This window comes from Atractosteus spatula, chromosome 10 (genome assembly GCF_055471065.1).
Source record: "Atractosteus spatula isolate fAtrSpa1 chromosome 10, fAtrSpa1.hap1, whole genome shotgun sequence".
NCBI classification, from domain to species: Eukaryota; Metazoa; Chordata; class Actinopteri; order Semionotiformes; family Lepisosteidae; genus Atractosteus; species Atractosteus spatula.
The window spans coordinates 9,659,862-9,715,388 of NC_142715.1; the positions used below are offsets into that span (position 1 = coordinate 9,659,862).

At 42.3% G+C, this 55,527-nt stretch overlaps 2 non-coding genes and 1 pseudogene across 2 annotated transcripts; 1 reads left to right on the top strand and 2 right to left on the bottom strand.

Annotated features, from left to right (window-relative positions):
* Positions 1-23,087: 23,087 nt before the first annotated feature.
* Positions 23,088-23,206, top strand: LOC148824870 (5S ribosomal RNA; annotated as a pseudogene).
* A 20,629-nt stretch (positions 23,207-43,835) lies between these two features.
* Positions 43,836-43,917, bottom strand: trnas-gcu (transfer RNA serine (anticodon GCU)). Its single transcript has one exon. It is a non-coding gene; the product is annotated as a tRNA-Ser (tRNA).
* A 10,079-nt stretch (positions 43,918-53,996) lies between these two features.
* Positions 53,997-54,079, bottom strand: trnal-uaa (transfer RNA leucine (anticodon UAA)). The gene has a single exon. It is a non-coding gene; the product is annotated as a tRNA-Leu (tRNA).
* Between the last annotated feature and the right edge of the window lie 1,448 nt (positions 54,080-55,527).

The following is a 55,527-nucleotide window of genomic DNA, read 5'->3' on the forward strand; positions in this document are numbered from 1 at the left end:
TTAGTGTTGGCTTTAACTACCAAAGTTTGTGCACAGGAGAAAAGATGACTGTGGGTCCCAGCAAGTCAGGAAGAGGACCAGTTCGTTCCTGATGAAGCGCTAGTTCTGAATAGTGATTCAGCTGTCCACAGTTCCGACCTGTTCACGAGGCTTACTGCTGATGCTAACCTCGGGTGGATCCTCTGGTTACTTTCTGGCAACCTCCGCTCTAGACTCTTAGAACAAAGGAAAGTTCTGGCACTCGAACCCACTGGCCGTTCCGTGGTTGTCCGGGCTGAGTCTCAGGATGGTCAGGAGGCGCGCTGCGAGAATGTCCTTCCCTTGGGAGCCTTCTGCTCCTGGGCCGTCCTGCCCTGGAATTCTCCTTTGAATTGTCCGAAAAAGTTCACAGAATTCTCTCAGGCCCTCTGTGTTGCCTGTTGTTACCTGGAGGAACTTCAGCTCGTTCATTGGCTGAAAGTTCCATGGGCATCAGAGTCCCACGTGGGTTACTCGGCCCTACCAGACCCTGATTGGTTGATCAAGGTGAGATATGAGTCACTTACTCCTGACACTTAGGAATGCAGTCCAGATGTCCATCTAGCACTCCCTAGACAGATAGGCGCCAATGGTTGACCATTGTTAATGATAGCCAGGCTTAGCTAAGTGCATCCCCCTTTGGGAGCTGTCCCTTATCAAAAGAAAATATCTTTAAATCAGCCTGCATGAATAGTTTCTCTGTGGCTGCACCACAGAGATGAACAGAGAGATGAGGCCTCATTTGGGAAAGCACCGCAACACTTAATTCTGTCTTATTAACAAGCATTGCCACTACACGGGTTTGCTTAAACCTTTGATAAAAAAAGTGATCTGATCTGAAACTACCCAGCTTACAATCTCTGAGGTAGTTGTCACTAAACTCGGACGTGATGTGGCACACATGTGCCGTGTGCCTTTACTTTTGTAAAAAACTGGTATCGGGAAAAGTTTCTTAATATTTCTTTTGATTAGCATGCAAGAAAATGTGATCATTACCTATGGAATTTCCCGCCAGCGTGGAGCTTGAATTCACAACCTTGAGATTCAGTGTTCAAGAGTCACAGAAGAGGTCGGCCTGGTCTTCAGTTTGCCAACGAAAAGCTCCGGCAGTGCTCCTCTGTAAAGCAGATTGTTCGGATCGGTTATGTGGGACGGCACTTCGATACTAAGATCGTTTGCAGCACACGCATGGTTTCCCCCCTTCACGCAAAAAACATAGACGAAGGAAGCTCTCTTGTCTTGGGCTGCTGACTCCCGGATTTAAAGTGCTCTGGGTGCCAGCTAAGTCTCTAACAAGCACACTATAAAGACAGGAATTACACTTTGCTCACGTCACGCATGGAATGGCGAGGCTACTTGTTCCAATATTATCTAGTCTCACCTCATATGGTGCCGATTCCTGGTTTTCATTTAAGAAAGAGCACTGCAAACACCGTAAACAGTGCAAGACGTGTGATGAAAGAAGTCTTTTCCCCACTTTGTCTAAAGCAGAACACAGCGGAGTCGTGCCGAGGGTTGCGAGATCAAGATTTCAGTGGAGCACTGTCGTCTACGTCTTTAGCTACATGAGTTGGACATCCTCTTGTACACGGAAAGCAGATTGAGATCCTCTGACATGAAAAGTGCCAGATAAAAGCCATTTCTCATCCTTTCTCTTAGTGGTGGAGCTATCGCATGTAAATGAGGCTACTTGCAAGGCAAGCAGGCTCGGTGCACACCGAACGCAGATGTCTCAGAGCAGTTGAGACGTGTCCAAGTGGCTGTCAAAGGACAGCACTTTGCCGGTGCCGTGGCTTAGTTGGCTAAAGCGCCTGTCTAGTAAACAGGAGATCCTGGGTCCGATTCCCAGCGGTGCCTTTCTTCCTGTCTTACTGTACAGAATTTATCCTTACGGGTAAATCCCATGCCTTTTAATTCAGGTGAATGCAAGTGTTCGTTTCCTTTCTGGAACAACTTGTTTTGAAAGAAATCTATACAGCTTGCGAAAGATGAAACACAAATCTTGCTTATCAGTGAAGAAGCGGTACTCCCAGCAGGCCAGCTAATACCAGCAGTGTTTTTTTTTCACCCTAACCCAGAGAATGGAGAAAAGCTAGGCGCCTGTGGCTCTGCAGTGTAATCAGTTCGCGAGTTCGGCGGTTAGCTGAAAGAGTGGTAAATGCAGCTCGCCCCAGCCCGTCCTTATTCTTTTAAAGAGGATAAAAAATTAACTTCGCCGCCATTACTACCAGCTTTAAAAGACTGCCAAGGGCACGGAAAAAACACACTACAGATGACTTTTCTGGAACTGAAGCAGAGATTCCTTTACGAACCAACTGATAAAGCTCAGCCAGTGAATACTGTTAACAGAATGTGAAAGCACGATCAACTTTGTAACTGCAACCACGGGAAAAACATCAAGAAGCAGGCTCCATTCCCCATTTAAATCTGTCGTGCGAGGCATGCTTCTTGAACGCAGGAAGTAAATCCCACGATCGCTTTTGAACTTGGACAAAGTACTTCCAAAGGAGCGCTATGCGCAAAAATTTAACAAGCTCAACCCCCGCCAACGATTCGGTGTGAAGAAGCAGAACATTCAAGTTTCACAGACAGAAGCGGCACGCCAGCACAGCCAACATTAAAACGGAGGGCACACTACGATTTGCATTGACACAAAAGTGATCTGGGCAGACGTCGTTTCCTGCATAACGCAAAAAGTGGCAAAGCGCTTTTGGGTTGAGAGGACGCAAGAAGGTTTTTGTTTTGTGCCTTGATGTCAAGCTGAGAAAGTATCTTTAAACACTTTGCTTAGTTTCTCGAGAGACTGCCAAAAAGCAGCTCCCTCCCTTTCGCCTGAAGTCAGCTGAAATGGGGTCTCGACAGAAGCACCTGGCAGTGGTGGGATTTGAACCCACACCCCCGAAGAGACTGGAGCCTTAATCCAGCGCCTTAGACCGCTCGGCCACGCTACCCGCTGTGCGCTGTCTCTTTGTCTCATTACTTGCTCGGAGGAGGTCGGGTGGGTTTTGCTCTTGTCGCCCGACTTAGTGGCGTTATGACCGTGGAACCGACTGCACCTGCTTTTTCTGAGATGCTTCCCCTCTCATGGCGAGATCTCGACTTCTTTAACACCTCTGGATAAAGATCTTCTGTGGAGCAGGTTTCAGACCTCTGCGTACAGCACCCTTGATGTCATTTTATTTTTACAGCAGCCGCATCCGGAAAGTTGTGTCTTTTACGTTTTATTTGAACAACAAAACTACATACAATACAAACAAGAGCACATATAACGTATCAAGAAATTATCAGGGGCACATGCTATAATACAATTACACTTTATGAAAAACGATTACACAAGGTAAATAAAGATAAGGTCCGCACAGCTTGTTCTTACATTTCGAAAGAGTCCGTAAATACCCCTTTATGTCTATTTTGAACTGTTCAAACGTAGGACTCTTCCCAGACCATTTCACTTTATACCACATTCCTAAACGAGGATGCATCTCCTGTTTTAGAACTATTTTGGCTGTGTGGCTTATACAACACACCCACAGTATTCTAATGGTGGACTGCAGATCTGTTCTATAGTTCAGTCGAATTCGAAGTATCCAGCAATCGTACTGGATTTGACTGGGATTCTGAAATGTCTCTTGCAAAAGTATTCGGGTTTGCTTGAACCTTTGATAAAAAAAGTGATCTGATCTGAAACTACCCAGCTTACAATCTCTGAGGTAGTTGTCACTAAACTCGGACGTAATGTGGCACACATGTGCCGTGTGCCTTTACTTTTGTAAAAAACTGGTATTGGGAAAATTAAAGTCGAAACCCAAAACAGTTACATACTTAAGAGTAAATGCCTCCTAATAGCTAGTAAGCGCTCCTAGTTAGTAAAGTTTTTTGTGTCCCTGCCTGTCACGCGGGAAACTGGGGTTTGATTACCGACGGGGAGACAGCTATTTTTTTTATGATCAGATTCCAATCTTTAATGCTGTGTGTGAGAGTTTACATAACTTTCCTTTTCTCACATTTTCTGACGACTATTCCGAAGGAGCGCCCTGTCAACTCCTAATACTTTTAAAAAAATCTGCCTGCATGTTTGATTATTTTTGTTTTATTTAGAAAAAGTTCAATATTGATCATAACTGAAGAAAATAATGATCAGAAACAAAAACAAAATGTTGAAGATGCAACTCGATCTTGAATCAGAGCTGGGTGACATGGGCTTTTGTTCTGATATGGTTGTACGAGAAACAGGAGGAATCTCTTCTCTCCTATGGAGCATGAGCTGAATCAGGAATGAGACATGTCATATATCAACGCATGACCTACATCGTAAAACTAAAACTAAATTAAAAACTAACATTAAGTTATCAGAGACATTCATTTATATACAAACAAGAGACAGACAAAGCAATAATTCTACATTAACTTGTCCTGCACTGATCAGACTAATTGAAATGGTCTGATTCAGAGCCTGTGCAGCTTGTGCTAATACAACAACGCCAGTATTGAACCCTCAGCACCATACTGACTACTGAGCACAAGTTCAGCTGCTCTCCAGCTTTGTTACGCACGTTTTTTTATTGCAAATGGAGCTGATCTCCAGACAGTACAGTGTTAATTAGTCAGCAGCCTCTACTAGTAATACATCGCCCCTGTCCAAAATCTCTAGGTAAAAAAAACACATTTTATACATTTGTCTGCTTAAAGATATAATCTCTTTAAAAAAGACAAAGGGTTTGTGTGTCAATTGTTTCGATTCATTTCGAACGCAAAGAAAAGTAGTTTTATTCCAAGAAATCACACATTTGTCGCATCCTCCATACTATACTTCTCTCTTGTAGTAGTAAAGCATTTTGATTTAAACTGAACAATATATTAAATGTTTCTTCTATACACTTACGATTAACATAGGCAGCCTTGAACGGATTGCGGAAATCAAATATACATCTGGATTCAGAGTGTGCTTTCCAACTTTTGTGTAACATTTTCCTTTGATAGGGCGGAGTTGTTTTTAAAATCTGGATTAAATAAAAAGGAGTGACGTCAGTGTAAAACAGCTTTCCTTCATGGGGAACAACAGTTGTGTTCCATATTTCTAATTATTTTGGTTTCAAGATAGCAATTTAGTATGAAACATAAAAGCCAGCTGGATAAATCTGTTACACGTCATTTACAATGGTCTTTCAACTAATAGCCCACGCAGGGATCAAACCCCAACTGTTGGTACGAGTTGCGTAAGGCTCTGCAACATGCAGATGAGAAACTAACCTCCGCTTCTTCATTATATACACAGTGAGCTATATATGCGGGTTTACTGCCCCCTACGGGCTCTGTATTTGATTGCGGTACAAGACCGGCCATGGAGAAATGAAGTGAAGAGGGTGTGTTCATTAAAAGGCTCATTGCGTCCCTGGGAGGTCTCAAACCACCACCCTTTTGGTTAACAACCGAGCCATAAAGACTCATGTACAGCTTAACACTTCTCGGTCTCAGTGAAAGTGATACACTCGGTAAAATTTCTGGAGAATCATTTGTCAATTTCCCTACGGGATTAATAAAGTATTATCTATCTATCTTAAAGGAAAATCGCCAACAGTGGCCGACATCTATTGGAGTTATTTTCATTCTATACTGCAATTTCTGAAGGGTACCCTGTGAAAATACGAATTTTGACGTGAAGGGATGGACATATAAGGTCAGCAGGCTTGGGGAATTGGACCTTATGGTGAAGGCTGCGGGCTCAGCATCAGCAGAACCTGATCAGTATCGGTTGACTCCGATATACTTTGACAACTTAACTTCTGGATTTAGAGACATTTATCTTAGTGTCGGTATACTAAGATGTTTTGGTAACGAGGAAGGAGGGACAAAGCAAATTGGCAGAATGTGTGCTATTTTGTTGACTACAAGTCCTCACATGCCAGAGGGTCAATATTAAAAAAAAACGTAACAGTATAATCTCTTGTACTTCACAATTTTACAGTGTCTGTTACATTGTGTCTCACACCTCAGTGTCAGAATTGTGAGACGAGTTTGTAATCAGGAGGGAGGGCCATAGCAATTCAGCAGAAATTGCATTCACCTTTTCCCAATGCATTCTCACATTCCATTTTCTCACATGCCATGCTCAGAGGGTCATATTTTTAAAATGGTATCATTAAATGTCCTGAAGTTCAGGATTTTGACAGTCTGTTATATTGTGTCTCACACCTTGATGTCAGAAATATGAGACGATTTTAAAATCAGGAGGGAGGGCCCTAGCAATATAGCAAACATTGCATTTACCATTTGACAATGTATTCTCTCATGCCATGTTCAGAGGGTCGTATTTAAAAAACGGTACAGTACAATGTTCTGAAGTTCAGGATTTTGATAGTCTTTTCCATTGTGTCTCTCACATCTGTGTCAGAATTTTTAGACATTTTTATAACCAGGAGGTAGGTTCGATCACCCTCTGCTCATCCTCAGTTAACCATATAGTCTCATATGCCATGTTCTAAATGTCCCATTTAAAACTGCTATATTAAAATTTCTTGTAAAATGCAAGAGTTTGAGACTTTTTATGATCAGAAGGCAAGGTCGTGGAAAATATGCAGAAAGTGCCAGTGAATTTACGTTTTGCCTTTGTCTTATTTACTCGTGGTATAACATGCCAGTTTGTTTTATTGTGAGTTGTGTTTCTGAAATGTGCTTCATACAAAAATGCAATTTGGACAGTCTCTACTTACATATTCCCCTTTACTGAGGAAATGTACAGTAATACATCCGGATAAGTATTTTTAAAAATGACTATTTAAATGACTCATTTAAAAATGAGCCATCTACAGGCGAAAGACGACATAACATCACAGCAGCAGCATTTAAGATGGAACGAAAAACGCAAAGCAGCAGCTGGCGAATAAGAAGCCAACTTCAGCCTCGTTAATGCAATAGCATTAGGTGAGGTGGAAAAATATTTCTTGCTCTGAATCTTAACATTTTTATAGGAGGTGTTCTAGGACTTCTTGCCTCAGAAAAAAAAACTGCCAGTACATCACTTATTTCTACTCCATCAATAGCAGCAGTGTTATCAGTACTGAGCCCTAAATGTAGGTCCTATCATCATATAAAAAGTCGAAAGTATCGACTGCATTCAACTGATAAAATGTATCTTCTATGAGAGTTATATCTTTATCCAAAATACATCGGAAACAAATTTGCACGTTTTTTGGGGGGGATCCTGAAGACTGAGACTCAAAACTTTTTTTTTCCTTCTTTCCAGGAGGAAGAATTATTCAGATACAAACATTGTCCCAAAATCAATGTACTCTCCATTGATATTCAAATCCTCAAATTCTTCATCTGAACGTCGATATTGAAATATGATATCGTACAAATTGTGGTTTTCTTTTTAAAGCAAATTTTATGCTTTAAATTAAATAAATTTTATTGATTATGAATGTGCCGGAAATTTTTCAGTACTTTAGAGGGTTCTGCCATTTTAGATGTTATGCTGTTCCTGTCTGATTTATCAAATGTGTCATTTAAATCTCCAGTCATTTCTATATCAGTCTGAACGCCTTGCAGTAAAGATTGCAATTCATCCAAAAATGCCAAGTTTCCCACTGGTGATACATACAAGGAAATGAATGTATATTTTCCCCCCAAATCAACAAATTTAAAATCAAATACCTCCCTCATCTGCAGGTGGAGAGAATAATGTCAGAATAAATACAGGTTTAAAAGTCAGGAGCATTGATAGTCCTATTTTAAAATGACACTAAAATGCTCACAATATATTAAAAAGCTCTGTTAAATGCAAAAATAATAAAAAAAAATATTAAAACAAGGTAAAAAGAAATAATACACAGTTATAAAGCTCAGGAATTATCAATGTGAAGTTACAATGGGTTGATTGTGTTTCATGTGATTTAAAAAATAAAATGTTTGCAAAAAATCCACTTACAATATGCTAAAAATGGCAAGAATACTTAACCTTTTACTACCAGTGACATATTTAGCCAATGTCCGCCTGGAATTTCCTCCCCCTTAAACATTTGTTATATCTCTGCAGCAGAACATAGCAGGAGCCTGGTTCAGGTCTTAAATTGAAGCTAACCCCCTTGGCTTTGAGTGTGAATAGTCAAATTTCTTATATTTCTTAATGTGTCCACTCAGCAGACAAACATATGAAAAAAAAACAAAAAAAACAGCTGGCGAACATTTTTTTTTTGGTCTTCAGAGGTCAGATTTTTCAACTATATGCATGTCAAGGGCCTGGGAATGATTTGAAAACCTTGTTCTAGGTGGCTACTAGCTTGGATAAAAAATTGGGACAAATTGATCAATTAGAAAAAATTCTACATCATGTTTTGTGAAGACTGGACCTGGAATGAAATTTCACGCCTATAATAAAAAATCATAAAATATAGAAAATAATAAGAATAAAAACCATTGCAATTGCTATAAAAACCTTAAGACACTGCTAGAGAGCCTTTATCTGCTGTTATGCAATGAAAAAAAACCTCAGAGTTGCCTTCTGGTGTGAAAAAAAGGAGCACTGATAAGAAACTGATAAAAAAACTGATTGATTATCCCTTCTGAGTCAATGATTGACAGCTAAAAATGCAGCCTGAAGCTTCTAGAGGAAGTCTCACCCCCTAAGGGCTCTGAATGGCTGAAAATACAAAGAATGACAGCGGTTTTTACCAATCAAATCGCCTTATTTCTGGCGCTCGTTCTTCAAACATTTACTAAGTAATCAGTAACGTTTACTAGTCTCTAGCTCTTGAGATAAACTAGTCTGGGTTATTTTGGATATATATCATGCTCCAGAATAAGGTAAAAACATGGGATATATATATATATATTTGCTGGTTTTTGCTTTTGCGGTTTTGTTGGTAAAAATGTATGATATTGACATGCTGTGCTTGCCGGGTTGCCGTGTGTTTTTATTGGGATTCTGCTAGTTCATTAATTTATTGGTTTATTGCATAATAGTGTCATGTCTGTGGAAACAAACTTTATGGTTTTGTTGTGGTGATATTTGAGAATACGTGCATGTGAGAAAATTTGTGGAGCGGTTTCAAACAAACGTTGTTTATCTCGCGTTTATCTTAAAAATAAAAAGTGTCATCTGGGGAGACAGGAGTGGTCCTCGGTGACCGCGATCCGGGCTAAGTTAACAGGTGTGTAATTTAAAAAAAAATAAAACAAGTTAAAAATAAATACTAAATGGGTTTAACATTCAGGAATGTAATTGGTCAGATGCTTACGATAAGTGATGCTGGTGTTTCGTGTGATTTAGCGAATTCAAAAAAATATTAATTTTAAAAACGGCAAGAGCTCGTATGGAAAAAAAAAAGTTCGTAAGTATCTTTGTTACAACAGCCGCGCCAGAACTATTCAGATACTGTACATCAGAAAAGTACCTGAACTTGACTGGTTTATATTCAGTTATGTGCATTGGGAACGAAAGGGAGACTTAGATGGATTTTATTAGGGTTTTAGGAATCAGAAAATTTATTTTTACACGTTTATGCCTACGAGCAGAAATAACTTCCTGCTTTCAGCGCTTTTTTTGTTTCTGCTTGTAACCTCGAACAGAGAAACCCAGTACTGAATCACAGAAACACCCCGGAGTTTCTGTGTTTCTGGGATTTAAGAGGGATGTGTGCAGCGGTGTTACTAGTCTGGAAGGAGGAGACGCGCATTCCGCACGGGGAGCGTAGAGCAATGAGCCGCACCTGCTGCGCGCTGAGTCCTGTCCTATATAACCGCTGAGCACGGACACACAGTCTCCAGCCAGTGTTGGAGATTTATGATTTCAATGTTTTTTTTTCCTTTTGAGCAGAAGATGGATTTCTTCCTCTAGTTAAAGTTATTGGAGTTGTGGTTACTGTGCTAGACCGTCGGGAATAGCGCTTTTATTTATTTTTTATCAAGCAGTCTGCTGTATACTGTACGTGAAATAAAGATAAGAGTGCTTTCTTGATACTTCACAAGAGTATACATAATTCACGAGCTGTATTAAAAAAAATGAACTGGAAGAAAAGCAATAGGGCTGGAGTTTATAGACTGTGATGCAAATACGAGAGTAGGAGAGGAGGGGACTAGTTCAGGAGCAAAACCGGCCCTCTCCTGCCCATTCTCCCACCAGGGTCTGTTGTAACCCAGTGTGAAATTCAGCTCCTTGCAGTTCAGCTTTTGATCACTCAGCTGCTTTGCCCTGGGAATATGGGGCAAATAAAGGAGATAGCAACCAGACTAGAGGGAGAGTTTTTATTCCCAAGGGATGACTTGTTTTACAACAGCAGACAACTTAAAGAAACAAAAACCTCTGTTCTGCTGCTCCAGGTTGGTTCCACTGGGAACAAGTGTGGCCAGGAGCTCATGAACAGTAATTAGGGGTTGTTTCCACAAGGGGGGCTGGAGTAAGTTAGATGTCAAGGGCAATAAAACTCATTAGACCTAATTGACCAGTTAAAGTGAGTTGTTCTGCTTTCTGCACAGAAACCAGTGCTCTCTTCTCAATGTGTGGGTGAGTCTCTCAGTGATATAACAGCTAGGCAGGACTGCCACTGTGGTCTATTTCATCACCTGTGACCCCATCTTCCAAAGACAATAGTCCAATCTAGCATAGAGTGTCCCGGACTGCTCCGTCAGTGACAGTGAGAGGTTTATCTTGTCTCTTGTTCCGCCAGAATGTAACAAATAGTGACCCCTTAATGGAGGAAACTTTAGCTTTTGTAGGTAATTATACCACTTGACAATGTTACAGGTGTTGGGGGGGGGGGGAACCCCTAGTGATCCCACAGTCTCACATAGACAATGGCCAGTCTACACAAACCTCCAGTCAACACAGCCCTGACCCCTGTTATGTCACCCAGGTCTACACTGTGAGACAATGATTATTTAGGAAAATTGTAAGGAATGCATTCCAAAGCAGTCAATGGAAGTATGGAATTAAAATAGTCAAGTCTTGATAAATAGAGTATATTATCTATTTATTATACCTTTACATTGTGACAAAAACAAATTTCAAGTCCATTATGAGCACACACAGCATATTAAAGATGGGTCTCTGCACTGTAAAGGAATCTCAGTTCACTTATAAAAACTTTAGCTAATAAACCTGAAATGTCATTTCTTTTACTGCTTGTTCTTTAAGGTACTAACTCATTGACATTATGTAGATTAAAATAAGACTATTCACAAAGAAAAAGCATTTATCACAAATGTATCATGCCAAATAAACTCTAGTAATCAAGAGCAATTAAGAAAAGGAAACAAAACCATCTTTTGAGGATGCCAGATAGAAATGTAAACACACACTCACACGTGGGGCCAATCTTACCAGAAATCAATTAACCCACCAATGATCTTGGACTGATGTCTGAAAACCAGAGCAAACAGTACAATATTAAGGTACTAAAGCTATTAGTAGAACAGATCTAGCTTCTCAACATAATACTTATGTCTGAACTTCATTGAATAGTGACACTTCAATCTTTCATATTCAATATTTTTCACAAAATCAACAGCTGAGAACAGACCGCCATATACCTTTATCCAGTGGTTTTCAGAGCAGAGACATCCGTGTGGGCAAGAGTTCTTTCCCTGAGGTCCACTGCACGTCAGCTAGCCACGTTCTGGCTGGGTCGTGTGTACTCCTGGGAACGTCGCCTGTAATGAATATTGGGGACTTTGTACAAATTAATAACGTGAGCATATTAATATGATTTGTGTTGAAGCCAAACATAGACAATCACTGTTAAAACTTGAATTCAACCTCCAGTGTCTGCTTTTGAAATGCTGATCATCACCCGTCTTCTGGCTTCTAGATGCACGTGTTAATGGATATTTCTTGTCTTCTTTTTTTTCCCCCCATATGCTCTTCTCTGTATCATTAAGTACTTCTGGGTTATTTCATGTACCTCGTGGCATCTTGGCTGGTGGTGAATGGCAGGCAGCTGCTCTAAAAATAACATGCCTATTAATATGATGTTGAAGACAAAACCAAAACAATACAACTTTGTTTTGCACTTTAAAATTTATCACAAGCTTGTCATATTTACAGTCATCGACTGATTTAGGCTGCTGTTCCTGTGAAAAATGTCCTTTGTTTAAGAAAGATTCAATTTAAAATCTTTAGGTTTTAAATATAAACCACTGGCAATATGGTAATCACTTTTACAACTTTTAAGAAGTTGCAAGATCCATATCCCTTCCTTATGAACTTGAACTTGAACTTTATTGCCATATGTAACCGGTACTGGTACAATGGAATTCTTACTTACAGAAAGTCTCTCGATTGTAAAACAAGTGTAAAAAACAAGACAAAGTGCAAACAGTGCATCAAGACAATGTACAAACAAACAATAGACAATGTGCAAGTAAACATGTAGACAGTTTGAATGTAAACAATACAGACGTGTAAACAATGACTGGAGATGTGCAATAGATAAGAAATCATAAAGAGGTAGATGGTGATGGTGTAGGTGAGGTCCGAGGGGGATGGCTAAATGTGTTCGCCAGTCTCACTGCTTGTGGATAGAAGCTATTGAAGAATCTAGTGGTAAGTGTCCGTATGCTCTTATATCTCTTGCCTGAGGGCAGTGGGGTGAAGAGCTCATGCCCGGGGTGGTGACTGTCCTCTGTGATGGCCAGAATTCTACCACGGCAGCGGTCCTCATAGAGCTGTTTAATCTCGGTGAGACCGCAGCCGATGATCTTCTGGGCCATATTGACCATTCTCTGCAGTGCCTTTCTTTCTCGCGAAGAGGTGTTGCCATACCACACGGTGATCCCGTTGGTGAGGACGCTCTCGATGGTGCAGTGGTAGAAGTTCACCAACACATGTATTGGCATCCCCCATCGCTTGAGGCACCTCAAGAAATAAAGGCGCTGCTGAGCCTTCTTCATGATAGAGTCAGTGTTCACAGTCCAGGTTAGATCTTTCGAGATGTGAATTCCTAAAAACCTAAAGCTGGTGACTGTTTCCACTTCCATTCCATCAATACTGAGTGGGCTGTGAGTGTATGGCCTGTGTCTCCGAAAGTCCACTATTAGCTCTTTCGTTTTCTTTATGTTCAAGTCCAGGTTATTGCTATGACACCACCTAAGCAGCTGTACAACTTCATCCATGTAATTGGACTCGTCATCATCACTGATCAGTCTTATTATAGTGGTGTCATCGGCAAACTTAATGATGCGGTTGTTGCTGTGTCTTGCTGTGCAGTCGTGAGTAAATAGGGAGTACAACCTTGGACTCAGACAGCAGCCTTGTGGGGTTCCAGTGCTCAGGGTGAGTGGTGTTGATGTTTTATTGCCTATCCGCACCACCTGTGGTCTCTCGATAAGAAAGTCCAGCAGCCAGTTGCAGACAGAGTTGCACAGACCTAATCCCCTGAGCTTTGTCACCAGTTGACTGGGTATGATGGAATTGAATGCTGAACTGTAGTCCACAAACAGCATTCTCACATACGAGTTCTTAGTGTCCAGGTGTTCCAAGGCTGTATGCAGAGCCAGGGAGACAGCATCATCCACTGATCTGTTGTTCTGGTAGGCGAACTGCAAGGGGTCCAGGGACTCTGTGATGGAGGAGTTGATGTGTGACAACACCAGCTTCTCCAGGCATTTCATCACCACAGATGTTAATGCTACTGGGCGGTAATCATTCAGGCATGTCACTTTTGCCTTTTTGGGGGTTGGAACAATAGTGGTTTTTTTGAAGCAGATGGGGACCATGGACTGTGACAGGGAGGAGTTAAAGATGTCCGTAAGCACTGTGGTCAGCTGGGCTGCACATGTCCTTAGGACTCGAGGTGGTATCCCATCAGGCCCTGCAGCCTTACGGATTTTCACCCTGCTCAGAGTCTTCTGCACGTCCTGCTCTGAGAGTTTCAGAACAAACTCGCCCTGCACACTTGGGGTCTTCTCAGAATTGCCCGTGTTCAGAGCATCAAAGCGGGCATAGAAATGGTTCAGCTCGTCAGGCAGGGATGCTTGTTCGTGTCAATCTCCTGGCTGCAGCCCTTGTAGCCTGAGATTGACTGTAATCCCTGCCACAGCCTCCGGGTGTCAGCGCACTGCGTTTCAAGCCGCACTCTGTAGCTCCGTTTGGCGCGTTTTATGGCTTCCTCTAATGCATACCGTGATTTCTTGTACAGCTCTTTGTCCCCCGATTTGAACGCGATGGATCTATCTTTTATTTTATTGCGAATGTCGTTGTTGAACCACGGTTTCTGATTGGGAAATGACCTAATTTTCATTTCTGGTACACAAATGTCGGTGCAGTATTTAATATAGCTGGTGACCGCGTCCGTATACTCATTTAAATCTGTGTCGGGAGCTCTGAATGCGTCCCAGTCTGTACTATCAAAGCAGTCTATTAACTTGCTTTCCTCCTCCTCAGACCAACAACGCACTGACCTGTTCGCAATGGGGGAGGTCTTCAGCTTCTGTTTGTACTCAGGAAGCAACAGGAGAGCGATGTGGTCCGACTTACCGAAACTCGGTTTGGGAAGCGCTTTGTATGCTCCTTTTATTGTTGTGTAGCAGTGATCCAAAATATTGTCTCCTCTTGTCGGTACTGTGACATGCTGAATGTATTTTTGCAGTACTTTCCTCAGAGTGCAGTGGTTGAAGTCGCCAACTACAATTGAGACGGCTTCTGGGTGGGAGTTTTCATGCTTGTTGATAATGTCGTGGAGTTCGCTATGTGCTGCTTCCACGCAGGCTTGAGGTTGAATGTAAACGGTTGTGATGATAGTGGCGGAAAACTCCCTCGGCAAATAAAAGGGTCGACATTTTATGGTCAGGTGTTCTAGATTCGGCGAGCAGGATTTAGAGATTACCTTCACGTCGGTGCACCACTTGGTGTTGACCAGGAAGCAGACGCCTCCTCCTTTGTGTTTGCCGGTTGCTTGGTGGTTTCTGTCCATGCGGTAAATGGTGAACCCCTTTGGCTGGATGGCGGTGTCCGGGACGCATGCATTCAGCCAGGTTTCAGTGAAGGCATAAACACAGCAGTCCCTCAGGTCCCTTTCCGCATTGATCCGACAATGTAGCTCATCTATCTTATTGTCCAGTGACTGAACATTAGCTAACAAAATAGACGGCAGCGGTGGTCTGTGCGGACGCCTTCGTGGTCGCGCTAGTACGCCGCCTCGTCTCCCCCGGCGTCTGCCCACCTGTTGTTGTTGTTTGCCGCATCTTTGTCCGATCCAGCAGGTGGGGTCCGGTACGTGAAAAAAGTTGTTTGATGACATTAAGGAGTCTGTCCTCAGGTTTGAAAGCGTTTGTCTATCATAAGTAATGACAGACATTGAGCGTCCAACACAAAACAAGAGTATTAACGTATAAATAAACATTAAAACAGACACACAACGAGAGAGCTTTCTGTAAACCGTCGCCATCTTTCCATCTTTTCTTATATCCTTGCTGATGAGAATGAGAAATGCTATTTTCAAGACATTAACACGAATATAATTTTTACATTAATTCCAAGGTACAAGAAAATGAATATCTTCAAAATATGCACTTTGATATACTTACTTAGTTTATTTTTTGGAAATGGTCAGTGAACCAACCACTCCAGAGCTTGTCCTTCACCTTGAAATTATTTCCTGGAAATGCTGTAATCACAGAGGAGCTCTTCTCCCCTCAAAAATGTCCCTTTTTGCCACAGACAGAATTATGACAGACTGTTCGTTGATTATAAATGACTTTCTTACAGCCCTTACATTGTCTTTTCTCTTTGATGGATTTATCCATCTTCCGATTTGCCTCCTTATCCGGGAGGCAGGCTCAGTGTTTTTCACGAGCATCAATGCACACTTTTTGTGCAGGTTCATCTGAAAAGAAAAGACATCTCATGTCTCTCTCTGTCATCTGTGAGCTTCAGCAGTTGTCTTTGTGATGACCTTGCCATTGTAATCACACACCACCTCTCCCTTCTGGAAACACCTGGAAGTCACAAACTTCTTCCCCTTCACAGCGTAGTGTGCTCTCACGAGGCACCAGTTCTGTAGGTTTTGGGCATTTACGGGGACAATTATTAATTGTAGCCATAAATTACAAAGTTGATTCTTTTGATGGCTTTAGAATCCAACCATGCGATATAACTCAAACAACGCACACACACAGGTACTAATACACGAGGATACATTTATTAATACATAGAATATGCATGTAAACCTAACAGATCTTATCGAGAGGGTTATCAGAATACAAAAGGTATATATTCAGTCAGTTACGAAGAGTTACATATATCAAGAGGACATACGTTCAGTATATCATTCATTTAGACCGTTTTGTAAATGAACTTGGTTACAACTTCTACATTAGATACTCAAAACAAGTACATAACTCTTAGGAATTAAATTGATATCAACTGGTTGGGATAACAATTGAATTCTCGAGCAGTAATGCATTGAAGTTGAATACTCATCCAATCTCTGGGGATTCAGATCTCCTGCGGGCTCTCTGGCTCCGTGCCAGGCTGTGCTGTGCGGCTTGCGACGATGCACTGCTGATGCTCACTGACCGGCTAGTTAGTGTTGGCTTTAACTAGCAGAGTTTGTGCAGAGGAGAAAAGATGAATGTGGGTCCCAGCAAGTCATGAAGCGCTAGTTCTGAATAGTGATTCAGCTGTCCACAGTTCCGACCTGTTCACGAGGCTTGCTGCTGATGCTAACCTCGGGTGGATCCTTTGGTTACTCTCTGTCAACCTCCGCTCTCAACTCTTAGAACAAAGGAAAGTTCTGGCACTTGGACACACTGGCCGTTCCGTGGTTGTCCAGGCTCAGGATGGTCAGGAGGCGCGCTGCGAGAATGTCCTGCCCTTGGGAGCCTTCTGCTCCTGGGCCGTCCTGCCCTGGAATTCTCCTTTAGAATTCTCCTTAGAAAAGTCTTTAGAATAGTCTTGGAGCTCTGTGTTGCCTGTTTTTACCTGGAGGAACTTCAGCTTATTCATTGGCTGAAAGTTCCATGGGCATCAGAAACCCACGTGGGTTACTCGGCCCTACCAGTCCCTGATTGGTTGATCAAGGTGAGATATGAGTCACTTACTCCTGACACTTAGGAATGTAGTCCAGATGTCCATCTGGCACTCCCTAGACAGATAGGCGCCAATGGATGACCATTGATCATGATAGCCAGGCTTAGCTAAGTGCATCCCCCTTTGGGAGCTGTCCCTTATCAAAAGAAAACATCTTTAAATCAGCCTGCATGAATAGCTTCTCTGTGGCTGCACCACAGATTTGAAGAGAGAGATGGGGCCTCATTTGGGAAAGCACAGCAACACTTAATTCTGTCTTATTAATAAGCATTGCCGCTACATATCCCCCCTTTTTGAAGGTCACGAGGTCCTGAGGCGTTGTTGCCTTCAAAACAAAACAGAGTTAAGTGATGTCCCTTGTCATTAGAATATTAACCTTAAATGTCCACATTACTCCTCGAGAATTCATACCGGAACCAGCATTGGGAACAAACAGGATGAATAAAATCTGGAGTATGTATAAACACGGTAGGAGACATCATCTCAGTCTAGGCATTACACATCAGGAAGTTCACTGTCAATATCTGATACCTCTGTAGGCAGATATTTGGGAAGAAGTAACTTCCTTTCTTTTGACATGCTACCTTTGACTCATTCATACTACCCGGAGTACATCTTGATGTAAGAGTACAGCATTCAGAGTACACTGTCAGTCATGACCCAGCTACCCGGCAGTAGTGTTACAATAACAACAGTTCCTGTTCCCAGCCCCCCTGATAAACCACGACACCTGTGTTGGGCACCTGCCAGGGTGGGTTGGAGGTTTGTTCCATTAAAGCAAACGAACTACCTGTACCTCTTCAGGGCGTAGTGTTTCTTGGATTTCTATCCAATTCAATAGTGTGGCACCTGAAGGCATCCACGACCTCCAGTTTGGTCTTATGTTGTCTGGTTCCAGACCGTACAGTGTTAAGTTACCATGCTGTACTATGGCCTCCTTGGGAACTTGCAGGAGACTGTTGGTTAGGTAGCTGCATTGTGGTAGCTGTATCATGCCTGTCACAAGTCATAGTGACAGTTAAGTGTGGTGTGCTGACCAGCCATTTACTTCCCACCTGCTCTTCATGGGGTTCATTAACCTCCCTCTGTTCGTTAGTAGCTTTACACCCTTCATTGGTGAATCATTTAGACACAGCCAATGGATAGCTTTGGTAGCCATACCCATCTCAAGATTTGGAACCAAATTCAATCTTGGATTGCCTTCTGGGTGAGCTATGAGCGATGGGGTGGTTAATGTCACATACTCCTCTACTGAGAAGAGTGAAATCAAGTGGGTTGGGAATTGTGCCATGGCTAGACTGGCTACAGTGGCACTGAACTCCCTTAACAGGTCTTGTGTCAACATTCTGGCCTGTTGCACACAAGCATAAACCCACTGTATAACACCGGCAATCATGTCCACTGGTTGGGGGATAAGGTTTAACCCTGTTGCATAGGAAGTTGCCTGTAGGGTTTTCCCTAAGCTTTCTAACTTTTGCTGCTGTTGATACAGTCTGTCACTACCCTCTGGCATCTCTGACACCTGCCTTCTTGGGGCAGTCAGGGTGAGAGTGCCAGTAGCAAACAAACCTACCAAAAATAGCAAACGCACAACAGTGGCAGCAGCGATCAGTCCTCCTAAAAGTCTTTTAGGGTGGCTGATCTCAGTCATCTCCTTCTGAGTGACTGTCGCCTTTCTAAGCTGGCGCAGCATGTACATGGTGTCTTTCTCAGTATGCCATGTGGCATCTTGGGCACCAACATCCTGGAAATCTGGGGAGATCTGACGCAGCTGTTGATGCTCCTCCTCCATTTCCAGGGCATCTGCTTTTTCGATTTGTTCATGCCTGTGCTCTAGGAACCCTGCATGGGGTGGTGCAGCGGTGGAGCATGCCTGACCCTCGGCTGAGTGATCATCTGGAGCACCTGAGTGATCTGGAATTGTTACCCCAGTCTCACTGTTCAGGTCTACCCTGCAAACTTCCTGATTGAGGAATCCCTCTATCGGCATGTTTACAATCGTTCGCTGGGCGTGGGTGTAGGGCACCTGCTCGCTCCCACCTTCCCTCGCTAGGGGTTCAGGGAGCTGCCCCAGCAGTGGGATAGCTAGTTCACTGTCTTTGAACTCACTATCACCCACCAGGCCCATGTCAGTGCGGGTGGGGATTCTGACACCCCCCTTTGCCGTGTTCTGCACTAACAGGCGGGTGGCTTGACCATCCAGCTCCAGTCTGGCTGAACCACTGTTGGTCAGACTCAGACTGACAGACTGAGCTGGTGGCTGTAAGAAAACCGGCTCGGCTTTCATTCCCTGTCCCTTCCGGGGGACTGGGTGTGTTGGAAACCCTGCCGTTGAGGCAGGAACAATCAGGTCAGTCTCACTCACTATCTGGTAGTTGTGAGAAATAATGTTACCTGACTGCAGGTTCCCTGGGTCACAGCAGAGGGAATCGGCATCTGGGATCAGGTGTGTCCACAGCGCAGTAGTCTCAGCGTCCAGCTGGACCTCCTCTCTAACCTGTGAATGTTGCACCAGGGGCACCTGGCGGTGGCCCTGTGACAGCTGTTCAAGCAGATCCTCACTAATAGAGGACCTCTCAGGGCTAAGGGTGAGGGCTACATCACCAACCTGCTCTCCTGCCATCTGGATCCCTTCCACCACTACAGGGTGGTGGTCCTGACCCCTCTTGGGTGCCAGGGTGCACAGGGAAAGCTCCTTTTCATCGCCAGGTGGGGAGATCTGCTCCTCTTTAGGGATGTAAAAGGGGTGTGCTTTACCTGGTGGATCAGGCGGCTGCTTGGAGCACCGCTTCTGTGGCATGGAGGCTGTTGTGACCTCAGCCGGGACATGACTTCCCTGTATATCCGGGGAACAAGAAAATGTTTTTATTTCTTGTCCAGAGGGAACAGAAGGAATCTCCACATAGGCTTCTGTGTTCGGTGGGCACTGTGTGAGCACAGTCTGCCTCTTGGCCCCCCTTCCTTCTGTACAGAAGGCTTAGGAGCCTTGACCTATTCCACACCTTGCCTTTCTGGTGATCCACCAAAGGTTCCTCTCTGAGTCGCATGCCCTTTTCTTTTTCTACCCGTTTGAGCTTGCTGTATGACATCAAACACCTTTCAACCTCAGTGTCAATCAATGTCTCACTGTGTAAGACATCTCCCATGGCAGCCTTGAGGTAAAAGCTTCCTGCTTTTCCTCTCTGTTTTACTGCCTGCTCTGTGACTTCAGGGGTGGAGTCAGCACTTGCTTGAGAGTGGCTGACCTCATCCAGGCAGGAACCCTTCCATTCAATCAGATAGACTGAGGGAGGGAGAGGGGGCGGGTCTCCGCCTCCTCCAGTGGAGAGTATCAGCTCATTCACGCTTCCGGCAGCCTTGGGGAGCGGTTGTCTCTGTCCTAATAAAACTTGTTCAAGCCTGGCCAGGCAGGCGGCTACTGAATCCTTTTGTTCAGCTTTATCTAGCCCTTTCTCTTCCCCGGTGTTCTCATGGAACTTAGGACGCTGGGTGTGGTCCTGTGTGCCTGCTTTGGAACGGGGCTTAGCCAGCTCAGGAGCCTGTGCTCCTTCAAGCAGGGGGGAATTAACCCTGCTGGCTCTGACGGCGAACACAGTCGCTTTAACAGCTTTTTGCTCAGAGCGACTTTGGACATCATACTCCCAGGCTTTCTGCACGAATCTCTTAATATCAGTCATTTTCATGGTCTGTGCATCTGTATGCATTAAGATCATCTTTCTGACTGACGGGTGGAGATTCGCAATGAATAAACCCTTGAAATGTGTGTTCTCTTCACAACCCTCATCATTTCGCCCTGCAAAATAAGTTCATCTAAGTCTCTCGTAATATTCGCGAGGGGACTCTGCTCTCTCGTGCTTAATGTTAAGGGCGGCGGCTATCGCGGCAGTCGGGTCAATAAACGCACTGTATTCTGATAAGTGCTTGACACAGCTCTTCAAAGTCATCACAGACTTTCTTCATCTGCCTAGCCATCCACTCATGTACAGCTCTGCTGCTAGTTTTCCTGACCAGAAACACTTTTTCCTGTTCTGTAGCGTTTGGCAGGTACTGCAGGGTATACCTGAGGTCTTGAATATAACTCTCGATATTATTCTCTGACACTGCAGGGTCAAATCTCTCCATGTCCTTCGCTAGCTCTCTCAGAGAATGGAGGTTTATTCTCCTAGCTTCTCCGCTGACGGAGATATGACGGAGATCGTGGTCAGACCTGTCGCTGCTAGAGAGAGTGCTTAATAGCGACTTGAATTCAGACCTTTTAGCAACCATCGTTAAACTTAAAGAGTATTACTTTTAAGTACGAAATCACAGTTCTACCACAGAAAACCACAAGATCAAGTATGCAATCAACCCAGTAGATCGCAAAAGATCACAAAACAATCAAGCACTGCTTAAAGAGCAAGGGGAACTTTTTTCCTTTCGGCTTTCAGCACACTGTATTGTCGAGTATGAAACCCGTGGTGTTTTATATTGAATTATTCCGCTTGGTTGACTCATTTCAGTCTTACCATAGCCCGTCCAGGGACGCCAATAAATGTAGTGTGCTCTCTGAAGGCACCAGTTCTGTAGGGTTTGGGCATGTACGGGGACATTTATTAATTGTAGCCGTAAATCACAAAATGATTCTTTTGATGGCCTTAGAATCCAACCATGCGATATAACTCAAACAACGCACACACACACGGGTACTAATACACGAGGATACATTTATTAATACATAAAATATGCATATAAACCTAACAGATCTTATCGAGAGGGTTATCAGAATACAAAAGGTATATATACAATCAGTTACAAAGAGTTACATATATCAAGAGGACATACGTTCAGTATATCATTCATTTAGATCGTTTCATAAAGTGAACTTGGTTACAACTTCTACATTAGATACTGAAAACAAGTACATAACTCTTAGGAATTAAATTGATATCAACTGGTTGGGATAACAATTGAATTCTCAAGCTGTAATGCATTGAAGTTGAATACTCATCCAATCTCTGGGGATTCAGATCTCCTGCGGGCTCTCTGGCTCCGTGCCAGGCTGTGCTGTGCTGCAGATGATCACTGACCGGCTAGTTAGTGTTGGCTTTAACTAGCAAAGTTTGTGCACAGGAGAAAAGATGACTGTGGGTCCCAGCAAGTCAGGAAGAGGACCGGTTCATTCCTGATGAAGCGCTAGTTCTGAATAGTGATTCAGCTGTCCACAGTTCCGACCTGTTCACAAGGCTTGCTGCTGGTGCTTACCTCAGGTGGATCCTCTGGTTACTCTCTGGCAACCTCCGCTCTAGACTCTTAGAACAAAGGAAAGTTCTGGCACTCGGACACACTGGCCGTTCCGTGGTTGTCCGGGCTGAGTCTTAGGATGGTCAGGAGGCGCGCTGCGAGAATGTCCTGCCCTTGGGAGCCTTTTGCTCCTGGGCCGTCCTGCCCTGGAATTCTCCTTTGAATTCCCTTTAGAAAAGTCCAGGAAATAGTCTCTCAGGCCCTCTGTGTTGCCTGTTTTTACCTGGAGGAACTTCAGCTCGTTCATTGGCTGAAAGTTCCATGGGCATCAGAGTCCCACGTGGGTTACTCGGCCCTACCAGTCCCTGATTGGTTGATCAAGGTGAGATGTGAGTCACTTACTCCTGACACTTAGGAATGCAGTCCAGATGTCCATCTGGCACACCCTAGACAGATAGGCGCCAATGGATGACCATTGATCATGATAGCTAGGCTTAGCTAAGTACATCCCCATTTGGAAGCTGTCCCTTATCAAAAGAAAACATCTTTAAATCAGCCTGCATGAATAGTTTCTCTGTGGCTGCACCACAGAGATGAACAGAGAGATGGGGCCTCATTAGAAAAAGCACAGCAACACTTAATTCTGTCTTATTAACAACCATTGCCGCTACAAGTGAAAGGCTGAAGTGAAATAGAGCGGGGGCGAAGGCAGTGAAGAGAGAGAACGTGGGAAGAAGAGAAAAACGCAAGGGAAAAAAAGCAGCGTCGTAAAAGAGGTGACGGAGCTGTCCTCTCTATAAGAAGGGTGCCAGCGAGCCTTGCTCTCGCTTCCGGCCACACCCCCTTGAGCACGCCTGATCTCGTCTGATCTCGGAAGCTCAACAGGGATGGGCCTGGTTAGTACTTGGATGGGAGACCACCTGGGAATACCAGGTGCTGTAAGCTTTTAAGCGCAGGAGGCGCCCTATCCCTGCTCGCTCGCTCATTCCCCTGATCACACGTGCAGTGCGGCTTGTCCGTCTGTTTATTTGTCAGCTTTGGCGAGACACGGGTGCTTGTGTATTAGCGTGAGCGTTTTTTATTCTGATCATGAACAGTTTTACAAGTCCGCAAAGGATCGAGGAAAGGTTTATCGCCAGCTGAAAAGAGACACAGCGCTTCGGCTGTGGAGACTTGTTCGGCTGGCGTTCGGGGAGTCGCGTTTTTCAGAATTGTATTGAGATCGTTTTCCACAGAGCTCAGATGTCAAAGCACAGCAGCAGCTCTCCACAGCGATCCTGTATAGCGCCCTTTCTCCCGCAGCTCCGTCCTCATTGGAAGGAAGCAAGAGTGAAAGGCTGAGGTGAAATAGAGCGGGGACAAAGGCAGTGAAGAGAGAGAACGTGGGAAGAAGAGAAAAACGCAAGGGAAAAAAAGCAGCGTTGTAAAAGAGGTGACGGAGCTGTCCTCTCTATAAGAAGGGTGCCAGCGAGCCTTGCTCTCGCTTACGGCCACACCCCCTTGAGCACACCGGGGTAAAGTTAGCTCGAAGTTCGAAAACGATTTTGGCACGCCTGTAGCGCTTTCACGAAACCTCTTAGAGTTGCGAGAATGCTTGTTTTGTGTATAAAATACATTGTGGATGCTTTCTCAGCCTTTACTTTTTCGTTTTTATGACATTTTTTTGACCAAGCACGAATATTCTTTTGTCCATATCTCCGCAATGGAAGCACAGAACGCCGTCAAACCAAATGCATTTTAAAGACCACGACTTGTGGATATTTCCACACCCTTTACATCAAACTATCAGTGAGCTAATTATCTTTTTTTAAACCTCCGGTTTTTCATCGATGCGTAATTACGCACGAACTGGAACCCGGGGGACCGCTGTGTGCACACGTTCACAACGCGAGAAATACTGTTCAATACGGCTTCATGCGAAAAACCTGTATATGACCATAGGAAGCAGAACAGCGCAGTCTCCCATTACCCAGACTGTAAGCACGGGAATAAAGCTTTGTTTGATTTCTGAAACCCTTCCTTTACGCCCTGTTTTCATTCAGGTAAGGGTCAACTATATTGAAAATACTACTGACAGCAGGAAGATTAAAATATTCTTTACTCAGCAGCTTATTAAAAACAAATCCCATGATGTTCAAACCGATTTTTTACACAGAACACTGACACAGCTTTGCATTCTGAATCTCTTTTTCTCATGCTTTTATTTAATATGGCACAATGCACTGGGATAGGGGTATTCTGTTCACAAACCAATAGCATTTAAACCACAGCACCCACAATGCTGCAAGTGTTTTGCACACTAAGCAGGTCCTCTGACTTTTCCCAGCTTTGTTTTGGGTTGTGGAACCTTTCTTTATATTTTTTAGGATTTTCTGAAGATAACACTACAGGTAATACACTGGGATAGGTGGGTCATCTTCATGGCTCAATAGCATTTCAAATACAGCAGCCACACTGCTGAAACCAAGTGTTTTACACACCAGACAGGCCCCCGAACCTCGTACAACCTTGCTGTGGCTGTGGCCCCTTTCTTAAATTTTTTATGATTTTCTGAAGATTACACTACAGCTAATACACTGGGATAGGTGGGTTGTCTTCATGGCTCAATAGCATTTCAAATACAGCACCCACACTGCTGTACCCAAGTGTTTTACACACCAGACAGGCCCCCGAACCTCGTACAACCTTGCTGTGGCTGTGGCCCCTTTCTTTATTTTGTAATGATTTTCTGAAGATAACACTACAGGTAATATAGTGCCATAGGTGGGTCGACTTCATGGCTCAATAGCATTTCAAATACAACAGCCACACTGCTGAAACCAAGTGTTTTACACACCAGACAGGCCCCCTAACTTTATATAACCTTGCTGTTGCTGTGGCCCCTTTCTTTATTTTTTTATGATTTTCTGAAGATAACGCTACAGGTAATATAGTGCCATAGGTGGGTCGACTTCATGGCTCAATAGCATTTCAAATACAACAGCCACACTGCTGAAACCAAGTGTTTTACACACCACACAGGTCCCTTAACCTTATACAACCTTTCTGTGGTTGTGGCCCCTTTATTTATTTTTTTAATAAGAATTTTAGTTTTTCAATATGGCACCATTAGACAGGCGGTACATGGGGATTGGGGGGTGCTATTCATGAGTCAATAGCTCTTCAAGCACAACAGCCACAGTGCTGCAACCAGGTGTTTTACACCAGACATTTCCCCTAACCTTATACAACCTCGCTTTGAGTTGTGGAACATTTCTTTATTTTTTAATGTTTTTTTTTACTGTAATCAAGTGTTGTGCTCACTAGGCAGGCCTCCTGACCTTTCACAGTCATGCTTTGTTGTGTGCAACTTTAATTATCTTTTTAGGATTTTTTGAACATGGCAACTTCCACCGAGACGGGTGGGGGGTGTGGGGGTGCTCTTCAATAGCTTTTTCATCTATTCATCTTTATTTTTTTATGAGTTTTTCAATATGGCACCATTAGACAGGCGGTACATGGGGATAGGGGGTGCTCTTCACCTGTCAATAGCTCTTCAAGCACAACAGCCACAGTGCTGCAACCAGGTGTTTTACACACCAGACAGCTCCCCTAACCTTATACAACCTCGCTTTGAGTTGTTTTACATTTCTTTCAAATCACTTGGGTTCATCAATCATTTGATCATTTTTCAGCGTGGAATAAACCTATTACTTGTTCCTTGGAGATTACCATCTGCTGATAAGATGTGATCGCTATATTGACCATATACAATTTCTTGCATAAGGAATTCATATTTTCCATACACCGATCCCCCCGGAGTCCCAAGTGATTCTGGTTTTGGAAAGCTAAAGGACAATGAGCTTCACGATACCAGGGGGACAGTGGGTGGTCAAGTCTCCCCTAAACAATGGATCTTGTCAGATTATGATGTCAGTGCATTTAATAATGTTGTTGAACTCTCTTTAGCCCAAATACAGAGGAGCCCAGACCCAGAATGTTACACATACTGACAGAGAGTGATCTCATTATGTGTGTTTGGATTTTAACAACTATTTTTATTGTTTGCTAGAACCAAAACAATCTATGTTAGACATTTTCATCTTCAGCCAAAAATACAAACCTGTGTACGTAGTGTGGTGCAGGGTCTTGTCCCATCCTGCTCTTGGTGCAGGTTGGAGGGTTGCACCGATTCTGAGTCTTGTTAGCTGGTATGGATGGGTTTGGGGGTGTTGATACCAGAGTGGTCCAGGAGGGGGATGCAGGTGTCTCGGGGGCATTCTTGTTTTTCTATGAGTTCAGGTTGATTCTGTTGGTTCTGTCATGAATCTCCCTCACGCAGGCAAGCGCTCCCGCATTCCCTTGAGCTCTCCCCATACCAAACGTGCACATGTCAATCAGTCCTCTACTTAAACCCTCATCTGTCCCCCGGTCATTGCTCACGATTGAGATTCTCTCCCGGAGCTTACCTACTAACTACGCCTTTGCCTTACTATGACTTCTCCCCTGGACCTCGACCCCGCTTTTCTGACAACCGCTTTAGCCACTCGATTTTGTACCTTCGCCTGTTTTACGCTTTCTCGGATCCTGACCCCAGCCTGTCTCTTCGTTTACGCCTCTGCCTACCGACGCAACTTCTACGCCTTCCCGGACTCCGACCCCTGCCAGTCCCTCGACTACGCCTTCGCCTGTCGATTCTGTGCCTACGCCTGTACTACGCCTTCCCGGACTCGGGCCCCTGCCTGTTTACTCCGACTACGCCTGCGTCTCGCGCCAACCCTACCAAGGGCACCGCATTGGATCCCTATCCTCAGCAGTCAGCCCCTGCGTGACAGGTTCTGAGTGTCTTGGTTACATCCGTTTGTGTGTATAGATGAAAAAGCTATTGAAGAGCACCCCCACACCCCCCACCCGTCTCAGTGGAAGTTGCCATGTTCAAAAAATCCTAAAAAGATAATTAAAGTTGCACACAACAAAGCATGACTGTGAAAGGTCAGGAGGCCTGCCTAGTGAGCACAACACTTGATTACAGTAAAAAAAAACATTAAAAAATAAAGAAATGTTCCACAACTCAAAGCGAGGTTGTATAAGGTTAGGGGAAATGTCTGGTGTAAAACACCTGGTTGCAGCACTGTGGCTGTTGTGCTTGAAGAGCTATTGACTCATGAATAGCACCCCCCAATCCCCATGTACCGCCTGTCTAATGGTGCCATATTGAAAAACTAAAATTCTTATTAAAAAAATAAATAAAGGGGCCACAACCACAGAAAGGTTGTATAAGGTTAAGGGACCTGTGTGGTGTGTAAAACACTTGGTTTCAGCAGTGTGGCTGTTGTATTTGAAATGCTATTGAGCCATGAAGTCGACCCACCTATGGCACTATATTACCTGTAGCGTTATCTTCAGAAAATCATAAAAAAATAAAGAAAGGGGCCACAGCCACAGCAAGGTTATATAAAGTTAGGGGGCCTGTCTGGTGTGTAAAACACTTGGTTTCAGCAGTGTGGCTGTTGTATTTGAAATGCTATTGAGCCATGAAGTCGACCCACCTATGGCACTATATTACCTGTAGTGTTATCTTCAGAAAATCATTACAAAATAAAGAAAGGGGCCACAGCCACAGCAAGGTTGTACGAGGTTCGGGGGCCTGTCTGGTGTGTAAAACACTTGGTTTCAGCAGTGTGGCTGTTGTATTTGAAATGCTATTGAGCCATGAAGACGACCCACCTATCCCAGTGTATTAGCTGTAGTGTAATCTTCAGAAAATCATAAAAAATTAAAGAAAGGGGCCACAGCCACAGCAAGGTTGTACGAGGTTCGGGGGCCTGTCTGGTGTGTAAAACACTTGGTTTCAGCAGTGTGGGTGCTGTATTTGAAATGCTATTGAGCCATGAAGACGACCCACCTATCCCAGTGTATTACTTGTAGTGTTATCTTCAGAAAATCGTAAAAAATATAAAGAAAGGTTCCACAACCCAAAACAAAGCTGGGAAAAGTCAGAGGACCTGCTTAGTGTGCAAAACACTTGCAGCATTGTGGGTGCTGTGGTTTAAATGCTATTGGTTTGTGAACAGAATACCCCTATCCCAGTGCATTGTGCCACATTAAATAAAAGCACGAGAAAAAGAGATTCAGAACACAAAGCTGTGTCAGTGTTCTGTGTAAAACGTCGGTTTGAACATCATGGGAGCTGTTTTTAATAAGCTGCTGAGAAAATAATATTTTAATCTTCCTGCTGTCAGTAGTATTGTGAATATAGTTGACCCTTACCTGAATGAAAACAGGATGTAAAGGAAGGGTTTCAGAAATCAAACAAAGCTTTATTCCCGTGCTTACAGTCTGGGTAATGGGAGACTGCGCTGTTCTGCTTCCTATGGTCATAGGCGGGTTTTTCGCATGAAGCCGTATTGAACAGTATTTCTCGCGTTGTGAACGTGTGCACACAGCGGTCCCCCGGGTTCCAGTTCGTGCGTAATTACGCATCGATGAAAAACCGGAGGTTTAAAAAAAGATAATTAGCTCACTGATAGTTTGATGTAAAGGGTGTGGAAATATCCACAAGTCGTGGTCTTTAAAATGCATTTGGTTTGACGGCGTTCTGTGCTTCCATTGCGGAGATATGGACAAAAGAAAATTCGTGCTTGGTCAAAAAAATGTCATAAAAACGAAAAAGTAAAGGCTGAGAAATCATCCACAATGTATTTTATACACAAAACAAGCATTCTCGCAACTCTAAGAGGTTTCGTGAAAGCGCTACAGGCGTGCCAAAATCGTTTTCGAACTTCAAGCTAACTTTACCCCGGTAACTGTAGTGGGTAGCGGTAGCGCGAAGAGTATTTCAGCTCTCAGATTACCCATTTTGATAAGTGAATAATGCCCTGTGCACTCGTCGTCGGGGCTGAGGTTGAAAGCGAACAATGTGTAACCGCGTGCGTACTCCTCACGGTCCACCAGAAGTGGTTTGTCTTTCAGACGCTTCCCGGATGTTACCACCAGATTAAAATATTCACGGACGCAATGTCCATTCTGGAAGTCTGGTTGAAGCAGTTTAGTGGGGATTTGTTCATTTCGCGTAGAGAGCCAGAAAGTTAATGTTGTAGTGTTTAAAATTGAAGGGGTTTTGTGTAAAACTGCCGCTGAATGCCGCGTTGTCCACAAACCCCAAAATTACCACTTTGGGTAACTGTCCGAGAAAGAGGTTTTCTTGGTTACACACATGGCTCCCTGCAGGCAGACTGAAGACTTTCATCTGTACGCGGTCTATGGGGTATTTAGCGTTGGCCGTCAGGAGTGCTTCGGCGTGTCCCAGTCTGACCCCGGGTGACACTCTGACTCTTTTCACAAACAAAGATGCAGAGAATACGCTCAGTTTGTGTTCTCTGACGTTGTTCATTAAGCAGAAAGCATCTCTGTTGCGCGTGAGTTTTATTTTCAGGTCTACGCCATTCAGTAGTAGTTTGTCCTGAAAAAACAGGTCTGCGTGAATGTGACCCAGGAGCTCCAGTTTTCGGCTTTGCGTCGTGTATGATGCTCTTTTTCGGAACCCTTGATTGGGACCATCCAAAATTGTGGACTCGTGTTCCCTGGCTGTGTCTTTGGAAAAGAGCCCTGTTGAATACTGCATCTTCAGCGTCTCTTCACTGTAGTTCAGGACAGACTCTATAAAGGCTCTGTAAGAATAGCAGTTGTTACTCTGGCTGATCAATCGGTCTCCTACAGTGATGTCAACCTGGCTGAAGATGGCTGCGATGGGGTAATTCACCAGACTCACACGGGCTGCCGCATCAATGTCCCGACCGTCTGCTTCCATTATTTTACAGGTCAAATAGAGCAGGGTGTTGTTTAAATCTAAATAATCTTCTCCGTTGCCTGCGACGTAGAACTCCAGAGGTGCGTTTTCTGTTAGGGCCGTGAGGGGTGGAACTTCTATGTAAAAGCTTTTCTCGATGCTTGTTTGGGTAGGCGCTAATTGAAGTATGTCCAGCTCCGACTTGGCGCATTCTGCAGACCTGCCGTGAACAAAAGCCATATTTAAAATGTCTCGTTTCGTGTCTCGTTGATTGCAGTGTGTCACGCCCTTCTTGGTCGACCTGAAGCTTTTATGAGTTGACTGTCTGCGCTTAGCCGTTCTTTTATCAGGTTTCGGAGGCCCCCGACGGTGAGATGACGACGTCTGTCTTTTTCTCTTGACACACCTGCGGATGTATGCTAGACCCGAACCTTCCTGCTGATGTGCTGCCACCTTAGACATGACCGCGCTTTTAATGTTGCTAACCACGTCTTTGGCGATGTTTTTAGCCGCCGATGCCATGTGCGGCTTAGCTATTTCAAACCTGCGTTTCAGAAAAGGCACGGCTTTTCTAAATAGCGCTCTGAAAATACCCCTGATACCCGCGCCGTACTGAACCGGTAGCCCTGAAAATCCTAGTAATCCATAACCAGCCTGTTGTTTGTAGTAGTGCGTATACAAAGAAGGATCCCCGTAGCTCTTGATGAACGTCATCCTTTCAGATGTTTGTCGCTTTCACAGGTCTGAAATGCAGCTTGACGATGACCTTTCCAAATGCAAATGACACGTGTTCGTTTTGATCTGTCTTTATTTCAATAGTGATGTTGTTAAAATGGTCGATGCTCACCGGCACGTAATGGGGTTTGTCGTACAATACTGTGACGAATTCACCATCCACGCCTCTGAAGGGCACTCAACACAAAAGCGGTGCGTAGACGTCACCTATTAACTGGTGTTCTATGATATCGGTGTATATATACATGGTGTTAAATCCGCCAGTCATATCGACGGGGTGCGTTGATTTTACACCCCCGACACCCGATTTGAAACCCAACATCCTCGCCAGGCAGTTATGCACCTGTATAACAAACCGTTTATCACTAACAATCCTTACCGACCGACTAATGGGGTTGTATTTAAGGCTTACAGCCGTTAACTTGGATTTTTCCGCAGCCCGTTTCATTTCATGCAAGAGCTGCTCGATGTTGCTGTAGTACCCTCTCGGTAAGGTACATGTCCAGATAGTCTTGAGCTCATCGCTGACAAACAGAAAAACTTCATCTTCATCAAACGTGTTTAGTGTGTGCGGATAGTGCAGCTCGACCAGCCCCACTTCCCAGCTCCCGTCCAGGTCAATCGCTTTTGCCAGATGCTCTGTGTAGCACGCGTTGGTGTTCTTTGGAAACATCTTTGAGGATGAATTACTGGCCAGCGTAACATAGAAACCATTGGGGTTCATTTTTCACCACCTCTATATGTCTCGGACCTCGGAAGCCTTTACCCAACTATTGAATTTATCGCTCCAACCGCGCCACTTTACCAAAAGCTGTTTGTTTTTGCCACGAGCCCTGGCTGCTAAAATCTTTTGGATGCGGTAGACCTTCTCAACAGCGGGGTTTATCTTCTGTAGCTCTTCGGCATAGAAGGAGCCCTTAATGTTGTCGCCTGCGTAGTCCTGCAGTTTGTAATAGGGTCTCAGAGCCGAGCTCTGAAAATTTCATCTGTAAAGGAAGGTCTGTTCATATCCCTTCTCAAACACTCCCTTAATTTTGGACACCCGCACGCGATCACCCACATTAAATGAAAACTTTGACGGTTTTCTCTTAAAGTGTTCGTCATAGACCGTTCTCCACACCTCAAGGGAGATGTCAGACGTAACAGAAGCCGGGGTTCGATTAATAGTCGTGTGGTAACTATGGTTATAAGCGTAAATAAGATCTGATAGGACGTCGATATATCGAAAGGTGTTTTTGTGTCTCAGGTACCTCCACATTTTTGTTTTAATAGTTCTGTTAAACCTCTCGACCACGCTAGCCTTCACATCGCTGGCCGTAACGAAATGTTCAATATTCTCACGTTTGAGAAAATTTTGGAAGGTCCTGTTAAGAAATTATTTACCCTCGTCCGTTTGTAGCTTTTTAGGAGCACGCCCCTCTTGCAGTATATTTCGGAAGGCGCCTGTCAAGGCCCCTCCAGACTTGGTTTTCAGCGGCATGGCCCAAGCGTATTTAGACAGCATGTCTATACACGATAAGATGTAACAGAAACCGTCGTTGAACTCGTGGTGTTTTCTCATGTCCACCAAGTCGACCTGCCACTGCCAGTCCATTTCGGACACCAAACGTACGCGCTCCGGCTTGTGCAGCGTATAAGCAGCCCGAGCAAATGTAAAGTTTAGAGCAGTGCTCAATAAAATCTATCAGAAACCGAAAGCGCTTCTTATGCGGATCAGTATATTCCGATACCGCTGGTTCTGCAGAAGAAATAAGAAAAGCCAAACTCCTAACACTGTATTGCCATTAAGGCTACTTAGTTAAAAAAAATGTTATCGTCGTTATAAATTATCCACCTAGCTGTTTTATGTATCCGGCCACCTCTTTCCTTTCTACTTTGCAGTGAGCACAATTCTTTCAGTTTCTTCTCTTGTATTTTCCTTGCTATTTTACTGTCCCTTTCCCCCACGTGGAGATGGATCCACAACCAAAACCCTATTTTCTTGCAGCGGTAGTCTGTATGAGGAGCGGGAGGTACAGATGCAGCCATTCAAAATGCGCGGTAAAAACCCGCGGTACAGTAACCTACCCACAAGCCACCGCAGGGCACCGGAGGGCACCGCGGTAAGTGATTGGCTGGCCAAAATGACCGACAGGGGCACTCGTGGTGCACTGGTTGGTAGTGCAAAGATTTAATCATTTAATGTCTTTACTGTGCACATTTTAATCCGCTTAGTTTTGAATATTTATATGGATTTTACCGCTAAAGGGAAATTTTAGTAGCTGAGCATAAAAAGAAGAGGAGCATAACGCATCTGAAGGTCATAAACGATATTAATTTAGGAACAGAAACATTACTGTATGTATGTAAACTGTACATACATACACACATAAAATACACACCAGTCTTCCATTTCTCCCTAAACATTTTAAGCATGAAAGTTTTATGAAACAGTACCCAAATATGCGATTGCTGTATAGAATGAATTTTAATTTAAAAAAATTATTTAACACGAACATTAAGCTGTTTACATCTTCCGCCTGAGAACAGTCACCCGTTGCTACCCAATGCAGAAACACAGCCACTAACTAGCAAAGAGAGGACATTAGCTACCCAATATGATAAAGAAATAAATGATTATTTTGTTTATTTCTTTTGCACATTTATTTGAACATTTCCATCGATTGTACAAGCACTTGGAAACTGTCCAATCCCTAGTTCATCAGGCATTTTACCGGTCTGGCGCCGGTCTTTGTCTTCCAGGATATAATGCCAGCGAACTCTTGTTTTTATGTCCACTATAACAGACAATCTCCTTTGCTTTTAACCGAGCGTTTAATAATTTCCTAAAATGAAAATGATTTACTTTATTTCCCTCACGGGATCAATAAAAGTATCTATCATCTGTCTAAACTATGGGACAGAATTCTGGGGTCTCCCCATACCAGAGATTATGGTAGGGCTTCAGAATGGTGATTGGCTGACACCATCTGACACCCCTCTGATTGGAGAAAAAAGACGTGCTGGTTTGCTATACATACTGTACCAAGAAGAGGATTTCTTTCTATTCAAAACGTGTATTTTAAAAGTTTAAGAAGTAAAAACCTTACAGCGTACACAGATTTCTAAACTGATCAGGATCGTTATCTTTGTCTTATAAATAATAATGTTCACCGCTCTGTCCAGCAAATTAATAATAAACTTTATTTTATATAGCGTTTTAAACGAATAAGTAATTAGATTGCTCATAAACCTAATCACTTGCTTTTTCTTTTTATTTAGGCTCAGATTTCAACTATAGATCGTATTATTAATAACCATAATAACAACCAACCAACAAAAACAACCATATAAACATAATACCAACCAAAAACATAGATAACAACCACAATACAAAATCAAATATATCAAACCATTTTACTCTCGCAAAGTCCTCCAATTATCATAATCCCGCCCCTTATGCAAAACCAAACCTTCCTCCCATCCCAGTTTATCCTGTTTATCATAAACAAAATCCACCTCAATTTTCAACATAAAGCATTACACAAAATCAATACCTCAACACTCCATACTCAACAACGATAATTCACAAACAGCCAGAACATGTAACTACACATTCCCAAACAGACCTAATTTGTCTGTACAAAGTCATGTATTTTAAAAATCTTAAGATTTTTATATTTATGTCTTTATTTAGTGGTTTCATTAGTGACAAAGGCTAAACTTTCTTGGAAAAATGTCTTTTATGTAAACCATGTTTGCTATTAATTCATTCAGGGCTAAAATATGTTCATTGTCTTCTAATGAAAGAAGGGTTCCTTTCGCCGTAGTCGGGTTGAAATTAGAAGCTTGCCACGCCCGGACTGTTACACCAACGCATTAGCATGTTAAAGCGATTTCATTGAGGAGCCTAGCCTTTAACTAGTAAGTACTGTACTTACTGGGTTTTTGAGGGGGGGGGGAGGTGTCTTTCGCTGGAAATCTCGCCTCCTACTTTGAAAATACCCGTGAAACCAGTTCAATTCGTCACAGCCAGCACTCCTGCAGAGAGGGGGGTTGTACTTGCAGTGTATACAGTACACGCGTTATGCTCTTCGTTAATGTCTAAGCCGGAACATATCATTATATCTCATTTTGTATTTCTTAAAAAAAAATTCGTTTTCCCAGCCTAACAGTATTGTTTTTAACCTGTAAAGCGCTTTGAGGAGCCACCTTTAAAGGCGCCATATACAATAAAGTTCATTATTATTACTATTGTAAATTTGCTGGACAGAGAGGTGAACATTATTACACAGAAGACAAAGATAGCGATTTACGTTGCATTGTGTATCGTGCTGCTTTAATACAGTTTTAAATAATTAAAAGTCTAAACAGTATCAGCTTTATTTATGGGTTTTAAATAAAGGTGATTTAAACGCGATTTAAATCAATATAAATGTTTATATTGTAACGCATAGGTGACTATTCATTGTTATTAAAATGACTTAAATTCGATCATGTTGTGATATTTAGAAATATACATTTGTTTGGTGCAAGTGAAGTTTTATTTAATCTCTGAGCCATACTGATTCTTCTGGAAGCCAGTTTCCGCCAGGGAGTAAAAAAAAAAAAACACACTATGGTATTCTCTCCAATGCAGTGCAGTTAAAAACATACCTCTGATGCTGCTCCTAAATGAATATGGTTTATGACCATCAGAAGCTTTATGCTCCTTTTCTTTTTTCCAGTGGATTGAACAGGGAGAGGCATTTCATGATGTACTTTTCACTGATGAAACAACAGTGGCTCTGGAACAGTTTTCAACCATGTCGTTTTATAAAAAGGGGAGATATGTACACGTTACTGAAGCTAAAAGTTTAGCCTTTGTCACTAATGTAACCACTAAATAAAGACATATAGAAATCCCTACGTTACAGACTGTATATGGCTGGTATTGGTAGTTTAAAGAAAAAATACACACCAGTATTCCACTTTCTCCCTAAACATTTTAAGCATCAGAGTCTTACATGTGGTTATTTTCGGAAACGTTTGTACGTGCTCCTTCTGACCATGTTACTGTTTACTGTTACTGACCATATTAAGTTTAAGTGCCTGTGGGCACTTTTCCTGTCCGTGGGGGGTGGACCGTCTTTCATTAGAAGGTTAGTCTGTTCTACTCTGAGAATGTAGAGGGGGTGGAAAGTGCCCGCGGTCATTTAATTAGTATTAAAATTCGCACTGATTCCCTTGCGAAGATACGGACATAGGAATATTCGTGCGTGGTCAAAAAATGGCATAAAAACGACAAAGTGAAGGCTGTGAAAACATTCACAATGTACTTTATACACAAAGCAAATATACCCCCCCCCCCTCTCAATTCAATTCAAGCTGCTTTATTAGCATGACAGATGGGTACAATCAGTGTTGGGTATTTACTTTGCTTTGAGATGCCACTTTTAAAGGTGATATATAAAATCAAGGCTTTAACTTGCTTTAACTCCGCAAGTCTGAGTTCTTGTGTCTGTCCTATCCGAACCCGAAAGTATTACAATATGTATCTTTATAGCAGGTGGTGTACAGCTTTTTAGTATAGATTACACTTTTCTAAAATGTATTTAAAAAATAAAAACGATTACAATCTAATCTTTCCACGTTTGATCCCAAAATAAATCTAAACGGGGAGAAAGCTATGCTGAAAGTTTATTAAGATACTTAGAAGACAAAGATATCAATTTATGTTGCATTTGTCTGATTGTGAATCAAAAAACACATATATTTAAACCCGCATTTGCGATTTAAATCAAAACGTTATTTAAATCAATATAAATGTTTATATTGTAACGCCTAGGTGACTATTCATTGTTATTAAAATGACTTAAATTCGATCATGTTGTGATATTTCGAAATATAAATTTGTTTGGTGCGAGTGAGGTTTTATTTAATCTCTGACTCAGTGATGGCCTGGCATGGTGAGGTGCGCTGGCAGCTATGTGGTGTTACGCAGTGGTGGCCTGACACGGTGAGGTGCCCTGGCAGCTGTATGATGCAGTGGTGGCCTGGCACGGTGAGGTGCGCTTGCAGCTATGTGACGCAATGGTGGCCTGGCATGGTGAGGTGCGCTGGCAGCTGTGTGATGCAGTGGTGGTCGGGTATGTAGAGGTGCACTGGCAGCTGTGTGTTGTGATGCAGTGGTGGCCTGGCACGGTGAGGTGCGCTGGCATATAATGAATATATTCATGTGCATCCAACACACAGTTCAACGCTAGCAACTACACAAAATCTAAAATATGAGCTCTACTTGCCACTTACAATACCAACAGTACCAGCTAACTTTAGTAGTGACATTTTCATGGATCTTTTTAACAATAAAATTTACAACATCAGACTTCAGACACAATTAAACAGGCCTTTTCAGCATGGTGAAACATGGTGAACATTTCCACCACTGCGTCACACCACACAGCTGCCAGCGCACCTCACCGTGCCAGGCCACCACTGCATCACCCAGCTGCCAGCGCACCTCACCGTGCCAGGCCACCACTGCATCACACAGCTGCCAGCGCACCTCACCATGCCAGGCCACCACTGCGTCACACCACACAGCTGCCAGCGCACTTCACCGTGCCAGGCCACCACTGCGTCACACCACACAGCTGCCAGCGCACTTCACCGTGCCAGGCCACCACTGCGTCACACCACACAGCTGCCAGCGCACCTCACGGTGCCAGGCCACCACTGCATCACACAGCTGCCAGCGCACTTCACCGTGCCAGGCCACAACTGCGCCACACCACACAGCTGTCAGCGCAGCTCACCGTGCCAGGCCACCACTGCATCACACAGCTGCCAGCGCACCTCACCATGCCAGGCCACCACTGTGTCACAACACACAGCTGCCAGTGCACCTCTACGTACCCGACCACCACTGCATCACACAGCTGCCAGCGCACCTCACCGTGCCAGGCCACCACTGCGTCACATAGCTGCAAGCGCACCTCACCGTGCCAGGCCACCACTGCATCATACAGCTGCCAGGGCACCTCACCGTGTCAGGCCACCACTGCGTCACACATATTTCAGCGCCATATATTTCATGGATATTATGGAATATAATGGATAGATATCTTAGTTATCTTTCTAGTTCACAGGTTTGCATGCATAATTTAATTTTGAAAGCCACTGAGACATCAGGTACTACTGTTGTATTTATGAAAAAGAAACAAAACAAAAAACATACTAACAACTGTGCCATCCTACTCCTTAGTTAATACATTTTATTATTCATAAACAGTTAACATTGTTAGCAAAATATTTTGAATTATATTTAACCCTATTTTTTCTTTAGTTTTGTATTTAACTTATTATATGATAGTCAGACTTAATGTATATTTGAACAATGAAAATATATTTTTACAAGATTTTACATTAAGCACTTAAAATTAATATGGTTAATAATAGTAAACTGTAACATGCTGTAACAAGATCGGTTAAACTGCGAAGAAAATGCTTTCAGAGAAAATGTTTCAGGTGTGAAGAACATAGATCTCCAATGCAATTTCAACCAAACCTGTGCCCACACACCCTGCCCCCACTACCATTAGAATATACACAAAGCACTGAAATCTTTCGAGCTAATGATCAGGTGACCCGAGAGAGAGCTAGAGAAACACCAAGGGGTGCGGAACCAGGGAACTATTTACATGGAAAACGGGCGATCTCCCCAGACTGTCCGCCCGTTTCACTGTTACCTGGATACCTCTTTATTTAGAACTCACTAACACTGATTTTTAGTTTATAAGGATTCAAGTAGGGTTTTATATGAAAGGCAGCGACCTTAATCAAGCCCAAATCATAATTGAACCCATTCAGAGCCTACATTACATTTTAGCGTTTCATTCTGAGCAGAAGACCCTCACACCTGAAGAAGGGGGAGGTGTTTTTCGCTGGAAATCTCGCCTGCTTCTACTTTACAACCGGAGTGCTGGCTGTGACGAATTAAACCGGTATTACAGGTTTCAATCACAGACCATGTGACATGGGAGTCAGGAAACTAACACACAGCGCCACCGGATTTGATAACGCTATAAAAACGCTATAAAATAATGTGACTTGGCACAGAACAAGTTTACAGCACAGTACAATAATAAATGCTGACCATGACTTTAGAAGCATAAATTGCCTTACACTCAATTTAAACACAAGCTGTCTTTAGCCCTCTAAGCTGGTTCATACAGAAATGTAGAGATCCAGGCTCAGAACACACAGCTTCATTAGCGAATACATATGCAGGACAACTAGAGAAGACGTTTTACAGAGGATGGATTTTTAGAAACATCCCATCAGTGACATCACTGAAGTCAACTCCTAGGTACTGTAACTGTCGTGTGGATAGTTTCACAAGAATCAGACAAAGGTTTAAGCATCGCTTGTTCTAGATAAAACTGCAAAAAAAAAACAACAACCCATAATGTACTTCTTTGCGGCTCTGTTTGCCCAAATCATATATTCACAACGTGAAATCTAGAAAATAATATTACGTAACCAAAATCCGCAATATGGAAACAGAACCTGTGTAATTGTTGATAGATGATGTACTCGTAACATTTTTTCAAGATGAACTACAACATTTAAAAAATGACTTGTATGTACTTGATATCTCTAATCAATCCACGGGTCCCAGCACAAAACGAAACTAAAACGCATACCGTTTCGCGCTTCTTATTAGTTGCTCAAAAGTAATTTGACCGTATGAAATGCATAATATAAACCTAGAAACATATACGTGAGCAGTACTTAAGCACTGTAGTATCGGTGTTAAGACATACCTCTCAAATACTGTAAATCAAGTTAAAAATATCTCAAGACCGATTCTGGTCATAATGAAACCGTGTTTCGTGTATGTTTTCTTTAAAGTACCGAGACCAGCCATATACTGTATGTTTATGTTCCAAAATTAATATCGTTTATGGCCTTCACACGCGTTGCAGTATGCTCCTATTCTTTTTATGCTCAGCTACTAAGATTTCCCTTCAGTGGTAAAATTAGATATGAATATTCAATACTTAAACGGGCACAGTTAAGACATTAAATATACATATACATACTGTATACAGTACAGTTTGCATACGGTAATATGTTTATGTTCCTAAATCAATCTCTTTTATGAGCATGTGAAAGGCATGGTGAATCACTGTACTTTGCATGATTGGAAACAAATGCGTGATTGCGAAATGCTGTGGTGTTACTTTTACAAAGACGGTCAATGAAAAAAAGAATGTTGACCAGGGCAATACTTTGAGTTTACACTTACAGCTTGTCCAAGGTCATTCATTATTAATACTATTAGTAATATCTTCGTTAAAGACTTTGATGGCCACAGCTCAAACATGAGAGGTTGAGCTTTATTAGCTCCACCTTGCGGAAATTCCGGATACTATTATTTTGCTTGTCGTATTATAGGAGAATTTACGGTAACTCGCGGTATTTACCGGTAGCTTGCGGTAGACTGCGTACAGCGTACCGCAAAATAATGCGGTATCACCCGCGCATTTTGAACGGCTGCCTCTGTATACAGCTCCAGTGGCGCAATTGGTCTGTGCGTGGTGCTTATACAGCAGTGCACAGCGAAGTCATGCTGAGGTTGTGGTTTTGAACCTCACCTGGAGCAGTATGGTCTGTGTCTTTAGCTACTGAAAGCAACTGACGAGTTTAGGTGCTGGAGATGAGGTTTAAATTAATTTGGAAGAAACAAATAAAGGTTTATTCTGTATCACACCCAAAGAAGGCTCCTCTGATGTAATGTGTTTCCTTCTCGTTTCATTATGGAATAAGTAGTTGCAAGAAAATCAGCCGCCTGAATAGGGACCCTGAGATGAGAAGTTCAATATTCTACTGACTGGACTATTCCCGTCTACTCAGTTTCTTTCTGAAACAGCGTTTTTCAAGAAATACTTACAATTTGTGAAATTTGAAATACAATCTTGCTTAAAAATGCAGATTATTTTTTTCCCAAAAACTGTAAATGGAGAAAACCAACCTGTTGGAGTCTCTATGGTACAATTGCTTAGTGTGGTCAGGTCGGGACTAAAATTAAAGTAAGGTGCTGGTTCAAGCACAACCAGGCATGCCTTTCTCACTGATCCAACATGAACATGAGCTAGAGAAAAAGTGGCATGTAATGTTTAATACCTTATTGATAATTGGAGGGAATACATATGCTTTGCATATATCGAATTACAGCACGTAACAACTGAGTACCTGAGTCGATATCACCGGGCAATTATTTTCTTAGAAAGATATCACAGAGATATCTTCTTAGACGAGAGGAGCACGATGCAGTACCAAAAATTTGAAAAAGCTCTCACAGTTAGATTCTGTGTTTTTGTTGTTTCCCAGATATCTTTTTAATGTTCTTTTTCTTTATGTTTTCAAGTTTTTTGTTTGTTTTTATAGTTGTTCAACTACTACAGGGATTAACCTAGGTTCCCAGAATACTTCTCCTTTTGTGGTTGTTGTGTTTTCAGGATACAAATATTTTTTTTTCTATTGATAGGACCCCACGCATTACTGTGGGACTAGTTAACTTTAGTTCTTGCATTCTACCTGAAATTACCTCAATAACTACAACTCTTTTTTTCTATATTTAACTACAGTTGCTTTCCAGACACCACAACTATTCATGATGAATCTTATGAATACATGTCTTTATGAATAATAGTATTATTTATTAATAATTAACTTTAATGGATATCTTTGTTAGTAGCTGTATTACAGGTAATGCATGTACAGCCTTTAATATGCGATAGTGAATTTGCAGGTATCTTGGGGAGGGAAGAGAACTGAAATTAAAGAAATACATATTTAAAGGGGGTGCAAGTTACCCCTGTCACATCTGGGTGTTAACTGAATAGATTTGTGGTATTATTTATTGTGTTTTAACTCTATACTCGTGTTTCTCAGGAAACAGCAGAAATATTGGGGATTTGTGGCTACAGAAAATAGTGTAAACTTTATAGGCAAATGTAAGGTTACGTTAAAGAAAAAAAAAACTTAGTCACCTTTTTCAACGTGATTATTTAAGACAGTTGTTCGGAACAGTATGTCTTCTCATATCTGTGGCTGTGGTCCAACAATAACGGTGGTGAAACAGACGGAATGAACTGGAGACTCATCCAGTCGATAGTAAGGTTGTGTAGGACCGCACACACTAGGTGACAGTGTTGAGTAGCGTGGTTTAAAAGCTTCACGAGCCAGGCAGGAATCGAACCTAAAAACTTCTGAACCGGAATCAGACACGGTATCTATTGCGCCACTGTCCCTACTATCCTCTTACTCAACTGCACTACAGTGAGCTCAGAGCCGCTACTAGTAATACATCGCCCCGGTCCACATGTTCTCAATTAGATTCACGTGTTTTGTACGTGTCTATAATTACTACGTCTTTCATTTTGTCTGGTTTAAAAAATGTCTCTTTTGTCTCTTCAGACAAAGGGTTTATGTGTCTCCCTGAAATTCACACACGAGGGAAGTCACAAGAGGAAGGAAAGATATCGCGTTTAAAAGGAATCCAGAGTGGAGACGCCGGCAATTGAAATCGACGCTTCATAGAGTACGTGCACGCTACCACTGACCTAAACTCCCGATAGCGAGTCTTTTCCGCAGGTCTTTAATTGTGTTAGGAAGAGTGAACCGTCAACTGCACATTTTAAAGGTCAAAGCAAGACAATCAGACGTGAGGATAGATCAGAACAGGAGCCTCTGCTTCTCTGTTTGCTGAGCGTTCGGTGAACGTAAAAGTGAAAGACAAATTCGATATTTTCACATTTTAATTTAGGAACAAGAAAACACCATCCTTCGAGCCGGATTCAAAACAGCGACATAACAATCGCTCGCTGCTCTTTGAAACAGTTTTACGCTGTAGCAACTGAGCTATGGAAAGGTCAACTCAAAACGCCCACGTTTTGTCATACGCGTAGCCCAATGTAGTGTAGTGTTTCTGTCTATTTAAATCCCAGTTCGACATCAAAATACTCACTCCCATAGTCTCTTTTAGTAGAAGAAATAGACCTGGATTCTACTGTATATTCTACCAGAGATCTTACAAAACGTTTGAAGGGATATCAGTGCAGGCAGAAATTGACTCTTTTGCTAGTGGGATCAGGATCATAGAAAACCTTTCTTTTGGATTGAGAAGAGGATCACGGTGACACTCAAAACATCCCTGTCTTTGTTTCTTTCGAGGACTAATGGATTATTGAGGTGCAAACATCGGTTCAAATCAAAACTCCGCTACTGGAGTTGCTTCTTGGAGAGTTTCTTCAAATCTTTCAACTGAACGTCGATATCTTGGGATATTAATGATAATATCATACAGATTGTGGTTTTCTTTTGATCGAAAATTTTATTAAAATATGAGCCTCTTTTACCTTTGTCTTGGATGTTTCCCAAGGTATAATACTTTCCCTTGCATCCTCAGATAAACATTCTAAATACCACAAAGTTACAATATATGGAATAGCATTTACTTTTACATATATTTTAAAATTTACTCTTATTTAAAGCTACATTTAATGCTAGGTAAAGATAATGTTGCTAATACTGATATAGTAGAAATGTAAGATTAATTGATAGCTTTATCTGGGGTAAAAAAAAAGTCCTAAAACGCCTCCTGTAACAGGTAAGGACTCATATCTAGATTCAACTCCAAACGTTGCTATTGCATTGCGCATTATGTAAACACAACCTGTTTCAGCTTCTGGTGAGTGCAGTTTTTCCAAATTGAAATTAACAGGAACATTTTTCAAGATGCACCATGTCCCAAAACCGTTCATCAGGACTACTATTAATATCAGGTGAAAGCAGTACAAAACATAAGTGTAATCTAAATATTAAGACCAAGTAATAGGTTTATTACATGCTGAAAAAAAGAAGAAAGAGAACACAACGTTTCGGCCGTGGAGCCTTCTTCAGGTGTCTTAAATATTAAGAGACTATTGTCTGTCAGCTACTGTTGTAAGCCATGTTCAGCCAACGCTAGAAATATTACTGCTCTACTACAGTAGCAAAAGTGCACAAACCCGACTTAGAAACGGATCACAAGTCAAAAGCTCGAGACAACGAGGATGGGATTCAAACCCACACGTGCAGAGCACAATGGATTAGCAGTCCATCGGCTTAACCACTCGGCCACCTCGTCGAGGGAGTCAGCCCCTTCGGACATGAGTTGGCGCGCTCAAGATCATCTTTCTTCTTGATGGTCATTTTCCTCTTCCACCTGCCATTTCACTATTTTGCTTGAATGATGTCAATCCACCAGGCGTGTCCTGTGCTTCAGTGGCGAGTATAGAGGACACCCTGTTGTACACGGAAAGCACATTGATCTCCTTGGATATGAAAAGTGCCAGATAAAAGCCATTTCTCATCCTGTCTCTTAGTATCAAGGCTGGTAGTGCATGAAAAGGAGGCAACTTGCTCGGCGAGCAGGCTCAGCGCACACCGAACGCAGATGTCTCAGAGCGGTATGTCCACGTGGCTGTAAGCATAGTGCTCTGCTGGCGCCGTGGTTTAGCTGGTTAAAGCACCTGTTTAATAAAGAGGAAATTCTGTGTTCAAATTCTAGCGTAACCTTTCTTCCTGTCTTGTTTTACAGAACAGATCATTTGGGACACTCACAGAGGGCTTGATTTGGTTTAATGCATGTATTCATTTCCTTTGTGGAACTTTTTTAAATCATATATCTTACGAAAGATGAAATGTGAGCGAATTTTGTGTTCACCAAAAGTATGTAAATGCCAAAAAGCGGCGGGTAAGCGTTTCTGTGGTGCATTTGGTTGGCGTGTTCGGCTCTTAACCCAACGTTGGGTGTTTTAAGCCCACCCAGGGACGCACTTCCTCCCATAGTAAACATCATCACCACAGATATTTAATTTGTCCGCAAAACCTTAACTATTTTGATATTTGCAGTAGTAAACAATTGAGGGTTGGTCAGAGGTAAAGACTGCAGTAGAGTCAACATTACCGGGAATTTCCAATAATTACCGACAAGGGAAACTTTCAAGCAGATAGTATTCACCCATGGAAATTTATGTTCCAATGTGTGGCGGGAAAATTCACTTATACTCCTGTTGCATCCTCAGCTAAAATAATTAAAAATACAATGCAAAATTATCTGAGAACTTGACAAGCAAAAACGACAGATCGCCGGAGTTATATTTTAATATTTTCGTATATTTACCTTATTTTGAATTCTAAATGTTAACCTAGTGCTGTTCAATATAATGTAATTTTGTTGTACTTTTAAAATATTTTAGCTGAGGATGCGAGGGAGGATATTACACCTTGCCAAACATCTAAAATAACTGTAAAAGAGGCTGGCATTTTAATAAAACAGGCGATCAAAAGAAAGCTACAGATAGTATGGTATTATGCACAATATCCCTCGATATTGAAAGTCAGATGAGGAATTTGAAGAAACTATCAAAGAAGCAACGGCAATAGCAGAGGATGTTGATTTTGAACCAATGTTTACACGTCAATAATCCAGCAGTCCTCGCTTGCCAGACTTCTTCAAGATATTCGGTGTTCTATACAGAAAATCGAAAATAAAGCGCACATGCGGCAAGAGGGGTGTTCCGAAGCAAAGACTGCGGTACAGGAGGAAAAAACTCCGCACGATGACTCGTGTCTAATATTCAGCCCCTGAAAAGCATCATATTCGTTGAATTGCTTGTGAGCGTGTGATTTCGCAATGCCTGTGTACGGGCTCATAATTCCGGAATATCAATGGTCAGACGCTTACGATGAGTGATTGTGTTTTGTATTATTTAGATAATTGAAAATAAAACATTTTCAAATTTACAGCTCGAATGAAATAAAAAAGTTCATTTGTCTCTTTTTTGTAACCACATTTCCATAACTATTCAGATACACCAGAATAGTACCTGGACGTGACAGGACTTTATTGGATTTTAGGAGATTTATTTTTGCGCATCTTCGCCTACGATCAGGAATACCTTCCTGTTTTCAGCGTGTTTATTGTTTCTGCCTGTGATCTCGGAAAGAAATACCCAGTAAATGTTCACCGAGTTTTCTGTGGTTTGAGAGGAGTGTATGAAGGTAATAAAGGAGGGAGGACGCGCGCATTCCGCATGTGGAGCGCAGAGTAATGAGCCGCGCCTGCAGCTCGCTGAGTCTTTTCTCATATAACCGCTCAGCCTGGACACACAGCGCCCCCAGCCTGTGTTGGAGATTTGCAGTTCAGAAAACAGCTGTGTCGAGCAGAAACTGATCTTCCTGCTTTAGTTAAGGTTATTGGACGGTTACTGTGGGGGTATAGCGCTTGTATCTCTCTTCTCTGGCTAAACACTATCTACTGTAAAGTATAGAAATAGACAGAAGCTGAAATACAGCTACAAATACTTCAGTAAGGCCAGGCACATAGGAAAGTTTAATACACATGTTCTATGAATCACTTTGCCTAGATTTTCGAACTCTGTTCGAGCTCTGATATACTGTAATCGTCTCGGCTCCTGCCGCTGTCACTGGGAGAGTGACTGCATTCCGTAGGGCTACAGGTTGATTTCACAATGCCACATTTAGTGAAATACAGGAGAAACCGCAAGGAAAACAATGTTTTAATAAATCTTCTTCTGTTTTTTTTTATTGCGGTCTTTCACATTTGAATGCATACCTTGCAGTAAATCTTTCCAGATTACAGGCAGCCCAAACAGTTCTTAAGGCAGAATTCGAAGCCTATTTGACTTTCTGCTGATCACATTGAAGAGTTCACGAAGCATTTCCCTGCCTATCATGTGCCCGCAAACTGGTTTCTCCATTTTTCCGTGTTAGCGAGCACAACAGTCGGGAAACATGTAAGATAGTAGCTGTAAGGAGTGGGATATGAACCCACCCGTCTATTCAGAGGACCGGGACACCCAAGCAAGGAAAGACAAGAGTTCTTGAGTCTGGCGCCTGAGACCACTCGGCCATCCTGACGAGCTAAATAAAACGGTCTGTTAAAAGCACCAGTAAAGTAAATGCTTTGCAGGAGAAGCGCCACGTTGCCTTTTGGAGCCTAAACGGTTCGCGGAAATCAAATTTTCGGATCGATTCAGAGTGTGCTTTACAGCCTTTGTGTAATATTTTGATCTGCTAGGGTGCAGTCGTCTTCACAATCTGGATTATCTCATAAAGAGCGACGTCAGTGTAAAACAGCTATCATTTTTAAGAACAGACGTTGTTTTGCATTATTCTAATTGGTTTATTTTCCTGATTGCAATGTATTGTGAAGCATAAAAGCCAGCTGCATAAATCTCTAATTCGCGTCTTTGATGAAGGCGTTTCAAATAGCAGCCAGTGCAGGATTAACGCTTTTAGAGCATGTATTACATTGTAAATAGTAATACATAAGCTTAAATTCGCACACTGTTATTTAGACAGTGCCAACCAGTCTGACCTCCTACAACTTTCTGTGCCGGCTGATTAGGTCTTACAGCAGCTGCAGCCAGAGTAGCCGTAATGGCAACACAGTGCTTGGAGTTCAGCTATTCTTCTGCAGAACCAGCGGTATCGGAATATATTGATCCGCATAAGAAGCGCGTTCGGTTTCTGATCGTTTTTATTGAGCGCTGCTCTAAACTTTACATTTGCTCGTACTAGTTTTCCCTATGAACAAAACACATTTCCCTAATTACATGATTTCACTTTTTTCTTTTCAACAAGTAGAAATAAATAAAATATAATTCCATATAAAAGCCCCAGGCAGGATGGTTGGTGGTCTAAGGCGTTGCATTCAGGTTGCAGTTTCTCCTTGAGGCGTTTGTTCAAATTCCACTTCTGACAAAGAAGTTAGAGTAGAAACGATAAAATCCCTAGGTAGAAAACATCTCTCATTTCACGTGTTTAATGTTAATTGTCTCAGTGGTTGCCTCGGTGATTGATGGATCTTCTCTCTTGCAGGGTGACGGCAATCTTCTTCAGAGAGGGAGTCTCACACGCACGGCTTTTCTTCATCAAGAGCGGAGACAACAGAAACAGGCTTCAAACTGAAATGAATTACTTCATGAGCGTTTATGACCGTCTATAAAAAGCTGAGAGCAAGTGAAAACGTCTTTTGAAATGAGGAAATGTCTGCTGACAGTAAACAGAGCTCACGCTGAGCTGCGGACAAGCGCTCCTCATTAGTACAGTGCTGAGTACCCCCGCTTGTTGCGCGGGAGACCGGGGTACGTTTCTGTGACAGGGCGCTGGTTTAATTTTTTAACAACCTGACTTCACTTAAAAAGTGTGTACTGTGTACTAAGTTTCAGACTTGTTAGTGCAGTAGAATATGGAGATCATCTCCAGCTCCGAAATCAAATGCAACAACATGTCATGCTGAACAAAGTCAGAGCCCAGCTGAACGTGTGCTCAGTGTAGTGCTCAGGACTCAGGAGCATTGTTGAGTTCTAATTAGTACGAACTGCAGGGGTTCTGAATCAGAACATTTTATCTGATCAGTAAATTAAAATGCAGGACACTGTAAAATAGGATTATTACTGTGTCTCTGTCTCGTTTGTATATAACCGAATGTCCCTCACAGTTTAAAAGATACCAGTAAGGACACACAACTACTAATGTGATACTTATTGGAAATAGTCCCAAAACAAGCACGTCTGGCAGCTGGTAGACTCCTGTAATTTTGCAGTGACAGAACACTTAGAAGATGTGCAATCTATTTAAATATGAATTTACTAAATTTCAGTTCTCTTCACTCCCCGGCATAACTGAACTCTCACTGTCGCATACTAAAGGCTTTACATGCATTAGCTGTGATAAAGCTTCTAATAAACACATAATGAAACTTAGTTTTGTTCCTCATGGTGATCCTCTTCTCGATCCAAATGAAATGTTTAATATGATCCCCCGAGACAAAAAATGAGTCCATTTCCGCCTGGAATGATTGATGCCTCATCAAACATTTTGTAATATCCCCGGACGTTTATACAGTAGAATCTTGGTTCGTGGGTTAAATTCAAGGTAAAAAAGACTAATAAACGAGTTGGAAACAATGTCGATCTGTGATTTAAATCATCCGGAACATTGCACAACATTGGGCAGTATGTGACAGAGAGCAGCACCTGACATCCCTTCGATAGCTCAGCTGGTAGAGTGAAGGACTGTAGTGGGAACAGCTGGGAATCCTTAAATTGCTAGTTTGACTCCGGCTCGAAGGAAGGTACTTTAATCAAATAGTTAAAATAGCTAATCTGTTTCATTCAGACGTTGATCAAAAGCTCAATAAATGAAGAAGCAGAGGCTCCTGTTCTGAATTCAGCTCACGTCTGATTGTCTTGTTTTGGCCAAGATCTGATCTTTCAATTAAGGGACTACTCTGTCTGCTTTGTAATTCAAAAATACATACAAATGTCAAGTTTTTTGTAGATATAAAGGTTTTCTCTGTTTTCAAAGGATAGCTACTTAATTGGCTTTATGATTTGGTATTGATTTTGTATCGTTGTATTATTAAGTTTGTGCTTTCTGTGTTTTTATCGTATTGTGAACTTATTTTTTAAACAAATGCTTACAAAGGCAGACAAGGCACACATCTGTTTATACCAGCGGTGAATTGTACATTTTTATTAAGTACAATCTACTGTGCACTTTTGGGAGTATAACAGGTTCGATATAAAGTGGCAAAAATATAAAAGGGAAAAATACCCCAGACTGCGTGTAAAGGCCTCGTTGTGACTGTTTTATTTTTAGATAAAGATGGCGTACTGTGCACAAAATGTTGCAGAAACACAATCTGATATTTTAATAACTATTATTTTAATAATTTGACAAGTATGAGGCCCCGGATCCAAATCTTCAGTCCTGATATTTTTAAAAATGATATCTTCCCTTCCTCTCGTGGAAGTCACACGATGTGAACAATTGTTTTTTTTTTCACGTTGCGATCCAAAGAGCCTCAGACGCACAGTCAACAGTAACCAAACCAGGATGGATTCTGCTGGGAGCCGGACTGAGCTCATTCTCACTCCCTGTGCTGAAAACAGAATTATCTCTTCCCCGAACATCGTCTACAGCTGCTAGATATTGCTCTGCGTCCTACTGCTCCAGCAATTCCTTTGACCAAAGACAGATCACTTGTGCGCTTTTAACCTTCTTGCAGCTACAGGCGAGACTGAAGCTGGAGATGTGAAGGCACCCGCTGGTGCATGTTCTCCAAATTTCACAATCGCGACAGACTTCTCTTTTTTTAAAAAAGTAGATATAGCCCTGAAAAAAGCATTAGCTTTATCAGTTTTTACATTAATCAAACATGATATTTTTATTACATTTGTTTAAACATATATAGCGCTTTTCTGGACACTCCACTCAAAGCGCTTTAGAGGTAATGGGGACTCCCCTAGTGCGCCAGAACACTCACCACACATCAGCTATTAGTGGGGAGGAGAGCAGAGTGATGAAGCCAGTTCAGAGATGGGGATTATTAGGAGGCCATGACTGGTAAGGGTCAATGGGAAATTTGGCCAGGATGCCGGGGTTACACCCCTACTCTTTCGAGAGACGACCTGGGATTTTTAATGACCACAGAGTCAGGACCTCGGTTTTACGTCTCAGCCAAAGGACGGCACCTGCTTACAGTCCAGTGTCCCCGTCATAATACTGGGGCATTAGAACCCACACAGACCCGCCCAGCGACAGAAACCAGACGGTACCGTGTGTCGGGCTCGGCTGCGAGCAGGACAATGACGTTACGGGGACAAAGTAGAGAAAATCAAAACGGTTCTATAAAAGACCTGTGTCAGCTGTCAGTTCACAGTCTGGACTCTAAATCCACTGATCCAATTTCAAATATCTCTAACACCTGAGCTGCGGCTTCTTTCGAGTAGTTATTCAGGAGAACATTATGTTAATCATATAGATGAAACGTTTAATATATTCAGGTGGGTAGCTACGTCAGCATTCGAATCTGCAAAGGAACAAGTAATACTGTAGGTTTATTCCATGCTGAAAATAGAAGAGAGAAAACAAACCTGAAGAAGGTTTCACAGCTGAAACGTTATGTTTTCTCTCTTCTCTTTTCAGCATGGAATAAACCTATTCCCAGTGGGCGGTGATTCGTCGAATATACGTATATTCACAGCGAAAATACGGCTATACGTATATATACGTCGTTGCGACGTATAATCAACGTCGAATTGCAACCGTAAAATTGACGACATTAATAAACGCATATATAACGTCGAAAACACATCTAACACAGTGCCTGAGGCTTTTTACTGTATATATCGTGTGTGCCGCAACTAGGAGTATACGGCACTCTGCATAGTGTACGAAGTAAATTTATTTTATTATTTTATTAATAAATATAATAAATAAATTAATTACTGCGAAAATAATTTACTTCGTACACTGTGCAGAGTGCCGTATACTCCTAGTTTTAAAACTGACAAAAATGTAGAAAACACGTTTCTCACTTAGAATTTAAGATGGGGGTGGGGTATTACTAGTAGCGGCGCAGAACTCACCATGGTGCAATTCATTTACGTGACAGGCTAGTGGTTTAATGGATAACGCGTCTGATTTCGTTTTATAAGATTGTCGATTCGACTTTTCCCGGGGTTTTGTGATTTAAATCAGGCTTTTTGTGCAGTGTGCCTTTTCTCTTGTCGTGTTCAAGATGATTCGCTGCATAAGCTCCTGACTGGGTGTTTTGTACTGCTCTGTTATTTCATTCAGATTACTTAAGTGGTGTACAGATAAAACCCAACTGCGTGGTGTAATTTCCGGGTTCGGCAAACACATGCAACACAGCACCTGCAAACACATCAGCTGATCTCGACGTGAGTTGAACACACAACTTTCTGATCTGGAGTCAGACACGCTACCGTTGCACCACTAGGTCACTCGCCACAAGTGCTTTTAACTCCCCCAAAGAGAAAAATCAGCGTCCCTGAAAAAGATTTTTTTCATTCTCTCCTGTGAGGAGCGCCGCTCTTCCAACGAGGGTCTCTTCTTCCCAGACCACAGATTATTCTTCCCGCCAGTCTCTCTCACAGAGAGCAGACACACCGTCTCCACTAATGTGTTTACTACATCTATATATCTGACCCCCTACAGCCCCGATATACAGCCCGGATATTCGATATTCCCCAATAAAGAACAAAAAATATTCCTGGAAAGGATATTTACCACCAGCCTCGTGAACATCACATCTTGACCTCTTCAAGGAGGAGCACAATTAACACAGAATCCTCTCTCCATTTAGCAAATAACACAAAACACTGTTTACATGTCAAGACAGAAATCCAGGCTGCTCCAGGTGAGGCTTAAACTCACAACCTCGGCATGACCACTAATGATGTCATTTTACATGGCCTGAACCAGGAAAGAGTTTGGAAGTTATGTCAAGAAGTTATGGTGTTGTTTTAATACTTGCCTACTCTTTTAATTTTTCGGTCAAATCTTTTATTTGGGAGTACTTTCAATTGATGTTAATCCTTGTCCCGATGCACGATTCTGGGCCATGGTGCATCTTGAATAATGTTCTTATAGGCTTCAGTTTGGAAAAGTGCGCTCTTCAGAAGCTACCGAAACCGCTAATGGTTACATAACACTTAATGCAAAAGCAACGGTCGGGTTTGAAAAAGAATATTACTTGCTATGAATACAAACACTGTTACAGGAGGGGTGTTAGGGCTATTTTAGCTTAGATCATCCATTCATCTTACATTTCTTCTCCATCTATATCAACAGCGAAATCGCTACTGAGCGCTAAAGGCAGGTCCTGGCAATACAATCTTCTTAAGAAAACATTTTTCAAACTATTTCTACTACCATACGTCAAGTAAAAGATACCGATTGCACGCAACTAATAAAATCTCTTTTCCAGGGACGTTGTAGCTAGATGCAAATTACAATCGAAAATGTATCAGCTTTAAAATTTTCTTTTGGATCCACAGGATGATCAGCATGAACCATCAAAGAGCCTGTAGCTGCAAGAAGGTTAAAAGCGCACAAGTGATCTGTCTTTGGTCAAAGGAATTGCTGGAGCAGTAGGACGCAGAGCAATATCTAGCAGCTGTAGACGATGTTCGGGGAAGAGATAATTCTGTTTTCAGCACAGGGAGTGAGAATGAGCTCAGTCCGGCTCCCAGCAGAATCCATTCTGGTTTGGTTACTGTCAGACTGTGCGTCTGAGGCTCTTTGGATCGCAACATGAAAAAAAAAAAGAACAAAAAACATTTGCTCACATCTTGTGATTTCCACGAGAGGAAGAGAAGATATCACAATATCGTGCACAGTACGCCATTTTTTTCTAAAAATACAGTAGATTGTACTTAATAAAAATGTACAATTCATCGCTGGTATAAACAGATGTGTGCTGTGTTTGCCTTTGTAAGCATTTGTTTAAAAAAGAAGTTCACAATATGATAAAAAACACAGAAAGCACAAACTTAATAATATAACGATACGAAATCAATACCAAATCATAAAGCCAATTAAGTACCTATCCTTTGAAAACAGTGACATTTGTATCTACTTTTGAATTACAAATCAGACAGAGTAGTCTCTTAATTCAAAGATCAGATCTTGGCCAAAACAAGACAATTAGATGTTAGTTGAATTCGGAACAAGAGCCTCTGCTTCATCGTTTATTGAGCTTTTGATCAACGTCTGAGTGAAAAAGATTCGCTATTTTAACTCTTTGATTAAAGTTCACAAAAGCACCTTCCTTCGAGCTGGAGTGAAAACAGCGACTTAAGGATTCCTAACTGTTTCTAATATAGTCCGCCACGCTACCAACTGAGCTATCGAAGGGATCTAAAGTACTCCTCTCTGGCACATATTGCCCAATGTAGTGAAATATTCCGGGTGATTAATTCGACATCAAGTTTCCAACTCGTTTCCTTAGTCTTGTTTACCTTGAATTTAAGCCACAAACCAGGATTCTACTGTATAAACTTCCGGGGATGTACAAAATGTTTGATGGGGCATCAATCATTACAGGCGGAAATTCACTCCTTTTTTTTCTCGAGGCATCATATTAAACATTTCATTTGGATCGAGAAGAGGATCATCATGAGAGACAGAACAAACTGTTTGATTCCGTCTTTATTGGGAGCTGTATCACAGCTAATGGATGTAAAGCCTTCAGTATGCGATAGTGAGAGTTCAGTTATGCCAGGGAGTGGGAGTGAAGAGAACTGAACTGAAATTGAGTAAATTCATATTTAAATAGAGTGTAAATCATCAAAGTGTTCTGTCACTTAAAGCTTATTACAACACTACCAGGAGTGGGGATCGAACCCACGTGGACTTTCGTCTATTGGATCTTAAGTCCAACGCCTTAACCACTCGGCCATCCTGGTCTACAGCAACATGCTGCTCAGTTGTTTAACATTTAAATATGATTCAACAATTAAAAAAAATTAAACCAGCGCCCTGTCACAGAAACGTACCTCGGTCTCCCGCGCAACAAGCAGGGGTACTCAGCACTGTACTAACGAGGAGCGCTTGTCCACAGCTCAGCGTGAGCTCTGTTTGCTGTCAGCAGACATTTCCTCATTTCAAAAGACGTTTTCGCCTGCTCTCAGTAATTAATGTCGGTTTGAAGTCTGTTCCTGTTGTCTCCACTCTTGACGAAGAGCAGCCTTACGTAGGAGACTCCCTCTCTCAAGAAGTTTGCCATCACCCTGCAAGAGAGAAGAGCCATCAACCACCAAGACACTTAACATTAAACACATGAAATGTGAGATGTTTTCTACTTAGGGATGTTATCGTTTCCACTCTAACTTCTTTGTCAGAAGTGGGATTTGAACAAACATCTCAAGGGGAAACTACAACCTGAACGCAACGCCTTGGACCACCAGCCATCTTGCCTGTGGCTCTTAAATGGAATGATATGTTTTATTTATTTCTACTTGATGATAAGGGAAAAAAAGTTAAATGTAATTAGGGAAATGTCTTTTTTCATGGGGAAAACAAGTCTAAGCAAATGTAAAGTTTAGAGCAGCACTCAATAAAAACTATCTGAAACCGGTAGCGCTTCTTATGCGGATCAGTATATTCCGATACCAGTAGTTCTGCAGAAGAAATAAGAAAAGCTGAACTCCAAGCACTGTGTTGCCATTACTGCTACTGTGGCTGTAGCTGCTATAAGATCTACTCAGCGGGCACAGAATGTTGTATGAGGTCGGACTGGTTTGCGATGTCTAAATAACAGTATGCGAATTTAAGCTTATTTAAATAAGAGTATTTAGAATATAATACATGCTCCAAAAGCGTTAATCCTTCAGTGGCTGCTATTTGAAACGCCTTCATAAATGACACGTAATAGAAATTTATGCAGCTAGATTTTATGCTTCACCATACATTGCAGTCATGAAAATAAATCAATTTTCTTTAACACCTCTGGAAAAAGTTCTTCTGTGGAGCAGGTTTCAGACCTCTGCGTACAGCGCCCTTGATGTCATTTTATTTTTACAGCAGCAAGCATCCTGAAAGTTTTTTTTTATATTTTTTTATTTGAACAACAAAAATACATATAATACAAAAAAGAGCACATATGACGTATCAACAACATCGTCAGGGGCACGTGCTATAATCCAATTACACTTTCTGAAAAATCTACTGTCCAGGCAAATGTACATGCTGATCTACAGAGTTCTTTTCTGCACTGAGCTGCTCATTTGAAATCCAGAAGGCAACACAGACGTGCTCCTATACCAAGAGTCTTATCTGGACCACCTGGGTAAAAAAACAGGAAACCTAAGCACTAATCTATACTGACAGCTTTTGAAAAGGAGCTCTGTAATAT